This window comes from Phoca vitulina, unplaced genomic scaffold (genome assembly GCF_004348235.1).
Source record: "Phoca vitulina isolate PV1807 unplaced genomic scaffold, GSC_HSeal_1.0 scaffold14, whole genome shotgun sequence".
Lineage (NCBI taxonomy): Eukaryota > Metazoa > Chordata > Mammalia > Carnivora > Phocidae > Phoca > Phoca vitulina.
The window spans coordinates 39,398,448-39,470,536 of record NW_022589717.1 but is presented as its reverse complement, the minus strand read 5'-3'; the positions used below and the strand labels follow the sequence as shown (position 1 = coordinate 39,470,536).

At 40.4% G+C, this 72,089-nt stretch overlaps 3 protein-coding genes across 3 annotated transcripts; 1 reads left to right on the top strand and 2 right to left on the bottom strand.

Annotated features, from left to right (window-relative positions):
* Positions 1-1,844: 1,844 nt before the first annotated feature.
* Positions 1,845-2,031, top strand: LOC116637292 (60S ribosomal protein L39-like). Its single transcript, XM_032412688.1, has one exon. It carries the CDS (start codon positions 1,876-1,878, stop codon positions 2,029-2,031), a length of 156 nt encoding a protein of 51 aa, XP_032268579.1. The 5' UTR covers positions 1,845-1,875.
* An 18,550-nt stretch (positions 2,032-20,581) lies between these two features.
* On the bottom strand, positions 20,582-22,006 carry LOC116637361 (tripartite motif-containing protein 60-like). The gene has a single exon (XM_032412716.1). It carries the CDS (start codon positions 22,004-22,006, stop codon positions 20,582-20,584), a length of 1,425 nt encoding a protein of 474 aa, XP_032268607.1.
* Positions 22,007-37,384: 15,378 nt separating this feature from the next.
* On the bottom strand, positions 37,385-59,840 carry APELA (apelin receptor early endogenous ligand). Its single transcript, XM_032412713.1, has 3 exons — positions 59,647-59,840; positions 58,206-58,295; positions 37,385-37,585 (listed from the first exon to the last, which is right to left on the bottom strand). The coding sequence occupies exons 1-2, from the start codon at positions 59,720-59,722 to the stop codon at positions 58,207-58,209; spliced, it is 165 nt and encodes a 54-aa protein (XP_032268604.1). The 5' UTR covers positions 59,723-59,840; the 3' UTR covers positions 37,385-37,585; position 58,206.
* Positions 59,841-72,089: the final 12,249 nt, after the last annotated feature.

Here is a 72,089-nt window from a genome sequence, read left to right as displayed (position 1 = left end):
TATACATAATACACACACACACACATAATGAAATATTCAGCCAAAAAAAGGGGAAGGAAATCCTGCCATTTGCAACAACATGGATAGATTTTGAGGGCATTATGCTTAATGAAATATGTCAGACAGGGGGCACCTGGGTGGCTCAGTAGGTTAAGCGTCTGCCTTTGGCTCAGGTGATGATCCTAGGGTCCTGGGATTGAGCCCCGCATCGGGCTCCCTGCTCAGCAGGGAGTCTGCTTCTCCCTCTCCCTCTGCCCTTCCTACCCCTGCTGTGCTTTCTCTCTCTGTCAAATAAATAAAATCTTAAAAATGAAATATGTCCGACAAAGACAAATACTGTATGATCTCACTTATTTGTGAGAATCTAAACAAAACAAAACAAAAACAAACAAAAAACCCCCCTAGATACAGACAACAGACTGGTAGTTGCCAGAGGTGGGAGGGGTGGGCAAAATGGATAAATGTGATCAAAAGGTACAACCTTCCAGTTATAAGATAAACAAGTCCTGGGATGTACTATATAGTACGATGACTATAGTTAACTGTATTGTATGTTTGAAAGTTACTAAACCAGTAAATCTTAAAAGTTCTCATCTCACACACACACAACGTTTGTAACTATGTGTACTGATGGATGTTGACTAAAACTGACTGTGGTAATCACTTTGCAAGATATAAACATATCAAATCATTACGTTGTACACCTAAAATGAGTACAATGTTAAATACCAATTATATCTTCATAAAAAGATAAATATAAAAAGGATAAGCCCAAGTTAAGTTGTAAAAAAAAAAAAAGCAAACCCATGACATAATATATATAAGGTCATCCCATCTCATTTATATATATATATGTATATGTGTAACCTCAGGCTTATGCTCCTTGGGAAGGAAATGCCTCCAGGGGGCTCCACCGGAAGGGCTCTTCATTGCCCCTGTGGGTGGGGGTGGGGGGCAGGATCCATGGTAACTGTGCTTTTGGATTCTGAGTAAGACTTGCCTGGGCTGCAACCCCTCTCCATGTCTTAACCTCTTTGGTCCTCAATTTTCCCATCTCTGAATTGGGAACCATAATTACTGCGAGGGCTATATGAAATGAAGAAACATGTTTAGTTAGAGCAAGGACACATGTCATTTATTTCAGGTCACAGGCTGAGCCTCCTCCAGCACCCTGTATTCCCAGAGCAGTTTCGTTCCCTGCCTCTGCCTCACGGTCCACTACGGAGAACCACAGTCACTGTGTGGATGAAGGCCCTAAGACTGCATCGACTTTAGGTGAGGGCCAGTCACCCACCACCCAGCAAAGACCCTTGACCTTCAGGACTTACTCCCCCAGGCAGCTGTGAAAGACACGGTGGGGCTGGGCGCCGGGTGGGAAGTGCTGAGTGGAGGTGCGGGCCTCAGAACAGGGCATGCGCATGCGGCAAAAGAAGGAGTTGGTTGTTGGCTCCAACAACGTAAGGAATTACGTACGGACAGAGGAACTAATGGGCCTGGCTTTCTCACCTTGGCTCCACTTATGAAAAAGGTAGTTTGGGCAACATGAGCGTCCATGGCACAGGCTCAGCCTCTGAAGGTTCTTAGGAGCTGCAGACCTGCAACCTGCTGCCTGCAGAACGCTCCACAATCCTTGTGCTGCATAGTGCTGGATGGGACAAACTGCGAGGAGAGGATGTCACTCGGGACCTGAATTACATCTCTGGGGAGGGAATGACTTGGCCTCATTTAGCCTTTCAGATTTCAGTCTCCTCATCAGCAAAAATGGGATTAGGGAGGATTGCAAAGGCACAAGGGAGATTATGTGTATTAACACAGCCTGCTCCCCTTTCTCTTTTTCGCCGCCATCCTGCTCTGCGTGGCTGACTGCTTCTCGCCATGTCTTCTCACAAGACTTTCAGAATCAAGCGATTCCTGGCCAAGAAACAAAAGCAGAATCGTCCCACTCCCCAGTGGATTCGGATGAAAACTGGTAATAAAATCAGGTACAACTCCAAGAAGAGGCACTGGAGAAGAACAAAGCTGGGTCTATAAGGCGTCACACATCATGAGATGACACACTTAACTGGCACACATATTTAATGAAGCTGCGTGAAGATCATGTGTTCTATCATTTTGTAAACATCCTGCCTACCTGGCCATAGACTTGTCTTATCGTGGAAATGAGTTTTCTCTGTGACTATGCCTCTGCACCGATAGGTTCGTTCAGTAATAAATGCGAGGCCTTTCGGCTCTAAAAAACAAACAAACAAACAAACAAACAAACAAACAAATAAAACACCACAGCCCGCTCCGCCTGGTCTGATTGAATCACAGGAGATCCCTTCCCCACCAAACAGCACCTTCGAACTTCGAACACCCGTAGCCTGGCCCTGCCTTTCCTCCACGGGGGAGGAGCCAACAGTCTGGTGGGCGGGGCCCTAACAGCTCCACCCTCCAAGTGGTGTATATATGCAGTGGTCTCACTCTGATATGCCCAGTCACTTCAGGCGCCTCTCAGTGAGACTTGTGTTCGCGGCAAGCCGGCCGTCCAGAGTCGCCTGCCCCAGGTAAGCAGGGAGTTGGGACGATGTGGGGCTGGGGAGAGGGGGCTGGAGAGTGGTACGCACGAGCTGTGATCTCCTGAGCTCCTGCTCTGTGCAGGGCTGAAAATCGCACCCTGCAAGGGAATCCCATCTTGAGTTTGGTTTCTTTTAAAAGATGTGTCGGTTCTTAAGGTTACCAGTCCCTCAGTAAGCCTAGTCCTAAGTCACCTAAAAGTACAGATAGTCAGTTCTTGTCCTGTCCTATCCTAGGGGTCAGAAAACAGGGAGACTGTGTGTGACAACCTCCTAGAAAAGGGAAGGCAGGTGACAGCTGTGGAGAGCTTGGAGGTAGGAGAAGCTGGAGCTGATGGAAGGATATCGCCCTCCAGATGGGAGCAGCAGTCCTGTAGGAGAGGGTCAGGATTAGATCTGAGGGCATGGAGAGCAGATGGGTGGAGGCCCAAATGGGTGCTGATGGACTCAGCAGTCAGAGACAGGTTCTGAGGGTCCTGAGTATGGAAAGTCTCAGGTATCATTAGTTACCATTGGTCACCTTCTATGTGCCAGGCCTGCTGCTAGGAAACTTTTCTCCTTCTCTGTAAATGCTCTCTGACTTTTAAAAGGTCTTGTGGTATCCTTCTGGCTCCACTACCCTCCATGTGTAATCTTTCAAATCTCTGCCAATCTCATGAGACGCAAAGAACAATCTGTCTTGTTTTTCATTCTCATGTCTCTGCATTATTAAAATGATCTGCTTCAATTTCATGATTGGCCATTTATTTATCTCCTTTACCCATTTTTATATCCAGATTATTCATATGTTTGTTTGGATTACTTGGTATAAGAGCTATTTATATGTTTGAAAAAAAATTATTACCAGCACCCCCCAGAAACATTTCTAATGTTTTTCCCAATCACTAGCCTGTCCCTCCTCCCCAAATATTTGCATTGTGCTGAGGTCTAACACCATGAAGTCATTTTTCCTATACACAATCCGTATTTTGTGCCTGGCTTTTTTTTCCACACATCTCTGTGATTCATCCAAGTTTTGGGGTGAAGAATACTTAGCACCTTCCCATTGCTAATTAATGTTCCACTGTATGAATACACCACAATTCATTCATGCATTCGAATGTCAGACATTGGAATTATTTCAAGTTTAGACTTGTGAAAAATATTGTCATGAATCTTCATGTATGCCTTTTGGTGCACATATTTTGAAGCCCTTCTGGCTCATATTTCTGATGGTTATACAGCCTGAGTAGAATAACTGGGTCTTAAGATATGTGTGTGTTCCAAGTTGGTTGATAATGCAAAACAGTTTTCTCAAGTGGTGGTACCAACTTACATGCTCACCTCCAGTGTATGGGTGTTTCAGTGACAGCACAGATCACTAAGACTTTATATCTTAATATTTTGAAATTCATTTTGGGGTCTCTGGCAATTAAGCAGAGATTGTCTTAAACCCATCAGGGTTTGAGGTGATTAAATCAATGGACTTTTTAAGGGGTATCCCATTTATGACTCTTCTAGTATGTAACACTTCACTGATACCAATTTAAAGTGTGGAGCATTTACCAGGACACATCCTCTACTGGGTGCCCTTAAGTCCAAGTTTGTTCCCTCAACCCTGAGAGTTGGCCTCAGCTTTTCAGCCTGTATTTCAGAATCAATAACTGGTACTAAGGGAAAACTCCATGCCCTCTTCTAGGGATCTTGTCCCTACCAATCCTTACTAGCTGGTATCTCATCAATTACTTTGGAGGGTAGTTGTGTATCTATGTGTATGTTTCTTAGTATTTTCTCACATTGAATTCCTGATCTCCAATTTCATTCTATGCATCTTGTCGAAATCACAGCTTTCTGACTTGGCAGCATCCTCAGAGTAAATCTAATTTAGTCCAAACCACTTTTTTTTTTTTTTTTTAAAGATTTTATTTATTTATTTGAGAGAGAGAGAGCTCATGAGAGGGGGGAGGGTCAGAGGGAGAAGCAGACTCCCTGTTGAGCAGGGAGCCCGATATGGGACTCGATCCCGGGACTCCAGGATCATGACCTGAGCCGAAGGCAGTCGCTTAACCAACTGAGCCACCCAGGCGCCCCAAACCACTTTTATGTACACAGTTGGATGTATCCTGCAGTTGAGATGCTTAAGTGAAAAGTAAATTTTGACATACTATGAATTCAGTGTTGTGGTTTTAGAAGTATCTGTGGTTTAAACCAAAAAATACCAGGTTCTTTTACTGGATCTTTAAAAAGATTGAACTGATTGAAGTCAGGATTTGTATCCTTATTTACTTGATTCTCTTAGAGATGAGGATGTTAGGTACTTCTCCCAGATCCCCCAGATAACAAGTAAGGGGAAATCCTACCCAGGGTGGAGGCTCAATTTGCAAAGACTTTAACTTTCTGCAGTGCCATGCGGCCCCCTGTGGTTGATGTGGGTGTAGGTAGAATCCTGGGAGTGGAGAGAAGAATTGGTGGCTGTCTCAAATGTGGCAGTGAGCAGGGCCACGAAACAAATGGTAAATTTTTTTACATGAAACAGTATTTTCTCCTCTCCAGGGATGAAGAGGCACTTTAAAGTTGTGTCTACATTTTGACCAAGAGAATTGCATAACTTGGCTTCACATCCTCTGAGCTGCCAAGGGCAGCTGGTTGCCCAACTAACCTGTGATCACCTGTAGCTTCCCTGGGAACCTGTCTTTGTACCTGAGGCCATTTGCCTCATAGGAATGAAACGTTCAAGACAGGAAGAACAGCGAGATCTGAGAGTGTGCCTGAGGCTTCTCAGTGGAAAGAGCCTTCAGAGCCCAGCTCCTGAAGAAAACCCACCTCAGTGCAGTCCTTCATTTACAGCACCATGGCAGTCCCGGCAGCCCTGGCAGGACTCCAGGCAGAAGCCAACTGTCCCGTCTGTCTGGATTACCTCAGAGACCCCGTCACCACCGAATGTGGGCACAACTTCTGTCGCTGCTGCATCCAGCAGTCCTGGGCTGATCGCAAGGACAGGTTCCCGTGCCCCGTGTGCCGTCACACGTGTCAAGAGAGGCACTTGAGGAGCAACACCCAGCTGGGAAGGATGATTGACATTGCCAAGCTCCTCCACCTCACCAGGAGCAAGAAGAGGAGGCCGGAAGAGAGGCACTGCTGTGAGAAGCACAACCAGGTCCTGACCCTCTTCTGCGAGGAGGACCTCGAGGTGTTGTGTCCCAAGTGCACGCAGCCCCCTGGCCACCGGGGCCACCAGGTGAGGCCCCTGGAGGAGGCCGCCTCTCATCACAGGCAGAGGCTCAGCCGTTACATCAGGCCCCTGAAGAAGCGGGTGGCAGACGTTCCGAAATTAGTAGCCACCCAAGAGAGAGAGAACTCTTAGACCTGAGAGAGAAGGTGCAGTACCAGAGACAGAAAGTAACCTCTGAGTTTGAGCACCTGCACGAGCGCGTAGGCCGTGAGCAAGAGGCTGTTCGCTCACGGCTCGCTGAGGAAGAGAGGGACCTGCAGCAGAAAGTCTGCGCGAACAGCACGGCACGGCGTTCTCAGAGCACGTTTCCACCCTCCCGCGCCTACCGAACAAGGTGGCAGAGAGGAGCGCGGCGTCGGAGATCGGGAGCGCCCGCGACAGGTGCGAAAGCCCGAAGCCCCCCAGCTCCCTGTTCTGGATTTCCAGTTAAGGAAGGAAGAATGCAGTCTTCCTCTGCAGTACTTGGCTCTGCAGAAAATTATCCAGAAGTTTAGACGGGAAGTTACTCTGGATCCCGAGACAGCACATCCGCATCTGCTTGCCTCCGAGGGCAAAAAGTCTGTGACATTTGTGAGGAAAAAGCCCGGCGTCCCTCAGAACCCGAAGAGACTGCTGATGGATGCGGTGGTCCTGGGCTCCGAGGGCCTCGACGGCGGCCGGCATTCCTGGGGGGTGCAGGTGGGTGGCAAGCGTGAGCGGGCCGCGGGGCTTTGGCGGGGCTCCCTTTCCAGGAAGGCCAGGTGGCCCCCGTCAGGCCGGAGCAGACGCGGGACAGTTCGGCGGCAGGACGGCGCCTGTGTCGCTGAAGGAAAAGCCCAGAGGGGTTGGCGTTTATCTGTGCCGTGAGTTGCGTGAGGTTTCCTTTTACAGTTTGAACGACAGGTCTCACATCCGTTCTTTCATGGGTACGTTTTCTGAAGTCCCGAAACCTCCCTTCTGTGTGGGGCGCGACTCTACACCTCTTACGACCTGTGCAGGGAGAGACTGTGAAGGATGAGCTGTGCCTTGGCTTCCTTTTCTGTCCGCGATATATGGACGGTGGGCACGATCTTATACAACTATCAGTGAATCTAGCACCAGAATTTGTTTTAAATGCTTATTTGACTTAAACACATGGGAAAAGTTTTTCTCTTTTTGATTTCTTCTGTTTTTTTTTTTTTTGTTTGTTTGTTTCAATAGCAACAGGGGTGTTGTGGAAACTAACAGAGATGTGGAGATTAACTGTTTCTGGAATTCTAAGATCAGAGTATATATATTATAATTTTATAGCCCCAATAGATTTTTGTACATTTACATATTTACATTTACAGAACTGGGGTAGCTTTGCTGCAGTAGCTACAGTAGTTACAGGGACAATTCTTCTGCTAAAAGTAAAACCCAGCAGGACGAGCATTTTTCTGAACTATGAAATTGACACTGTTTAATTTTATAATTTGAATGCCTGGTCTCGTATCTGTTCAAGTGATATTTTACCAAAAGACTTGTACCTTATGTCATACTGGGTATGATTCATAACCTCTTACAATCTGTACAAGTAATAGATTATGAACAAGGAACTATTTAAAAACTATTGTGCATTCTGCTTTAGTATCTTAATGTACCTATTTAGGAGAGAAACTACACGCAGTATAACTCAACCAGCTCATATAGTCTTTACAATTCTGAATCTGTCTTTACCACTTATAAGTGAAAGAAAGATTTTTGTGTGTGTGATTTTTTTAAGGGACATCTTTAAGGTGTGGAAAGGAAAAAACGTGTCAACTCGTTTGACTCGAATGAAAATACTTCTCAAAAGTGATAATGAAATGCTTACAAAAGTAAAACAGGCACCTGGGTGGCTCAGATGGTTAAGCATCTGCCTTCGGCTCAGGTCATGATCTCCAGATCCTGGGATCGAGTCCCTTGTTGGGCTCCCAGCTCAGAGGGGAGTCTCCCTCTGCTTCTCCCCCTGCTTGTGCTCTCTCTGCCTCTTTATCTCTCTCAAATGAATAACTAAAAAAAAAAAAAAAATCTTTAAAAAAAAATAAAACTGAGGGAATTCATTGCCATTCTTATACTACAAGGAATGGTAATCAAAGTTCTTCAGGTCAAGTCAGAAATGTGTATCTACACAAAGAAATGAAGTACATCAAAAATGGAATAAATGAAGGTACTAGTGCTAAAAGATGACTGCTGCTTATAGCAATAATAGTAACAATGTATTAATCTGTTTCTAGCATATATAATAGTGAAATATATGCCCCTAAAAGCACAAAGAATTAATGAGAAGTTGATAATATACTTTTATAAGGGCTATCCCTTTCCCTTCCTGAAAAGGAAGTGGTATATTATTTGAAGATGACCCCAGATTATTTTATTTATTTATTTATTTATTTATTTATTTATTTATTTATTACTTTTTTAAATTTAATTTTATCACATTATGCTAGTCACCATACATCATTAGTGTTTTTTTTTTTTTAAAGATTTTATTTATTTATTTGACAGAGACACAGCAAGAGAGGGAACACAAGAAGGGGAAGTGGAAGAGGGAGAAGCAGACTTCCCGCTGAGCAGGGAGCATGATGCCGGGCTTGATCTCAGGACCCTGGGATCATGACCTGAGCCGAAGGCAGACGCTTAATGACTGAGTCACCCAGGTGCCCCTACATCGTTAGTTTTTGATGTAGTGATCCAAGATTCATTGTTTTCGTGTAACAACCAGTGCTCCATGCAATATGTGCCCTCCTTAATACCCATCAACGGGACACCCTATCCCCCCAGCCCCCTCCCCTCTAAAACCCTCAGTTTGTTTCTCAGAGTCCATAGTCTCTCATGGTTCATCTTCCCCTCTGATTTCCCCCCTTCATTTTTCCCTTCCTTTCCTAATGTCCTCTATGCTATTCCTTATGTTCCACAAATAAGTGAAACCATTTGATAATTGACTTTCTCTGCTTGACTTATTTCACTTAGCATAATCTCCTCCAGTCCCATCCATGTTGAGGTAAAAGTTGGGTATTCATCCTTTCTGATGGCTGAGTAATATTCCATTGGATATGTGGACCACATCTTCTTTATCCATTCATCTGTTGAAGGGCATCTCGGCTCTTTCCACAGTTTGGCTATTGTGGACATTGCTGCTATGAACACTGGGGTGCATATGGCCCTTCTTTTCACTACATCTGTGTCTTTGGGGTAAATACCCAGTAGTGCAATTGCTGGGTCATAGGGTATCTCTATTTTTAATCTTCTGAGGTACCTCCGCACTGTTTTCCAAAGTGGCTGTACCAACTTGCATTCCCACCAACAGTGTAAGAGGGTTCCCCTTTCTCCACAACCTCTCCAACATTTGTTGTTTCTTGCCTTGTCAATTTTTGCCATTCTAACTGGTATAAGGTGGTATCTCAGTATGGTTTTGATTTGAATTTCCCTGATGGCTAACGATGATGAACATTTTTTCATGTGTCTGTTAGCCATTTGTATGTCTTCTTCAGAGAAGTGTCTGTTCATATCTTCTGCCCATGTTTTGACTTGATTATTTGTTTTTTGGGTGTTGAGTTTGAGAAGTTCTTTATAGATCATGGATACCAACCCTTTATCTGTAGTGTCATTTGCAAATATCTTCTCCCATTCTGTGGGTTGCCTCTTTGTTTTGTTGACTGTTTCCTTTGCTGTGCAGAAGCTTTTTATCTTGATGAAGTCCCAAAAGTTCATTTTTGCTTTTGTTTCACTAGCCTTTGGAGATGTATCTTGAAAGAAGTTCCTGTGGCCGATGTCAAAGAGGTTACTGCCTATGTTCTCCTCTAGGATTTTGATGGATTCCTGTCTCACATTGAGGTCTTTCATCCATTTTGAGTTTATCTTTGTGTATGGTGTTAGAGAATGGTCGAGTTTCATTCTTCTGCATGTGGCTGTCCAATTTTCCCAGCACCATTGATTGAAGAGACTGTCTTTTTTCCATTGCATATTTTTTCCTGCTTTGTCGAAGATTATTTGACCATAGAGTTGAGGGTCCTTATCTGGGCTCTCTATTCTGTTCCATTGATCTATATGTCTGTTTTTGTGCCAGTACCATGCTGTCTTGGTGATCACAGCTTTGTAATATAGCTTGAAATTGGGCAACGTGATGCCCCCAGCTTTTTCTTTTTCAACATTTCCTTGGTGATTCGGGGTCTTTTCTGATTCCATACAAATTTTAGGATCGTTTGTTCCAGCACTTTGAAAAATGTCATTGGAATTTTGATCAGGATGGCATTGAAGGTATAGATTGCTCTGGGTAGCATAGACATTTTAACAATGTTTATTCTTCCAATCCATGAGCATGGAATGTTTTTCCATCTTTTTGTGTCTTCTTCAATTTCTTTCATGAGTGTTCTGTAGTTCCTAGAGTATAGATCATTTACCTCTTTGGTTAGGTTTATTCTGAGGTATCTTATGGCTTTGGGTCCTATTGTAAATGGAATCATTTTTCTAATTTCTCTTTCTACAGTTGCATTGTTAGTGTATAAGAAAGCAACTGATTTCTGTGCATTGATTTTGTATCCTGCCATATTACTGAATTGCTGTATGAGTTTTACTAATTTGGGGGTGGAGTCTTTTGGGTTTTCCACATAAAGTATCATGTCATCTGCAAAAAGAGAGTTTGACTTCTTTGCCAATTTGAATACCTTTTATTTCTTTTTGTTGTCTGATTGCTATGGCTAGGACTTCTAGTACTATGTTGAACAATAGTGGTGAGAGTGGGCACCCTTGTCGTGTTCCTGATCTTAAGGGAAGGCTCTCAGCTTTTCCCCATTGAGGATGATATTCGCTGTGGGTTTTTCATAGTTGGATTTCATGAACTTGAGGAATGTTCCCTCTATCCCTATACTCTGAAGAGTTTTAATCAGGAAAGGATGTTGTATTTTGTCAAATGCTTTTTCTGCATCAACTGAGAGGACCGTATGGTTCTTCTCTCTCCTCCTATTAATGTGTTCTATCACATTGATTGATTTGCGAATGTTGAACCACCTTTGCATCCTGGGGATAAATCCCACTTGGTTGTAGTGGATGATCCTTTTAATGTATTGTTGGATCCTATTAGCTAGGATTTTGTTGAGGATTTTGGAATCCATATTCATCAGGGATATCAGTCTGAAATTCTCCTTTTTGATGGGATCTTTGCCTGGTTTGGGGATTAAGGTAATGCTGGCCTCATAGAATGAGTCTGGAAGCTTTCCTTCTGTTTCTACTTTTTGAAACAGCTTCAGGAAAATAGGTATTATTTCTTCTTTGAATGTTTGGTAGAATTCCCCAGGGAATCCATCAGACCCTGGACTCTTGTTTTTTGGGAGGTTTTTGATCACTGCTTCAATCTCATTACTGGTTATTGGCCTATTCAGGTTGTCAATTTCTTCCTGTTTCAGTTTAGGGAGTTTATAGGTTTCCAGGAAGGCATCCATTTCATCCAGGTTGCTCAGTTTATTGGCATATAGTTGTTGATAATAACTTTTAATAATTGTTTCTATTTCCTTGGTGTTAGTCGTGATCTCTCTCCTTTCATTCATAATTTTATTAATTTGGGTCCTTTCTCTTTTCTTTTGGATAAGTCTGGCCAGTGGTTTATCGATCTTATTAATTCTTTCAAAGAACCAGCTTCTAGTTTCGTTGATCTGATCTACTGTGTTTCTGGTTTCTAATTCATTGATCTCTGCTCTAATCTTAATTATTTCTCTTCTAATGTGTGGCGTAGGCATCGTTTGTTGCTTTTTCTCCAGTTCTTTAAGGTGTAGAGTTAGTTGGTGAATTTGGATTTTTCTATTTTTTTGAGTGAGGCTTGGATGGCTATGTATTTCCCCTTTAGGACCACCTTTGCAGTATCCCATAGGTTTTGGACCGATGTGTTTTCATTCTCATTGGTTTCCATGAATTGTTTAAGTTCTTTGATTTCCTGGTTGACCCAAACATTCTTGAGCAGAGTGGTCTTTAGCTTCCAAGTGTTTGAATTTCAGCTAAATTTTTTCTTGTGATTGAGTTCCAGTTTTAAAGCATTATGGTCTGAGAATATGCAGGGTATAATCTCAATCTTTTGGTATCAGTTGAGACCTGATTTGTGACCCAGTATGTGGTCTATTCTGGAGAAAGTTCCATGTGCACTCGAGAAGAATGAGTATTCCATTGTTTTAGGGTGGAATGTCCTGTATATATCTATGAAGTCCATCTGGTCCAGTGTGTCATTCAAAGCTCTTCTTTGTTGATTTTCTGCTTAGATGATCTGTCTATTGCCGAGAGTGGAGTATTGAGGTCTCCTACAATTAACGTATTGTTATTGATATGACTCTTTATTTTGGTTAACAGTTGGCTTATGTAGATGGCTACTTCCATGTTGGGGGCATAGATATTTACAATTGTTAGATCTTCTTGTTGGATAGACCCTTTAAGAATGATATAGTGTCCTTCTGTGTCTCTAACTACAGACTTTAGTTTAAAATCTAATTTGTCTGATATAAGAATAGCTACCCCAGCTTTCTTTTCAGGTCACTTGGCATGGAAGATGGACCTCCATCCCTTCCCTTTCAGTCTGGATGTATCTTTAGGTTCAAAATGAGTCTCTTGTAGACACGATATGGACGGGTCCTGTCTTTTTATCCAATCTGCAACCCTGTGCCGTTTTATGGGAGCATTTAGGCTGTTCATGTTGAGAGTGATTATTAAAAGATATGAATTAATGGTCATCATGTTGCCTGTGAAGACCTTGTTTTTGTAGATTGTCCCAGTAAATTTCGTTTCTATATCACTCTTGGGGTCTTTCTCCTTTTATAGAACGCCCCTTAACATTTCTTGCAGGGCCGACTTAGTGGTCACATATTCTTTCAGTTTCTGCCCGTCTTGGAAGCTGCATCTCTCCATCCATTCTAAATGACAGCCATGCCGGATAAAGGATTCATGGCTGCATGTTCTTCTCATTTAGTATCCTAAATATGTCTTGCCAGGCTTTTTGGCTTGCCAGGTCTCTATGGATAAGTCTGACATTATTCTGATGTTCCTCCCTCTGTACGTAAGGAATCTCTTCCCCCTAACTGCCCTTAAGATGGTTTCCTTGGTTCTAAGATTTGTGAGTTTTACTATTATATGCCGGGGTGTTGACCTGTTTTCCTTGACCTTGGGAGGGGTCCTCTCTGCCTCTAGGACATGAATGTTTGTTTCATTCCCCAGATTAGGGAAGTTCTCAGCTATGATTTGCTCAAATATATCTTCTAGTCCTCTCTCTCTCTCCACCTCTTAGGGATTCCAATAATTCTGACATTGGAACGTTTCATGGTTTCACTTATTTCTCTGATTCTATTTTCATGGATTCTGAGTTGTTTTTCCCTGGCCTCCTCTTTACCCCTTTTTTCTATTAATTGGTCTTGTAGGTCACTAATTCATTCTTCTGCCACACTTACCCAGCTGTTAGATTATCTAGATTGGATTGAATCTTACTGATAGCATTTTTAAGTCTGCCAATTCAGCTTTCATTTCTGCCCTTAGAGACTGTAGGTTGCCATTAATTGATTTCTCCATTCTAGCTATTGTCTCCACAATTGCTAGCCTGAATTCCGTCTCTGACGTCTTGGTTATATCTAAATCCATTTGTAAATCTGTGGCATAAGTCAGAGTCTCTGAGTCTTTCCTATTTTGGGGGTTCCTCCTCCTAGTCATTCTGTTGAGGGGTAGTTGAGGGAACGTATAGAGTCCAAATTATTGACCACAACCCAAGCAAGATGCACCTGTTTTTCTAGGGACCTTATGGTTGTTGGCCTCTTGTTTTCCCAGGCTGTCTTCTGGGGGAGGTGCCTACTAAGCTGTTTCTCAGGCAACCCTGTTTTGGCAGAGTTGTCCTGCCCCCTGTGGCGGGGGATGGGCTCAGTGAAAACCAGTTTTTTGGGGCTTTTGTTCTCTGGCAACATTCCGTGGTGGCTTTCTGCGTCTCTTCCGTGAGTCAGAGCAGAAGAGACCGTTTCCAACCCTCTGCCTTAGAGCAGGGATCACAGTCTGTTCTTCAGTGAGCTCTCCAGGCCACTCTATCTCCGCTTCTGTCTGTGCTGCTAAAAAATTCAGCGTCCTGGGTGTGCACCCCTCAGTAGTGCTCCCAGTCCTCACCTCCAGGTTGGGGCACATCTCTGCCCTTTGTGCTTCTAAAACCACCAGCCGCCCGCAGTTCGCATGTGTGGCCCCGCTGCTCCCGGTTTTTGTCCAGGGGCTGCCCTAAAGTCCTTTCCCCACAGCTACTGGTCTGCGAGTCTGTGCCTGTCCCCAGTGCTCACCGGCGGTGTAGGATCCCCATGGTCAGGCTCCCTCCCGCTGCCGTTTATCCTCCAATATCTGCCCACGGAATCGAGGCTTCCTGCTTCATACCTTGAAACCAACCGCCTGCCATATTCTATATGTAGAGATCCAGATCTATCTTCTTACATCTCAGGCTGATTTCGTGGGTGTTCAGAGTGGTCTGGTGGATATCCAGCTCAATTCCGGGGACCAGTTGGAATAGGGTCCCCTACTCCTCCGCCACCTTTCCCCCCCTCTCCGACCCCAGATTATTTAAAAATGTGTACTGTAAACCACAGGGAAAACAGATTAAACCTAAATCAAGCAGAAGAAAAGTAATAAAAACTATTATTCTTATTTTTTTGAAAATTGCAAATAAAAAGTTTAATTTCAGAAACTGAGTTCACTATTTATAAAAACACTAAAACATATTCAATGCAAATCCAGATTAATAATAGGTACTTTTTTTTTTTTAACAAAACAACTTTTCTAAAAGGTCATAGGCCAATGAGTGACTTGTTTCATCCAGAATATTTCATTGGTTTGAAATAAGAAAACGAACCCTTTTCTAGATGTTGAAACAAAAATTCTGAAGACAGATCATGGTTAAAAGAATGACAACTGAAGCTTCATTCTGCTGTCCTTGGGATTCTAAAACACTCCAGTGATGGCTGAATCTTCCTTATTACACATATATTAAGAAAAATTTAAACACCTAAGGCTATTCTTACAACTGCAAAATAACAATCTCCTCCCTGTTAATGAACCATCTCTTCTAAAAAGAATTTTATACATAATTTGATCAAATTGGGGTCAGTGGGGTCAGTGGTTCCTAGTGTCAAAACAGTAGGTCTGAGGCTCAAGGCGTCCTCAGCAGGACTGCTGTGAATGGGCCCCTGGCACACGGGCTCATCAGCAGGTGTCTGGGGATCAAGGTCGGGGCCTCTGTGTGAGTCAACCACATAAAACCTGAAGTCAGAAGCACAGACCCGGAACGCTCTCTTTACCAAATCACTAGATAGCGGACATTCCAGGACACATCTAAGTTTAGTTTCATCTTCAAATGCCACACCTCTGTTGCAGTAAACAGTTATGTTCCAGAATATTCTCTGTACTTGACATACTTTAGAGCCTGTAGTTATAAACTGCTCAGCCAGGATGGCTTGAACTCCACCTTCTATTTACAGATTTCATTAAACAGCCACAAAAGCTGTTCTGTTGAATTAAAGCAGTTTTAAACTAAAATACAGTACCTGATTTGTAGTTTTTACATAATGGAATAAAAAGCCTACAGAATAAAATTATTTATATCTCCTCTGCCATTCTAGTAAAACAAATTACTAACCCCTAACTTTAAAAAAACTTTACAGTTATGAATGAAACCCTAATCATATTTAATAATCGGCAAGCCAGGCTCTTCCCAGCAGGACTGTGGGAAGCCCGCGGTGATGCCAGGCCTGCAGGACTGGGAGTAAAGCGCCTGGGTGGCTCAGTTGGTTAAGTGTCTGCCTTCCACTCGGGTCATGATCTCAGGGTCCTGGGATCAAGCCCCACATTGGGCTCTCTGCTCAGCGGGGAGTCTGCTTCTCCGTCTCTTTCTCCCTCTGTCCTCGCTCTCTTAAATAAATAAAATCTTTTTAAAAAAAGTTATTATTTTTTAAATACTATTTTGAATAATAGATCAATAAAGCTGAAAGGGACCAATAAAGGTGAAAATTAGAAACAATGGGAGAACATCAACAACCCAAAGCTGATTTTTTGAAAAGATAAAATCAAGTGGTAATAAATTAGTAACTGGCACAAATAGACCAGCTTAGTTTGGGATTTCAAATGCATGACCTTTCCATTATTCTACTGCCTTACTTTGGGTGATGGGGACAGTTTAGAAAGGGGACAATTGGGAACAAGCCTGATGATGTAGGGGAAACGGGCAAAAGATTATTATAGAGATGGTTTCATGGGGCACCATGTTGGTGGAAGAATATTAAGGACCCAGAAACTGGCAGAGACAGAGCAGGGCAGAGGTGCTGGAAGAACACTATTGATTTTTCAATCCAGAAATTCTTATGATTCTATGCTTTTGAATTGTGGCTGGTTTTCTCGGCTAAGGAAGCCACTGAGCTTGGCTTTAGAGAAGAGTGAAGGGGGAAAGGCTGAGCTGTGACTGGCTGCCGGGTTTGGAACTCCTCCGATTGCTCATTGCAATTACTGTTAATGGGCAAAGGCTTAATTGTATTTCAAAAGCCACCACTTGTGAGGTGTACCACTGAAATGCAAAGCAAGACAGTTTTGTTTTTTTGTCTTTTCTGCTTGGAATGAAACATCAATGTTTTATTCATAATGAAGTCACACACTAAACCTAGAATGTGACTACTACTTACCACTCCCACTGGTCCAAGCACCACTTTCTCTCTCCTGGATTATTCCAATAGCCTCCTAACTTGTCTTCTTGGTTCTAAACTTGCTCCCTACAGGCTATCCTCAACAGAGCAGCCAGAGTGATCCTTTTAAAACATAAATGTGCCGCTTTTCTGCTCAAAACACACCAATGACTTTCCATCTCATTTAGTGGCCATTAGAATCTTGTCCCAGACAACATACTATTCGGGCCCCTGCTGCTTCTTGATCTTATTTCCTATTATTCTCCCACTTATTTACTGTGCCCTAGCCACTCTGAATTCCTTGCTATTCCTACAGGCCAGTTACAATCTTTCCTTATGGCTTTGCACCTGCTATTCCTTCTGCTATCAAATAAAAGAATCTTTAAAATAAAATGCATCAACAGAAACAATGTGGTAAAGCATGACTTTTATCAATACTGTATACAGAGTTAGTCAGTTTCCCTTACCAGGAATTCACATCCAAGGATTGTCAGGTGGCATTCTAATGGGAAACTCAAGCTCCAAGTGCTACATCGCTTCTGTTATCTTAAGTCTTTTTTTTTTTAAGATTTTATTTATTTATTTGATGGAGAGAGAGACAGCGAGAGCAGGAACAGAAGCAGGGGGAGTGGGAGAGGGAGAAGCAGGCTTCCCGTGGAGCGGGGAGCCCGATGAGGGGCTCGATCCCAGGGTCCCGGGATCATGATCTAAGCCGAAGGCAGACGCTAACGACTGAGCCACCCAGGCGCCCCAGCATTTTACTTAAAAAAAAAAAAGATTTTAGGGGCGCCTGGGTGGCTCAGTTGGTTGGGCGACTGCCTTCAGCTCGGGTCATGATCCCGGAGTCCTGGGATCAAGTCCCATGTCGGGCTCCCAGCTCAGCGGAGAGCCTGCTTCTCCCCCTGACCCTCTCCCCTCTCATGCTGTTTCTCTCTCTCTCGCTCTCTAATAAGTAAATAAAATCTTTAAGAAAAAAAGCTTTTATTTATTTGAGAGAGAGAGAGATTACAAGCTGGGGGAGCAGCAGAGGGAGAAGGAGAAGCAGACTCCCCTCTGAGCAGAGAGCCCAACGAGGGGCTCAATCCCAGGACCCTGGGATTATGACCTGAGCCGAAGGCAGACAATTAACTGAGTGAGCCACCCAGGCGCCCTCTAGAACACATCTGAAATAGTCATTTACTTAGCAGGCAGACTCTGTACATTCATATAGCCTTGTTGGTAAACCGAGTGTTCCCAGCATTCTGTTTAGGTGTTCTGATCTTGCACCAAAGGTTCACTTGAAGCAAACACAATTCCATAAAGGCAGGATTCATCTAACATTATACTTACTGTGAGGTCACCAGTGTCCTTAAAATCGATGGCCAGACAGTTTTGGAGTTCCAGGCTCATTTTTTATCAGGTACAGGCTACAGGGTTCCCTAGCATTATTGTCCTATCCATGCAAGAGTGTGAATAACTCAAATTTCTCAGTCAATTCACATTATGTCCAATACCACTAATTTCATCAAAGTCACCTCATTTTTTACAACCATTATAATCCATTAGTTTAATTATAGCCTCAGACTTTATGATAGAGATTAAGATAACTGAAGCAATGTTGTAGCACTTGCAGCTTGAGTTTCCCATTAGAATGCCACCTGACCATCCTTGGATGTGAATTCCTGGTAAGGGAAACTAACTCTGTATACAGTATTGATTAAAAGTCATGCTTTAGCACATTGTTTCTGTTGATGCATTTTATTTTATTTTAAAGATTTCATTTATTTATTTGACGGAGAGAGAGAGAGCCAGAGAGCACAAGCAGGGGGAATGGCAGAGGGAGGGGGAGAAAACAGGCTCCCACTGAGCAGGGAGCCTGATGTGGGGCTCAATCCCAGGACCCTGGGGTCATGACCTGAGCTGAAGGCAGATGCTTAACCAACTGAGCCACCCAGGCACCCTCTGTTGATATATTTTAAAACACATTTCAGACATCATAACAGTATATTTTGCAACAAAAAAAATGCTAAAAATAAGACATGAACAGACACTTCTCCAAAGAAGACATACTTAACAGACACATGAAAAAATGTTCATCATTAGCCATCAGGGAAATTCAAATCAAAACCACATTGAGATACCACCTTACACCAGTTAGAATGGCAAAAATTAACAAGAAACAACAAATGTTGGAGAGGTTGTGGAGAAAGGGAACCCTCTTACACTGTTGGTGGGAATGCAAGTTGGTACAGCCACTTTGGAAAATAGTTTGGAGGTTCCTCAAAAAATAATAGAGCTATTAATAGAGCTACCCTATGACCCAGCAATTGCACTACTGGGTATTTACCCCAAAGACACAGATGTAGTGAAAAGGGGCACATGCACCCCAATGTTCATAGCAGCAATGTCCACAACAGCCAAACTGTGGAAAGAGCAGAGATGCCCTTCAACAGATGAATGGATAAAGAAGATGTGGTCCACATATCCAATGGAATATTACTTAGCCATCAGAAAGGATGATTACCCAACTTTTACATCAACATGGATGGGACTGGAGGAGATTATGCTAAGTGAAATAAGTCAAGCAGAGAAAGTCAATTATCAAATGGTTTCACTTAGTGGTGGAACATAAGGAATAGCATAGAGGACATTAGGAGAAGGAAGGGAAAAATGAAGGGTGGGAATCAGAGGGGGAAGACGAACCATGAGACACTATGGACTCCAAGAAACAAACTGAGGGTTATAGAGGGGAGGGGGCTGGGGGGATAGGTTGGTCCAGCGATGGGTATTGAGGAGGGCACATATTGCATGGGGCAGTGGGTGTTATATGCAAACAATGAATCATGGAACACTACATCAAAAACTAATGATGTACTGTATGGTGACAAACATAATAAAAATATGCTAAAAATATATAATAGTAAATTATTTCAAAACCAGAAACTGAGAAACTTTTAAATATCAGGATAGACTAAAGATACTTTCAGATTTGAAAGTCTCGAAAAGGGGTGCCTGGCTGTCTCAGTCAGTGGAGCATGGAACTCGATCTTGAGGTTGTGAGTTTAAGCCGTATGTTGGATATGGAGATCACTTAAAAATAAAATCTTTTTTCAAAAATATTTTATTTATTTATTTGACAGAGAGACAGCACAAGCAGGGGGAATGGCAGGCAGGGGAAGAGGTTGCTGCCTGTGTTCTCTTCTAGGATTTTGATGGAGTCCTGTCTCACATTTAGGTGTTTCATCCATTTTGAGTCTATTTTTGTGTGTAAGGAAATGGTCCAGTTTCATTCTTCTGCATGTGGCTGTCCAATTTTCCCAACACCATTTGTTGAAGAGACTGTTTTTCCATTGGCCATTCTTTCCTGCTTTGTCCAAGATTAGTTGACCATAGAGTGGAGGGTCCATTTCTGGGCTCTCTATTCTGTTCCACTGATCTCTGTCTTTGTGCCAGTACCATACTGTCTGGATTACAGCTTTGTAATAGAGCTTGAAGTCCGGAATTGTGATGCCACCAGCTTTGTTTTTCCTTTTCAACATTCCTCTGGCTATTTGGGGTATTTTCTGGTTCCATACAAATTTTAGGATTATTTGTTCCAGCTCTGTGAAAAAAGTTGACGGTATTTTGATAGGGATTGCATTGAATGTGTACATTGCCCTAGGTAGCATAGACATTTTAACAATATTTGTTCTTCCAATCCATGATCATGGAACATTTTTCCATTTCTTTGTGTCTTCCTCAATTTCTTTCATGAGTGTGCTATAGTTTTCTGAGTACAGATCCTTTGTCTCTGGTTAGGTTTATTCCTAAGTATCTTATGGTTTTGGGTGCAAGTGTAAATGGGATCAACCCTTAATTTTTCTTTCTTCTGTCTCATTATAACCACATTTTTAAAAAAAAATAAACTCTACCCCCTCAATGTGGGGCTCAAACTCACAACCTGAGATCAAGAGTTGCATGCAGTACTGGCTGAGCCAGCCAACTACCCTATAACCACATTTTATAGAAACTGCTGAAACGAAGATAAAATCATCCTGGTTGTTTAAAGGAAAAACTAAAACTAAAACAAAACAAAAACAAAAAGCTAACAACAAAAACCACAACAGAACTGTTGAGACTAGATTCACTGGCTTAGTTTTGTCCACTACCTGACCTGAAACAACCAAAAAAATTAAGAGTTTTACAATAATTCATTGTTCAGAATCTGTTACTGTACAGATTTTAAGAGGTTTTGAGTCAGTTCCAGTATAGAAATAAGGCCAAAGTGTTTCTGTAAAGTAATAGTTAAAAATATAGAGAAGGGATCTATCACTCAAATTGTAAAAGGAAACCTCACACAATTCACAGTCTAAAAAAATGCCAATCTTTCTAGGTATTACTTTTGGCAGAAGATTAGTTTTTTTAGGACCCAATGCAATATAATTACTCTGACTACATCGTCCAACACCCCATAATGCATCCTGCGCTAAAACTGGTTGATTCTGATTCTTTCTCCTTCTGGGAAGAGAGTCTTTACAGACACCCACGATCCATTCAGGCTTGTCTTTTACTTCCACCTCCCAATACTGCCTGCCAGAATTATAACCCATAGAACCCAGAACAGCTGGGCAGAGATAAAACCTCCTTGGGTTATGAGGTAAGTTATGCCTTTTATTTCCATATTGCACAGTTTTTCTATCTTCTGAGACAATAAGCTTACGATGTGCTGTTTCAGGATCTAGAATTATATGCACTTGAAATCTGTTGATAATTTTATTTAGGCCAGAATATTGTGGAGCAAGATGGTAACCATATTCTTTTAACTGGAATGAAAAAGGTTCAGGGGACTTTAAGGTTTTATATCTATGGTAGATACTTTCAACATCTGTCAGTAATTCCAGCTCTGACTTCATATATTTGCCCTCTATCTCCTTTGATAGATGTTTTAATGTGGAAAGATGATTTGAAAATGTGGTTAGATTTTCATTTAGCTTTGTTAAAATATCCATTTCTTCATCTCGTAATTGCCGTAGAACAATCTCTTGCTCATTTTTGAGAAACAAGAAAATTTGCTCAAATTCAGACTTTATTTCTTCTCTCCTACATTGTATCTTCTTTTTCAGTTCCAATGATTTTCTGCTTTGCATAGTTATCACCTTTTCAACTTGTTCTACTCTCTCCTTCCATGGTTCAATGCAATTATGCAATCTTTTCCTGTGATAGGCAGCAGCCTTCTCTATGGGCCAAATATAGTGATCCCGGTGATCAGTGGAGAAACTACACTGTGGGCATAAAACTTCTAGGTCCTTCTGACAGAAAAAGGTCAAAATCTGATTATGTTTTTCACACATAAGCTTCTCTTCCTTCCTCTTCCTCTTGCTTCTTCTTATCTGTAGTAGCTTAGCAATTTCAATCAGATTGCCCAGCTGGGGATTGTTCACAAATTTCCTTTCTGGAGAGCAGTAATGGCAAAAGGGGCAGGGGAAAGTATCATTTAGATCCTTCCAGAACATACTGATGCAGGAGAGACAGAAGTTATGCCCACAGTTGATGGTCACTGGCTCTTTCAAGTAGTCCAGACAGATGGGACAGCTAGCCCCTGTTTGGAGGTCTGCCAGGGCTGTCACAAACTCCATTGAGCCGTGAACAAAGGTGGTGGGTAAGATAGTATGTCCTTTAGTAAAGCCTGGCTCTCTACCACACAAGACCCAGAGAACAGTGGATGATATCCTCCCAGACCTTGAAAACTGACCCGCTTTCAGTTTCACTAGATTGGCATGTTGATGAGAGCCTATACAAACCTGTTTATTTCTCTGCCCCTTAGCTCTAGAGTCTGTTGCCAAGAACACTGCACAGGCTGTAGTCTTTGCATACTAGAACATATCTGCTGGGCTGCTGTTCTTCCCACTCAATGATGTAGAGTCAGAAATGACGACTTTCCTGTTCAAGCAGGTAGCTGTAGGTCCAAGATTAGGAATCTTTCCTATGGGTGAGAAAAAACATGAAGTTAAAAATATGATACCACAGGTGGCGCCTGGGTGGCTCAGCTGGTGAAGCGTCTGCCTTCAGCTCAGGTCATGGTCCCAGGGTCCTGGGATCGAGCCCCGCATCGGGCTCCCTGCTCCTCGGGAGGCCTGCTTCTCCCTCTGCCTGCTGCTCCCCCTGCTTGTGCTCTCTCTCTCTGTGTCAAATAAATAAATAAAATCTTTAAAAAAAAAGAAAATGATACCACAATCACCAATGTATTAAAACTGTCACACAAGACTCATCAATAAATGCTAAAATCATTGTGTAGAAGTTCTTGAAAAAACAGGAATTCATAGTTATAAAGATTCACTCATCTCACACATTTCAACAACAACAAAACCTATAAGATATCCTCGCAAAAAAGTATTCCATCTCAAGCCAATCATAAGAAAGCAAGTAGTCTAACTTAAATTATGGGGCATTCTACAAGATAATCAATATGTGTTCTTCAAAATGTAAATGTCATGAAAAACAAACATAAAGTTTCAGAAATATGACAGACAAATATAATGTGCAATACCTGATTGAATTTGGGATCTTAAAATTAAAAGATAAACAACTAAAAGAACATTTCTGGGGCAAATGGGAGAATTTCAGTGATGGACTACATATCATATCAGTATTAAATTGTGTTTATCATATTAATTTATCATAGGTAAGAGGTAAAACATCCTTGTTCTTAGGCAATATATACTTTGGGGGGTGGGGACACCATATTGATGGCTGCAACTTTCAGAAGGTTCAATAATTTTAAGATGTGTGGCAAAAAGTTAAAAATTGGTGCATCTAAGCAAAAGGCTTATCTAAGTATATTGCGCATCCTTTCAATTTTTTCTATAGGTTTGAAATGTTTGAAATAAACAGGGAGAGGGGAGCCTGGGTGGCTCAGCTGGTTAAGCGTCTGCCTTTGATCTCAGGGTCCTGAGACAGAGCCCCACGTCGGGCTCCCTTCCTCTGCTATTCCCCTGCTTGTACTCTCTTGCTTGTGCTATCAAATAAATAAAATAAAATCTTAAAAAAAAAAAAAAGTGAGGGAGAAAATTTCCCGGCCTGTTTTTAAGACACCCAGCACACCCAATTTTAAGCAAATCAAATTCCTCCAAGTTTGTGAGCCATTTTACCATCAGTACAGTATTCTTCCTTTCTTGCCATACTAAGACACTTTCTCCACTTTTGTGCTTCCTCTCCCCTCCCTCATAATCTAAAGACAGTGAGAACAGAAATATAAGCATGGTTTTGACATCTGAAATTGGTTTTGTCCTGGTGACCTAGCAAGTTCTTTCACTACAGACTTACTCTTCCTACAAGCAGAATAGGAAAAATGTAATAATTCTAGAAAGCCTCCATTTTTAAATTATTCCCAAATTCAAGGACTGACTCAGTGTCTTGGGCCTGCAGAAGCAACAGCTATCACAGCAACATGCTATGGAAGGCAGTGTTTCACAATGTAAGGACTAAAGGTAAAAGTCTATTAGGTTTGGGGCACCTGGGTGGCCCAGTCGGTTAAGCGTCTGCCTTCACCCTGCTCAGCAGGGAGCCTGCATCTCCCTCTGCCTGCCTCTCTCCCTCCCTTTGTCTTTCTTGCTCGCTCTCTTTCTGACAAATAAATAAATAAAATCTTAAAAAAAAAAAAAAAAAAAGAAGTCTATTAGGTTTGAATCCTGGTTCAGCTACTTAGTGTATACTTCTGGAAAACCCATGTGACTTTTTTGAATCTCCTTTCTTTGACCTATAAAATGGGGATTATAACCCTTTTTATTTATTGATTTATTTAATTTTTAAAAAAGATTTTATTTATTTATTTAGACAGAGAGAGAGAGAGCACAAGCAGGGGGCAGTGGCAGGCAGAGGGAGAGGGAGAAGCAGGTTCTCCGCCGAGCAGGGAGCCCAATGCAGGCCTCTATCCCAGGACTCTGGGATTATGACCTGAGCCAAAGGCAGATGCTTAACTGACTGAGCCACCCAGGCACCCCATAACCCCTTTTTAAATAAGGAGATCACATAAATGGCAGCCAACATGTCCACTGTTCTTGGCCAATAAGTGATTTTATTAAATATTTTATTTCTTAAGTTATCTCCACACCCAATGTGGGGCTCGAACCTACAACCTTGAGATTGGAAGTTACACGCTCCACCGACTGAGCCAGCCAGATGCCGCAGCTTTCTATTTTACATGTGTTTGAATCTGGATCCAAATATGGCCCACATATTACATTTACTTATTAGCACCCTTAAATACCTTTCAATCTAGAATAGTGTCTTCTGCCTCTACCTTTGTCCTGGTGGGCTATCCTAAGTTCTACATTTTACCTACTGCTTCTTGATATATAATTTAACTTATCCCTCATACCTTCACTTTTTAAACTTATTAAATCTTTCCTCTCATTTAAACCTGTCAGTAACTCACCAAAAGTCAAGACAAAGTACTCCCCTTAGCTTACCATTCAGAGCCCTTCATACCTCAGTATCTTCATCTTCATCTGGCTATGGTCCCCTAAAGTAGTTGGTCTTTATTTTTTTAAAACAGAGATGTTGGGGCGCCTGGGTGTCTCAGTCATTAAGCGTCTGCCTTCAGCTCAGGTCATGATCTCAGGGTCCTGGGATCGAGCCCCGCATCGGGCTCCCTGCTCAGCCAAGAGCTTGCTTCTCCCTCTCCCACTCCCCCTGCTTGTGTTCCCTTTCTTGCTGTCTCTCTCTGTCAAATAAATACAATCTTAAAAAATTAAAAAAAAATAAAACAAAGATGTTATGTTCTCCTTCCTGCACAAACCACTCACTGCTTACATTACCTTTTCCTCCCTTCTTTCCATGGGACTCAGTTATGCTTCTTTGGGAGAGTCTGACCAAGACAAATTTTCTCTAGGATGGTTTACTATGTGTCAGGCACTAAGCTAAGGGTCTTTCATGTAGTCGCTGATTCAATTAAACTCTCCAAACAACCCTATAAATTAGGAGCTATTATCCTCAATTAGAGCTGTAAAAAATGAATCTACAATAATTTGAGTACGCTCATACAACACTGCATTAATTGGCATGATACTCAATCACCAAACTGTACTGTCCCTTCTTTGTTCTCCCACAGCATCCTATGCATCCCTCTACATTTATTTCAAAGCAACTTATATTTTTCTTTCTTTTTTTTTTAAAAGATTTTACTTATTTGACAGAGAGAGAGAGAGAGAGATCACAAGTAGGCAGACAGGCAGACAGAGGGAGAGGGAGAAGCAGGCTTCCTGCTGAGCACGGAGCCCCATGCAGGGCTCCATCCCAGGACCCTGGGATCATGACCTGAGCCGAAGGCAGACGCTTAACCGACTGAGCCACCAGGCGCCCCAAATTTTCATATTTGATATATTCACAGCTCTTCACATTTGATAACATATTCCAAACATTTTTAGGAGGAAAGACAGGGATTTATTGATTCTAGCACTGTAACAGCAAAAACATAACACAAATTGAGAGGCAGCAATACCTAATAGAACTGGGTCTTCATCCAACTCTGCCACTTAACTAGCTATATACCCTTGTTCAAATTAATTTCTCTGAGCTTCAGCTTTCTTTTCACAAAGTGAGAAATAATACTCTCTCACATTGTAATTACTAAACAAGAAAATAAAATTAAGGCACACGTCACAGTGCCTACCATTTAACACAGGTACAATAAAAAGTATTAGAAGATATCTCATAAAATCTCAAAGGCTCTTAGAAATCTAGCTGAAATCACATACTACATTACACATACAGGCACACCTCATGTTATCGTGCTTCACCTGATTGTACTTTTCAGATACTGAGTTTGTTTTTTTTTGTTTTGTGTAACAAACTGTAGGTTCAAGACTTCAGTGAAGGAAGTAACTGCAGTTCTGGTGGAAATAGCAAGAGAACTAGAGTTAGCAGTGAAGCCTGAAGATGGGACTGAATTGTTGCAATCTCATGATCAAACTTGAATCGATGCCGAATTAGTTGCTGCTTAGGGACAAGAAGAAAAAAGTGGTTTCTTGAGATGGAATCTACTCCTGGTAAAGATGCTCTGAAGATTGTTGAAATGGCAACAAAGATTTAGAATATGCCATAAACTCAGTTGACAAAGCAGCAGCAAGGTTTGAGGACAGACTCCCAATTTTGAAAGAATTTCTACTGTGGCTAAAATGCTATCAAACAGCATCACATGCAACAGAGAAATCATACATGAAAGGAAGAGTCAATCAAAGTGGCAATCTCTGTTGTCTCATTTTAAGAAATTGCCACGGCCACCCCAACCTTCAGCTACCACCACCCTGATCAGTCAGCAGCCATCAAATAGAAGCAAGATCTCCACCAGCAAAAAGATTACAACACACCGAAAGCTCAAATAATGGTTAGCATTTTTAGCAATAAATTATTTTTTTAATTAAAGTATGTACATTGATTTTTTTAGACATAAGGCTATTGCACACTTTAAATAGACTAAAGTATAGGGTAAACATAACTTTTATATGCACTGGGAAACAAAATTCGTTTGACTTACTTTATGACAGTGGTCTGGAACTGATCCCACAGTTCTCTGAGCTGTGTGTGTGTGTGTGTGTGTAGGCACTTACATATAAAAAGTACTGGGGCGCCTGGGTGGCTCAGTCGTTAAGCGTCTGCCTTCGGCTCGGGTCGTGATCCCGGGGTCCTGGGATTGAGTCCCGCGTCGGGTTCCCTGCTCGGTGGGAGGCCTGTTTCTCCTTCTCCCACTCCCCGTGCTTGTGTTCCTGCTCTCGCTCTCTCTCTGTCAAATAAATAAATAAAATCTTTGAAAAAAAAAAAAAAAGTACTGATATTAAGTCTCAAAGTTGCTATGTCTCATATAGTTGCTAAGTCCTTCATGACTGGTAAAGGCATTAACTTTCACCAGGCTCCCTATAATAATGTGATGTAGGAAATTTTCTTACACAAATTTTGGAGGCACAGGAGAGGAGTTTCAAAATTTTAAAATACACCTTCAATTGTATGTTAAAATACATTCAACTTGTAATGAATTCCAGTAACACAGAACTACATAAAATAAAAGCATAGTCTCTACTCTTTTTACTTGCCCACACTATGTTATTATAGCTAATGACTAAGGCTTCAGTGACTTCCAATTCCTGTTTAATACTTCCAAAATGGAGGGCGCCTGAGTGGCTCAGTCGGTTAAGTGTCTGCCTTCGGCTCAGGTCATGATCCCAGGGTCCTGGGATTGAGTCCCACATTGGGCTCCTTGCTCAGCGGGGAGCCTGCTTCTCCCTCTGCCTGCTGTTCCCCCTGCTTGTGCTCACTCTCTTGCTCTCTAGGTAATAAATAAATAAAATCTTAAAAAAAAAGTACTTTCAAAATGAGTACTTTAAGTTTTATTTATTTAAGTAATTTCTACACCCCACGTGGGGCTCAAATTCACAACCCCCAGATCAAGAATCTCAGGCTCCTCAGACTGAGCCAGCCAGGCACCCCCAAAACGGGTACTTCTGAGTATGCTAAACAAGATGTGGAGTGCGTAGGGTTCGGGGTGAGGCTGCATAGAATGGTCAGAGATTAGAAAACTGGGGCTGAAGGAAGTTTTAAGACTCTTGCCCAATGTAACAGTAAATTGCAAAGCATGATGGGAAAACAAAAACCAAGAAAAAAATACAAAACTTTTTAAAAAGTATGTGCATAAAAAGGACTCAGTCGAGTTCAAGGAACATAAAATAGGTACTCACTCCAGGCATCATTGTGCCCCACTTATTCCTGGTCCGTTTTCCCTACTTTTCAGAATAAAGCCATTAACAGACTATAAGGTTAACAGAACCAGTTTTGTAGGCACTGCTACCACCCCAGTTATCCACTTCTCTCTTCCCACTATTGTATGAGCCCCTTTTCTACTCCATAATGGTGCCTCCAACCAATTCCCTAACTGCAGCTATATTGATCTTTCCAAATACAAGTATAATCCTTTTATCTTCCACTTAAAACATTCCACTAGTCCTTGATTACTTTAAGGAAGTAGCTCTCAAACCTTAGATTGCATCATGATGACCCATACATACATCTTGGTAAAAGATTACTGGGCCAAATTCCCAGTTTCTGATTCAGTTGGTGTGTTGTATTTCTAAGTTCCCAGGTGATGTTGCTGGTCAACGGACCATAGTTTGTGAACCATTGCTTTAAGAAAAATAAAGCTTTAAAGACCCATCAAGATCTGGTCCTAGCTTGTTTGCCTAGCTCCCCATCGAATCATACATCATAGCTCTGATTTGATTTTACAATTGTTTTTGCAATTCCTTAGCTGGTATGCCGGACTCTTTCTGCCCGACTGTAAGCTTCTTGGTGGGAATGTGTCTCCCGCTTTATTCTTATCCTTGGGCATATAATGGGTGCTCAAACAGTATTAAATGAATAAACAGAACCTGTGGTAGATTCCTAGCTCTCAGTTTCAACCACTATCACCTTGAATGACTCTTAACATGCCTGAGCTAAACCAGCTCATCTGCAAAGTTGTAATGATAATTCCTGATTGTATAACCTTTGTGAGAGTTAAAAGATATTTCAACTGGCCAGGAGGTGTAGGCAATGTGGAGTAGTGGGTTCTCCAATGGTGGCTACCACTCCATTGTCTTCCCACCTATCCTCCCTCCTCTCTTCCACCAAACACAGACAGTAATTCTTTGGCGATAACCTAGCAATTCCGCAATTCTCGTTCAAACCAAAATCTTCTTGAAAATTTAATTAACGCAGGCCCACCACTCCCATTCTGTATTCCACAGGTCTGAGACTAAGAAGCTGTAGTTTTCACAAGATCCTCGCCACAAATGAGGAGACCCAGTCTTGGACAAGCTGCGACCCCGAGGTCTGGCGCCCAGTAGATGCTGAGGAAGCCCCTGCTCAGCTGAGCCTCACGACACCCCACTCGGCTTACCTGGAACCGATGACTCACTCAGCCCCTCTCGGGCCAGGAACGCTGTGTCCCCAGAGCCTGACTCAGGGTAGAACAGAGACCCCCAAGTCCCAGAAAGGCGGGTTCTCGCCAGAAGCGCACCCGTGGCCCTTGCGGCGATTGGCTGTCCCTCCGGAAGTGGGTAGGTAATCGCCTGCACATGCTCAGGGACCCTGAGTGGCCAAGCAGACGGGGAAGGGCTCCTGAGCATAGCTGAGGGTGTTTCCTTCAGTCATCAAGCCGTTGTTGTCATCAACTGATCTTTTCGCGGTGGCAACCTTTTACATAGTCTTACAATTTTTATTCCTATGCGCAATTTGAGGATCAAAGTAAGATTGCAGGTTGGTTTTAAAAAGAACACCTTCCTCCTCTCAGACACTAAGGGAAGGGAGAGTCCTGGGTCACTTTGGGGTCGTAGGTGAGGAGATAGTAAGCTTTGGAAATGAAAGAGAAACGGTCACCTTAATGGATCAATTTGCATCTCAGTGGGTTAGTGGGTGGGTCTGCCCCACCCTGTAGAACTATGCCCCACCTCAACTCTGGCTCACCCAAGGCTCCTCTATTTACGGTGAAATTTAAGGAATGAATTTGAGTTACTTGGACAAGTCTTTAAGTCTGAAGGAAGAGCCAGTGAGAAGGCTGGTAATTCTAAAGAACTTGGTAAATGAAGGATCATGTACCCTTGGCTGGCACCTCAAGGGGAAGTAGGAAGGGGTAATCCCTACGCGCAATGTGGGGCTTGAACTCCTGGCCCAGAGATGCTCTACTGACTGAACCACCCAGGCGCCCCTGCCGATGAAGCATTTTAAACCCCTAACATGACATAATAAAATTTGAATTTTAAAAGGATGATTGGCTACAATTCAGCGACTTAAGAGATCTGGGAAGTGGCGAGTCAACGGTGGGAAGTAAAATACAGGTGTGAATTAGAGATTCCTCACCAGATATTGTTAGTTGTGCTTCCTAAATCTTTTGAATTGCTGGTGGCAACAGCTTCCCCTCTTTTCCTTTGTTCTTTTACTGTGGGGTGAGTATATGGTTTTAATTTAAATACCGTGAGATACAAAATTTGTCATTTCCTATCACAGTTCATGACATAAAAAATTACTTATGACAGGAAACCCCATCAGTATGACACTGAAATCCTGAAAGGCTGGCCATGCTTTGTCGGGTACATCATAATCCAACCAGATGGGGTCAGCCTACCTGCTGTAGGCTAATTAAGGAGTTGACTGTTATGCATTGGATTCTTCTTCTGAACTCATTGCTTTTAAGAATTATTATCATTTAACATCCAACAACACTAGTTCAGAAGCAGTCTGGCCTTCACCTTAGTCCTCTTGTGTAACAACTGAAACTCTTCCTAGTTTATCAGTGATCTAGTTTCTCAGCCAAGGATTATTTTTCATGTTTGTTATTCTCTGAGATGCTTTGTAATCCTGGTCTCTGGCTGCTCTATCTTGTTTTAGCAAGTTGCTCTTCCTCTCCCTGCCCTTTATGCAAATAAGTAAAGGCCTGCAAGGGCACATGACAAAGTTTTAATATGTAGTATGAAACATATATATATATGTATGTGCATATGTATGGGTACACACATGTGTATTTATGTGCTTCTGCATGTAGAGAGGAAAAAGAGTGATGGTTAAGGTCTGGCTTTGGAACCAGGCTCCCAGGAATGGAAAACCAAGCACTGCTCTGTGAACCTTTGGCAGGTTATCTTTCTGTACCTGTTTTTCATCTAGTAAACAGAAAAAGGGGGTGGGGCAGTAACAATACGTAGAGAAGAAGATGGAGTCACTCATGTCAAGTAGGGGCCTGTGTCAAGCAATGACACAAACAGTTAGGGGTACTGCAGCTACCAGATATCACTGAGACCAGCAGTAGTTGATGACACCCCAGAACTGATAAGCAGAAGCAAAGGAGGTCTGCAGGGGCCCAAGACTAAATTCCTTCAAAGGGGAGGATTTGGGCAGCAAACTGTTACACTCTTCAGACATGACCCCTCTCTGTCTGACCACTGAAAAAAGGCAGCTGCCACCAAAGTCTCCGCCCGACTGATCTTGGAACAGAACTGAGATCCTTCGCTGCTTGAGTATCAGAAGCAGTTAAGTGCCCAGAGCTGACTGGGACCAGACCCAGGCCTTACCTCAACTGCGCGCCCACAGACTGACTTCCTGTGTGGTTTGTTAACTTCCTACCTTCTGTGTTATCTTGTTTGTTGTGTGACTTGTGTACAGCTTTGTGTGCCGTGTAAGGAGACAAGTTAATCACATGGTGAAATGTCATTGAGTTTGGAATCCTGAGCCTGCTTTATAATTATGTTAACCTTGCTTTATGACTGAATAAAGCAGACATTATGGACAGCCACAGCTCCCGTGTGCCCCTTCACAGCATGATCAGGCCACAGGACTACTTGGTGGAGTACTACGTGAGGTTTTATGAGCTAAAGCGCTAGTGTCTGACCTGGCGAATGTGGTGTTCAAACACACACACGCCAGCTATAAATTCATCTGAAAAGGCTTATTTCTGTTTCCCTGAGAGCAGAAATGAGACTTAGGGGCAGCAGGTATAAGTGGTCCATTTTGTTTTCTATCATTTGTAAAGCTTTTTTTTTCTTTGACTGAACTAAATGGCTTTATTGGGGAAAGCCTGGATTACAATGCACTTAAGAGTTGGCATTGGGGCCCTTCGTCTTGCCAAAGGTGGCCCCAACATTGACAAAGTGCCAGTCGTATTGCATCCGCCGCTTTGCTCGGCCTGTCTTCTTTTTCTCCTGCTTGGCCACCTTGGGAGTCTGCCCTCTTACCTTCCCAGCACGGGCCAGGGAACTGTGGACTTTACCTCCAAGTGTGGGACTGGCTACTTCCAGGGTGGTCAGAGCCTCCACTCCACACTGACCGAGGGTAGCCTCAGCCTCTAGGGACAGGCCTGCCAGGAGATCGATTTAATCTTCTGGAGTGATACCCTCCAGCGAGGCTACATGAGCCTTAATCTGGGCGACAATCTCCTGGCCAGTAACCTCCAGGGTGTGTCGCTCTTGGGCGCGGACAAAGAGCTGCACGTCCACATGACTGAACTGCGTCAGCCGCAGCCGCTATCTTGAAGATGGAGTTGAGAAAGAGCTGTATCATTTGTAAAGCTTAAAAAACAAAAACAAAACAAAACCCAAAACTAAACTAAAATCTATGGGCCTTTTTCCTTTTTAAAGAGAAAAAGCCAAGCCCCTTTGATACAATTTGTTTTAGAATAGTTTGAAATATTCTGCTTAAAGATAAAAGGAAGAATTTTATTTTATGCAGGTGCTCTTTTTCCCTTTAAAAAATAGTTAAAGCAAAGAGAGTGATTTCCAAGTTTCCTTAAAAGGAGAGAAGGGAAGTTGAGAAGGAATTAATCCAAACTGTTGAATTAAGTATGAATCACACATACAGACCCACAGGCTACGGAAGCTGAAGTAATCACTACAGAGGAGGCAAAAATCTACACACCAGAAAATTTGCTCCAGTTTTCAGCTGCAGGTCAGAAAACTATTTTGTATTCCATATGTTATTACAAAATATGTGGCTTTGATCATTTAAAACTCCTCTTATATCCTAATACTTAAGAGCACATTTTGGAAGACACTTGGATTTGTATTCCAACTGTATCAGTTTACTAGCTGTGTGATTTTAGTTTACTCTCATTTTCTAAGTTTCAGTTTCCTCATCTAAAAATGGGTGGGCGCCTGTGTGGCTCAGTTGGTTAAGTGTCTCCCTTCGGCTCAGATCTCCCCTGCTTGTGCTTTCTCTCTCTGTCAAATAAACAGATAGATAGATGATAGATAGATAGATAAAAATGGGCAAAATAATGCTTAATCCAATAGGTTTATACGGAAACTACTTTGCAAAAGGCTGAGCCCCTTCTTTTCTCCCTCCCTCCTTCCACTCCCTTCCTTTTTAGCAAGTGCACTTTTATTTTTAATTTTTTTTTTTAAAGATTTTATTTATTTAATACAGAGAGAGACAGCGAGAGAGGGAACACAAACAGGGGGAGTGGGAGAGGGAGAAGCAGGCTTCCTGCTGAGCAGGAGCCTGATGCGGGGCTCGATCCCAGGACCCTGAGATCATGACCTGAGCCGAAGGCAGATGCTTAACAACTGAGCCACCCAGGCGCCCCTATTTTTTAATTTTTTTAAGGATTTATTTATTTTTAGAGAGAGAAAACGTGCATCAGAGGGGTGGGGCAGAGGAAGAGGGACGGAGAGAGAAGCTTAAATAGATTCCTCACCAAGAGGGGAGCCTGATGGCAGGGCTCAATCCACAATCCTGAGATCACGACCTGAGCTGAAATCATCAAGAGTCTGATGCTTAACTGACTGAGCCACTGTGGTGCCCCTCAAGTGTACTTTTTAAATTAAACAGTAAACCTAAGTAATATATATATATTTTTCTTTAGAGAGAGGGGAGGCAAGTAGGGGGTAGGGAGAGAGGGAATCTTATGCAGGCTTCAGGCCCACTGCAGAGCTTGATCTCACGACCCTGAGATCATGACCTGAGCTGAAATCAAGAGTCGGACACTTAACCGACTGAGCCACCCAGGCGCCCCCCCCAAATAATAATTTTTAAAAAGAGGCTCAGACACACTAAAAACAGAACTCCAAAAATCACAACATGGACAATAACAATCATCCACAATCTCATTAGAGGGAAGGGTATTTTAACAGAAAACACCCTGCTTTTGTTTTCTTTTAATCATATTGCAAGTTTGGACCTCTTTTATTTTTCAAGACTAATATTATTAAAAGTTCTTACCAAATGCTAAAGAATTAGAAATATTTTTGTTTTGGTTTACTTGTTGTATTTGAACTTTCCATGATACTTATGCCTCAGTTTATACAAGTCATACTTAGTTAAGCATAACTATTTTGAGTTATGAAACACAAAAATTTTGTTATCACCTCACTGGAAGAAAAAATAGTATGGAAATTTACATATTAACCCATGCTCCTAGGCCATGTTACATTAAAAATAGAAAAATTGAGTAATGGATGGGCGCCTGGGTGGCTCAGTTGGTTAAGTGACTGCCTTCGGCTCAGGTCATGATCCTGGAGTCCCAGGATCGAGTCCCGCATTGGGCTCCCTGCACAGCAGGGAGTCTGCTTCTCCTTTTGACCCTCTGCCATCTCATGTGCGCCCGCTCTCTCTGTCTCTCTCTCAAATAAATAAATAAAATCTTTAAAAAAAAAAAGAAAAATTGAGAAATGGATACATCCCCAAATATTCTTTGCTTTTACCCATTACCAAGTTAAAAACTTTTGAGAATATTCTATAGCCACTTACTACATAGCAAGTAACACAAAACAGTTGATATAAGGTATTATGAGAACTTGCAAAAACTTAGTTTTGTAATACTACTAAACATGTGGTGAGGAGATGGCATAGGTAGTTCTTGTGGATTCTCAGTGTACAATCAAATAACAAACTTCCAGATGAGGTTGAAGATTTTTCTGCAGAGCAGTTGACAGGGACCAGAGCCTCAAATCAACCTCACCACCACTTACCAAGACTCCTTGGAATCCAATTATGATTTTATAGTAGGATGAGAGCTTAGATGTAAAAAGATGCCAAGGCCAGATCCAGTGTTCTTTCCATGAATATTCTGGCCGGGTGGAAGCCAAGAGCGGAAAATGGGATACAGATCTAAAGTTTACAGAGTGAGGTCATTTTGGGAAGTGAGAACAAAGGGAAGACACAAAGCCTGGAACTCAAGACTCCAATATGCTAAAATAAGGTTCTTCTTACTGAATTAGAATTACTCATTGTTTCCCTTTGCTTCAGGCTGTAACATGGCTCAGTTGATCCTGTCTTTATTTAAAAATGTGATATCTTGTTCATGCATTTTTGGGTGTTTTTATTTTTCTCAAAAATGGTATTGAACTATTATCTTGTTTAGTGAGGTTTTGAGCACACCCTTAAATTTGGTGTCCACATATTCTAGTCCTGGCCCTGGGAAGGAGTAAAAATAGTGCAGGAATGGACCAAAGACTGCACTGATTTCAGAGTTTGGAAGGAACTGAGCCAAGAGACAAGGATCAACACTTACAACTCTTATTTGGTCCACCACTCGCTGTCTGCTCCACTTCACTGACTCACCTCTTGGCCCCAAATTGGGGTGGCACCATTACTTCTGATCCCCTCAACCATCTTGATTAAACTATGTAAAATCTATTTTCCTTTGTGTTCTGAAAATGTTAGAAATTACAAAGAACTTTTAGTAGAAATTTTTATAGAAAAAAAATAAAACAAACTCCAAATCATAGGGAAAGTAAAGTTTAAAGTGTTTACAGTACACATATTTGACACTCCTCTGGTCTCCCCCTCCATTATCATCAGTGAATAAATTTGGCTCCATTGTCACGGATTTGTTCTGGTATGCCACTTTCAGCGTACATGTGACTAGTTGTTGAGTTTTTATAGATTTTGAGAGAATCTTTGCCCTTACTCTGAAAATCCTGAATTAAGTAAAAATCTGCAGTGGCAGGGTATAAACAAAGGATGTATAGTCTTAAATGTCTCAATTAAAAGGAACAAAAAATGAAAATAAAGACAAGTATCAGAAGTATTTTTACCATGCTGTGCTTAACACTTTGAACATTTCTTTCTTTTTTTTTTTTAAGATTTTATTTATTCATTTGAGACACAGAGATAGAGAGAAAGAGAGCATGAGCAGGGGGAGAGGCAGAGGCAGAGGGAGAAGCAGGCTCCCCGCTGAGCCAGGAGCCCAATGTGGGGCTCGATCCCAGGACCCTGGGATCATGACGCGAGCCGAAGGCAGACACTTAACCATCTGAGCCACCCAGGTGCCCCAACACTTTGAACACTTCTTACACAAAATAAGGACAACTAGACACTTGAATGTTTATTGAAAACTTATTGCAGTTGTATGAGTGGAAATCTACAACCATTTAATTACCTTACAATGGTATGGCTGGTTTTTAACTTTGTGAACTTGAGTCTGAAAAAGTGTTGGCTTGTATTCAATGAGATGTATCTGAACTGTATATTGTTTTTCTTTTTTTGGTATAAAATATATAAACAAGTACATGTTTTAATTATAAATGTAACTAATAATAGCTTCTGTTTCTACTGAAATGCACTTGCGTAAAGGAATTACAATTTGTCCAGAAAATTATTTAGAATTTCCCCAAAGTACCCAATTTAAATGAGGTTACCATATTTCATAAAACATCTTTTGTGTTTAAAGTTAATTACAGTGCTTTATAGAAACACTTTCCATCCCAAAAGACACCATTAATAAACTATGAAAGGGAGACAAACTCTGTGATTTCAGAATTTCTATCTCAAATTCTTTATAGTATACCAATCCAACCTTTTATTTTATCAAAATAAGGGTTAATGGTTTACGGTTTCTTCCACTCTATAATGTTTACAAAGCAAAATTTCTAATCAAGAAAAGAATTTGTAAACTTCATACCTGGAATTAACTTGGTAAAATAATAACTTTATGGCAATGAGCTATCTGTCTTTTAATAAATACAAATTAAGAGTGAACTTAACAACTTGGGAAGACCTAACATTGGGAAGGAAATAAAACATTGGCTTCTTATAATTACATGATGAGAGATAGATTCAGAAATGAACATCTTAGTATTTCAAACTTTCTTTTATGACTTTATGGATATTTTTCAAAATAAAAAAATACTTTCATACACATTAAAGCCTATAATATAAAATTGGTAGTAATTAATAGCTTCTTTCTTAGTCTCTCCATATAAATAATCAATGAACCAATTAATGTATCCCTATTCTGTAAAGCCAAATGGTCAAAGCGTTTGATTAGAGATTTAGCATTTTTGGAAAAAAAAAAATCACTCAAACATATAAATACTTATTTTAATACTTTTGGAGAATTATAGAACGATGAAAGAAAAATTTTAATTCTTGTACTTTTTATTATTAGAGAGTTCTAACACATTAAAAAGTATTTTTCTTTTTAACTCCTCTAAGAATAGTAATGTGCAGAAGAAGATGAGAGATTTTTGTTATGCAAGCAAATAATTGTGCTTCAGACTGGAATTGCTTTTGAATTTATGTTATTTTTCCCTCTAAAGAGAAACCAGGAAGAAGGGAATCCTGTAAAACTAATAAACCATCCCAGGTGCTTTCAGATGATTCCTTTTCATACAGGAACTTGTAAGCAATCACACTATGGTGTGGGTGGGTATCTTTCCTTCACTTCTCTTCTGGCAGACCAGGTGCGGTTATCTAGAGAAGGTCTACATTGGGAAGGCAAAAGGAGAAAGAAACATAATAAGAAATGCTATCCAGCAGACCAATTTACCCATGCTTAATTTTTTTAATAGATAATGAGTTATGAAAATTTACCAAGGTTTTTCAGCACTGAGAGCAATTTTATATTTTCTTACCTTTCAATATAGAAACAGCACCTCTATTTCTTCAAGTCTGAATTTATGTTATTAAAGAGATTTTTTTTCATTTATTTATTTTTCACCTAATAATCTCTGTTTGCTCAGTGACCCACATTAGCAGTCTCGGCTATTTTTCCCAGGATCCTGGGATCGAGCCCCACTTCAGGCTCCCTGCTCAGCGGGAAGCCTGCTTCTCCCTTTCCCCCTCCCCCTGCTTGTGTTCCCTCTCTTTGTCTCTCTCTGTCAAATAAATAAGTAAAATCTTTTAAAGAAAAAAAAAGAAATCTTTTAATGTTATGAAACTATTTAATAATTAGTACTTAGCAATAGGTTTTAAATATATGGTAGGGCAACATATAACTAATTTTTTAAAGAGAAAAATGGATCTTTTACAGGAAGATAATCATTGGTATCAAGGTTTCCCTAGGCAATTTGTTTTGGCCTCCTTCTGAAGACATGAAGGCAGACTCTTGGTTCATTTTTGGAAGCTTCCATGTCCTTAACATTTCACTTCTCTGACAGTCACGGTGAGGTGTCAACTACAATGAATTTAGCAGTAAAAAAAAATGCAGGTATGCCTCTTCTAGAAATCACCTCAGACTGCCTAAATTTAGAAGATAAAAATGAGATGGGTTTCTTGCTTATCAGATTAGCAAAGGTTAAAAACATTGATAACACCCAGTGTTGGCAAAAGTGTGTGGAATAAGGATTCTCACAACTTGCTATTGGAAATGTAAGGTGGTGTAGCTTTTCTACAGAGCAATTTACTACTAGGTATCCATGTTTAAATATGCACAGCCCAGAGGCACCTGGCTGGCTCAGTTGGTAAAGCAAACAACTCCTGATCTCTTGGGGGTCATGAGTTCAAGCCCCACGGTGGGCATAGAGCTTACTTAAAAGACAAAAAAAATGCATAGCCTAGAGGGTTCTTAAATGATGGTATAAGGAGCTCTGTGACCCTTCCTCCTGATGAAACAAACTTAGCTGGTGAAAATAAAATTTTTTAAAAAGTTTATTTATTTATTTATAAACTCTACACCCAACGTGGGGCTTGAACTCACAACCCTGAGATCAAGAGTCGCATGTTCTTCTGACTGAGCCTGCCAGGTACCCCTGAAGTTTTCTTTAAGAAAGTATTTAAAGGGGTGCCTGGGTGGCTCAGTTGGTTAAGCACTGGACTCTTGATCTCAGCACAGGTCCTGATCTAGAGTTGTGATTTCAAGCCCCATATTGGGTTCCACATTGAGCACGGAGACTAGTTAAAAAAAAAAAGTTTTTAAAGTCTTTGGAAATTGTCTGAGGGAATACAGCAAATGGAGAAACATTGATTCAAGTGCTGTAAATGAAATGTTTGTGTGCCCCCAAAATTCATATATTGAAACCTAATTGGCAATGTGATGGTATTTGGAGGTGGGGCCTTTGGAAAGTGAGTAAGCCATGAGGGTAGAGCCTTCATGGCTGTGATGAGCGCCCTTATAAAGTAGAATCCAGAGAGCTCCTTAGCCCCTTCCACCATGTGAGAAGACAGATATCTGTGAACCAGCCTCCGGAATGTTATTCATAAGCCACCTAGTCTATGGTATTTTGTTAAAGTACCCTGAACAGACTAAGACACCAAAAAAATCCACTAATGACAAAAACTGGAAATGGTAAATAAAAAGGCTAATATAATAACTCTACATATAAATATATACTTCTTCTCCCTCCTTCTCTCAGCCTTAAAGGACCTAAAATTGTAGAAAGTAATAATTTTAATAAACTTGTATGTGTAACATATATAGATGTAATGTATATAACTATAGTGAAATTAAAAAGAGAGAGAGAATACAGCTATATAGGTATTTCTGTATATCATGGACTTAAAAAAAGTATAATCTGAAGTAGATTCTGATAAATTCATATATTGTTTAAATCCTAGAGCAACCACTAAGAGAGTAAAATAGCAGATATACGGTTGACCCTTGAACAACATGGGTTTGAATTACACAGGTCCACTTACACATGGATTCTTTTTTGATATGGTACTATAAATGTATTTTCTCTTCCTTATCATTTTTTTTTTAAAAAGATTTTAATTTATTTATGAGAGAGAGAGACAGAGAGCAGGGTGGGGTGGGGGGAAGAGCAGAGGGAGAGGGATAAGCAGACTCTGCACTGAGTTGTGGATCCCGACATGGGTCTCAATCTCACGACCATGAGATCATCACCTAAGCCAACACCAAGAGCCAGATGTTCAACCAACTGAGCCACCCAGGTGCCCCTTATGATTTTCTTAATAACATTTGTTTTTATATAGCTTACCTTATTGTAAGAATACAGTATATAATACATATAACATACAAAATATACGTTAATCAACTGTGTTTATATTATCAGAAAGGCTTCCATCAACAGTAGGCTATTAAGTTTTGGGGGAATCAGAAGTTATACATGAGTTTTTGACTACACAGGGGGTCAGTGCTAATAACCTCCATGTTGTTCAAGTGTCAACTGTATATCCAACTATATCAATAATAACAATAAATGTGAATTTGGGTAGCCTGGCTGGCTCAGTTGGTAGAGCATGTGATTCTTGATCTCAGGATCATGAGTTCAAGCCCCATGTTGGGTGTGGCGCCTACTTAAAAAAAAAAAAAAAGTGAATCACTGAACGATCCATTCCAAAGGCAGATCTTGTCAGACTGAGTAAAACAAAACAAGCATGATCCAACTGTATAAAAGACACACATATATTCCAAAGTCAAATAGGTTGTAAGTAAAAGGATAGAAAAAGACATGCAAACAGCAACCATAAGACAGCTGCAGTCGATGTACTAATGTCAGATCAAACAGACTCTAAGACAAAAATAGTTATTAGAGACAAAGACATTCATAATGATAAAAGGGGTCAACTGCGGAAGATATAAGAATTATGAAGATATACGTACCTAACCACAGAGCCCCCAAAATACATGGAAGCAAAACTGACAGAATTAAAAGGAGAAACAGATGATTCAACAATAGGATGAAGTTAGAAATCAATGGCAAATAATTTTGAAAAATTCACAAATATGTGGGAATAAACCACATGCTGCTGAACAACCAATGGATCAAAAAAGAAATCACAAAGGAAGTAAGCAAATACTCTGAGATGAATATGAAAACTTATGGGATGTAGCTAAAGTAATGCTTAGACGGAAATTTATAACTCCAAAAATCTGTATTAAAAGAGAAGACAGATCTCACTCACTATGGTAACATTTCACCTTAACATACTAGAAAAAGAAGACCAAATGAAACCTAAAGCAACAGAAAAAAGTAAGGATTAAAATAGAAATAAATGAAATAGAGAATGGAAAAACTATAAGGAAAAAGAATAAACCCAAAGTTGGTCCCTTGAAGACATCAACAAAATTGATGGAATCTTATCTAGACTGACTAAGAATAAAGAAAAATTCAAATTACTAAACTCAGAAATGAAAGTGAAAACATCACTATTGACCTTACAGAAACATTTTTAAAAGATTATAAGGAAATACTCTGAACAACTGTGTACCAAAAAATTAGATAACTTAGATGAAATGAACAAGTTCCTAAAATGATACAAGCTACCAAAATTGCTCAAGAATTAATTTAAACATTTTTTTTTTTTTAAAGTACGCTCTACACCCAATGTGGGGCTTGAACTCAAGACCCTGAGATCAAGAGTCACATTTCTACTGACTGAGCCCGCCAGGCGCCCCAGAAATAAAAAATCTGAATAGGCCTATAACAAATAAAAATTAATGCATTGGCAATTTAAAAAACTTCCCACAAAGAAAAGCCCTAGGTATGATTTCACTCTTATGTGGAATTTAAGAAATAAAACAGATGAGGGGCGCCTGGGTGGCTCAGTCGTTAAGCGTCTGCCTTCGGCTCAGGTCATGATCCCAGGGTCCTGGGATCGCGTCCCACATCGGGCTCCCTGCTCGGCAGGAAGCCTGCTTCTCCCTCTCCCACTCCCCCTGCTTGTGTTCCTGCTCTCGCTGTCTCTCTCTGTCAAATAAATAAATAAAATCTTTAAAAAAAAAAAAATAAATAAAACAGATGAATATAGGGGAAGGGGAAAAAAAAAGCCAAAAACAGAGAGGGAAGAAAACCATGAGAGACTCTTAACTATGGGAAACAAACTGAGGGTTGCTGGAGGGGAGGTGGGTGGGGAATAGGGTAACTGGGTGATGGGCATTAAGGAGGGCACTTGCAGTAATGAGCACTGGGTGTTGTATGCAACTGATGAATCACTGGATTCTACCTCTGAAACTAATAATACAGTATATGTTAATTAAATTAAACTTAAATAAAAAATTTAAGAAAAAAAAAAGGAAAAAAAGAAAAGCCCTAGGCCAGATGGCTCCACTGGTGAATGTTACCAAATATTTAATTTTTTTCCCAAATATTTAATATTTTAATGTCACACATGATTTCAATAGACTAAAAGACAAAAATGCATGATAATCTCAACAGATAAAGAGGAAAAAAGCTAGTTATAACTCAATACTCCTCTTTCATGATACAAAAACTTTCAACAAACTAGGAATTAAAGGGAACTTCTTCAAGCTAATAAAGGACATATTCAAAGACCCACAGTTAACATACTTAATGATGAGAGACTGAATGCCTTCCATCTAAAATCAAATAAAGACAAAGATGACTGTTCTTATCACTTCTATACAACATTGTACTAGAGATTCTAATTAGGGCAATTAGGCAAGGCAAGGAAATAAAAGACATCCAGATTAGGAAAGGAAGAAGTAGGGGCGCCTGGCTGGCTCAGTCAGTAGAGCATGCCACTCTTGATCTTGGGGTTTTGAGTTCAAGCCCCAAGTTGGATGTAGAGATAATTTAAAAATAAAATGTTAAAAAAAAAAAAAGGAAGATGTAGAAGTATCTATTTGCTGATGACATGAGCTTACACATAACAGATCCGAAGGAACCTACTAAAAATTATGAGAATGAGTCCAAAATTTCACCAAGTTTACAATATATAGGATCAATAAACAAAAATCAAATTGTATTTCTATATATTAGCAATGAACAATTCAAAAATGAAATTAAGAAAATTCCATTTACAATGGCATCAAAAGAATAAAATACTTAGGAATAAACTAAACAAAACAAGTGAAGGGGTGCCTGGCTGGCTCAGTCAGGAGAATGTGCGACTCTTGATCTCAGGGTTATGAGTTGGAGCCCCACATTGGGTGTGGAGATTACTAAAAAAAACTAAATAAACTTTAAGAAACAAACTAAGTGTAAAACTCATATTCTAAAAACTACAAAACATGGTTGAAAAAAATTAAAGTAAATCTGACTAGATGGAAATATATCCCATGTTCTTGAGTTGGAAAACTTAATTGTCAAGATGGCAATATTTCCCATATTGATCTATAGATTCAACACAATCCTTTCCAAATCCCAGCTGGCTCTTTGCAGAAATTGACAAGCAGATCTTAAAATTTATATAGAATTCAAGAGAACCAGAATAACCAAAGAAAACCTTGAAGAACTACAAAGTTGGAGGACTCACACATCCTTATTTAAAAGCTTGCTCTAGGGGCGCCTGGATGGCTCAAATGGCTAAGCGTCTGCCTTCGGCTCGGGTCGTGATCTCCAGATCCGGGGATAGAGCCCCATGTTGGGCTCCCAGCTCAGCAGGGAGTCTGCTTCTCCCTTTCCCTCTGCCTCTCCCACTACCTCTCTCAAATGAATAAATAAAAAGTTTAAAAAATGAAAAAATAAAAATATAAAAGCTTGCTACAGGGCACCTGGGTGGCTCAGTCAGTTAAAGCATCTGCCTCTGGCTCAGGTGGTGATCCCAGGGTCCTGAGATCCAGCCCCGTGTTGGGCTCCTTGCTCAGTAGGGAGCCTGCTTCTCCCTCTCCTGCTGCCCCCCACTCATGCTTGCTCTCCCTCTCTCTCTCTAGTGCTCTCTCCCTGTCAAGTAAATAAATAAAATCTTAAAAAAAAACCAAAAACTTGCTATAATACTACAATAATCAAGAAAGAACAGTATTAGCACAAGGAATGACATATAGATCAATGAAACAGAATTGAGAGTCCAGAAATAAACCCTTGCATTTATGGTCAATTAATTTTCAACAATAGTGCCCACATAATTAAATGGGGGGAAAAGAATAGTGTTTTCAAACAAATGGTGCTAGAGCTGGATAACCACACAAATAGGAGGTTGGACCTCCCTCCCTCCTCACATCGTATATAAAATTAACTCAAAATGGATCATAGCCAGGGGCTCCAGGCTGGCTCAGTTAGTAGAACATGTGACTCTTGATCTTAGAGTAGTGAGTTCGAGCCCCATGTTGGGGTAAAGTTTACTTAAAAAAATAAATAAATAAAAATAAGAATTTTTAAAAAATGGATCATAGCCATAAACATAAGTGATAAAACTACAAAACTTAGAAGAAAACATAGGTGTAAATTATATTTGTAACCTTGGATTAGTCAGTGTTTTTTTTTTAAGATTTATTTATTTACTTATTTATTTGAGAGAGAGAATGAGAGAGAGCATCAGAGGGGCGAGGGTCAGAGGGAGAAACAAACTCCCCACTGAGCAAGGGAGTGGGACTCGAGGGACTCGAGGATCATGACCTGAGCCAAAGGCAGTCACTTAACCAACTGAGCCACCCAGCCGCCCTAGTCAGTGGTTTTAAAACATGATGCCTAAAGCACAAGCCACCAAAAGAAAAATAGACAAATCAGACTCTAACAAAACTAACAAATTTTGTGCTCAAGAATAACACCCCGAAAGTCAAAAGACAACCCAAAGAATGGAAGAAAATAATTGCAAATAAAGTCCTTGTATTCAAAATATAAAGAATTCTTACAACTCACCAGTAAAAAGACAAGTAAGACAACTGGAAAATAGGCAAAGAATTTGAAAAGACATTTCTCCAAAGAAGATAGACAAATGGCAGTAAGTATATGAAAACATCAACATCATGAGTCATTAGGGAAATGCAAATCAAAATCACAATGAGATACAGTAGTCCCCTCTTATCCCGAGGGATGTATTCCAAGGCCCCCAGTGAATACCTGAAACCATGGATAGTGCCAAGACCTACATATACTATGTTTTTTCCTATTCATACATACTTATGATAAAATTTAACTTATAAATCAGGAACAGTAAGAGATTAACAATAACTAATAACAAAATAGAATAATTATAATAACTATAATAAAAGTTATGTGAACGTGGTCTCTCTTTCAAAATATCTTATTATACTATACTCACCCTTTCCTGTGGTAATGTGAGATGATACAATGTCTGCATGATGAAATGAAGTGAGGGGAATGACTTAGGCACTGTGATATGGTGTTAGGCAACTACTGACCTTCTGAAGACAGGTCAGGAGGATCATCTGCTTCTGAACCACAGTTCACTGCAGGTAACAGAAATCATGGACAACAACATCATGGATAAGGGGGGTCAGGGGGACCTACTGTACCAACCTCTAGGATGGTTATAATAAAAAGTATTGGTGAGGATGTGGAGAAATTGGAACCCTTATATACTGCTGGTAGGAATGTAAAATGCTGCAACCGCTATGGAAAATAGTTTGGCGGTTCCTCAATAAGTTAAACATAGAATAACCATATAACCCAGCAATTTCACTCTTAGGTATATACCCAAGAGAACTGAAAACATCTGTTCAAACAAAAATTTATAAACTAGGGGCGCCTGGCTGGCTCAGTCAGTAGAGCATGCAAGTCTTGATCTTGGGGTCATGAGTTCAAGCCCCACGTTGGGTGTAGAGATTATAAATAAATAAACTTAAAAAAATTATAAACGAATGTTCAGAGCAGAATGATCCCTAATAACCAAATAGTGAAAATAATAATGACTGGATAAACAAAATGTGATTTTTCTATACAATTTTATTTTGTCATTAAAAAAGAATGAAGTACTGATATCTGCTACTATATGGATGGGTCTTGAAAATATTAAGCTAAGTGAAATAAGCAGACCATAAATGAAAAAAATTTTAAGAAAATTTATATAAAATGTCCAGAATAGGCAAATCTGTAGGGAGAGAAAGTAGTTTAGTAGTTGTCTAGGATCAGAGAGCTGGGGAGAAATGGGGAGTGCCTGCTAATGGGTATGAATACTTCTTTATGGGGTGATGAAAATGGCCTAAAATCAATTATCGTGATGTTGCACAACTACTTAAATATAGTAAAACCCATTAAACTGTACAACTTAAATGAGTAAATTATACATTATGTGAATATATCAAAAAATTAAAAAATATGCATGTCCTAGTGATTCTACTTTTAGAAATGTTTTGTAAGTAAATGCACAAGTGTTTAAAGATGAGTGCATACATGTTCATTGCACCATTCAAAATAGCATAAATAAATAAATACCCATCAATAGCCAAGTTAAATAAATTAAAGCTGTTCATACAATGAAACTGAAGAGTCATTCAAGATGACTGTCTTCCAGGGTGCCTGCCTGGCTCATTTGGTAGAGCTTGTAACTCTTGATCTTGGGGTTGTTAAGTCTGAGCCCCATGCTGGGTGTAGAGATTACTTAAAAAAAGACTACCTCCAGATCTACAGATAAATAAATCTAAGTTTAGCAACCTCAAGAGGCAAGGTAATAAATACATTACACATGTGTTTAAATTATATGTGTGTATATTTATACATAATTTTGTATATATAGAAATGTTACTATTAGAGAAAAAAATGAGTACATATAAAGTTGAAAGCTCTAACACAATTTCCCTTTCTTTCTTTTTATGATTTTATTTATTTGAGAGAGAGCGGGGTGGGGGGTGGGAAGAGGGAGAAGTAGGCTCCTCCCTGCACAGGGAACACAATACAGGGCTCAACCCCAGGACCCCAGGACCATGACCTGAGCTGAAGATGATACTTAACCAACTGAGCCACCCAGGTGCCCCATTTTTCTTTTAAGATTTTATTTTTAAGTAATCTCCATACCCAATGTGGGGCTTGAACTCACAGCCCTGAGATCCAGTCGCATGTTCTACCGACTGAGCCAGCCAGGAGCCCCTACAATTACACTATAATGAAACATGAAACCTAAAAAACTCCAAAGTTCCTTCCCAAAGTTCCTTGGGCAAGGGTAATGAGAGATGTTATATATGGCACACACATAAGTGAAGTGACATTTGACCAAAGTCTTCTTTTTTTTTTTTTTAATTTATTTATTTGAGAGAGAGAGAGAGAGAGAAACAGCATGACAGGGGAGAGGGTCAGAGGGAGAAGCAGGCTCTCCGCTGAGCCGGGAGCCCGACGTGGGACTCGATCCCAGGACTCCGGGACCATGACCTGAGCCGAAGGCAGTCGCTTAACCAACTGAGCCACCCAGGCGCCCAGACCAAAGTCTTCTTGATTGAGTAGGAATGAACTAGGTGAAGAGAAGGGCTAGAACATCCCAGATCCTATGTCCAGGGAAATGTGTGAAAGCTCTGAAGTGAAAAAAGGACATACTTGACAAACTCACAGACACAGCCAGTGAGTCAGGTCAGATAAGGTTGGAGAGAGAGAAGTGCTTGATTATGCACTGTTTTGTGGGCTACATTAAGAATTTTATTTTGGGAAGAAAAAAAAAGAATTTTATTTTGGGGCACCCAGGCTGGCTCAGTCGGTGGAGCATGAGACTCTTGATCTTGGGGTTGTAAGTTCAAGCCCCGTGTTGGCTGTAGAGATTACCTAAAAATATTTAAAAAAAATTTTTTTTTTTAATTTTAATCCTAACAGTAATGAGAAATCACTAAAGGGTCTTGAGTGGTATGAAGCTATAAATATGAAGAATGGATAAAAGAGAAGCAAAAGTAGGTATGAGGAGGCTGGTGTAAGGCAGACAGCAGTGAGGCTTGGGTGGTGTGAACTAGAGATGAAATAAGTCTGGAACAGGGAGACTGAACATACAAATGGACAATGGCCAGACCATAAAACAGAACTCTGACCTGCAAACTCTATAGCAACCGGTCGAGGAAGCCAAACCATAACCTGTGTAGCAATTGGCCTCAAATGGTCAAGATTTGCTTAGTAACTACCAGGTTCTCTAATTTTGCCCCTTCTGTCCTCTGATTCCAATTCAGGACTAAGGAAAGAAAGCCATATATGCACCCCAAACCAATCACATAGGAAACCCTACTTCTAGGTAGCCCAACTCCAACTTCCCCATACCAACAACTTCCAATCAGATCATACCCCAAAGCTTTCCCTTTTTTCACTATAAAACTTTCCAACTCCCTTGCCTATCTCTTGTCCTCAGCCAAAAACAAATGACAGTAGCTGACTCCCTTGCTCCAGCAAGCTCTGAATAAATAGGCTTTACTTGTTCTCATTTGGATGTTCTCCACCCCCTACCCCCCGCACCCCTGCCCCAGAGTATTATCAGTTAGTGTAAAGAGGTGATTGAGGTCAAAGGAATGGTTGAAACACATTGTGTTTTTTTGTTTTTTTGTTTTTTATTTGACAGAGAGAGACACAGCGAGAGAGGGAACACAAGCAGGGGGAGAGGGAGAAGCAGGCTTCCTGCCAAGCATGGAGCCCGATGTGGGGCTCGATCCAGGACCCTGGGATCATGACCTGAGCCGAAGGCAGACGCTTAACGACTGAGCCACCCAGGCGCCCCAACACATTGTGTTTTTTTAACTACACTTCATTTAAAATAAAAAACTAAAATGGGGTGCCTGGGTGGCTCAGTCAGTTGAGCGTCTGCCTTTGGTTCAGGTCATGATCCCAGAGTCCTGGGATCCAGCCCCACATAAGGCTCCCTGCTCAGCAGGGAGCCTGCTTCTCCCTCTCTGTCTGATCTTCCCCTGCTTGTGCGCGCGCTCTCTCTCAAATAAATAAATAAATCTTAAAAAAAAAAGTAAAACAAATAAAATGCTGAAACCTAAAAAAAAAGAATGGTTGAAACAGATTAGAAGATGGTAGAGGAAAACTATAACTTGCAAGCCTTTTCGGTATGATTAAGCCTGCCTAGGAGCCAGAGGGTTAGCTGAGAATTTAGCAGAAAAGTAGTAGTGTCAGAAATTTAAGGTAAGGGATTTTTGCAGACTGAGTAGTCAGTTGTCAAATTCTGCTGAGAAATAAAAAGAATAAAAAAACCTTAATTTAGAAAGCTGACGGTGACTGATGGCTATTTTATTTTATTTTAAAGATTTATTTATTTACTTCAGAGAGAGAGACAATCTCGTGCAAGACTCTGTGCTGAGCTCGGAGGCTGAAGGCGGGGCTCGATCCCAGGACCCTGAGATCATGACCTGAGCAGAAATCAAGAGTCAGCCAGTCAGCCACTTCACCGACTGAGCTGCCCAGGTGCCCCCATGGCTATTTTAAAAGAAGGTATAAGACAGATTAGAGTGGATTGAGGTGTGAATGGAAAATAATGGATCAGACAGGATGCCTGGCTGGTTCAGTCAATAAGAGCATACAACTCTTGATCTCGGGTCGTGATGATGAAGGATAGTTGGAAGGCAGGCAGGCCGGCAGTGACAAGGCTCTCCCTAACCCTAAAAGAAAACCACCCTTAAAAGGATTTTACACCACCCTGGAAGGAGCCCTCCACCCTTTCCCATGTGACAAAAACCTGGTTGGACGACAGGCGCAGGGTTAATCAGATTAAAACAGCCTGCCAAGGAGCCCATAAAAACCTTTAGACTTAGAAATTCTGCTGGCAACTCTCTCGGGTCCCCTCCCTTCTCAGGAGCTTTGTACTACCACTTTGCTATCACTCAACAAACTTGCTTTGCTGCCTACCAGTCCATCTGGTCTACCTCTTCATTCTTCGAAGCGGCGTGACCAAGAGCCGTGCACCATGAACACTGACAGAGAAAAAAACAGTGAGTTTGAGCACCATGTTAGGTGTAGCGTTTACTTAAAAAAAAAAGAATTGTAACAAAAATATTAAAAAAGAAAAAAGAAAATGTGGATCAAAAATGAGGAGTACAAAAGATTGGTTTGAGACCATTCACTGAGAAATGCGTGGGTGTGTGTGTTGTTTTAGTATGTAGTCTTATCAGCATTTATTTTATTTTTTTTAAGGATTTTATGTATTTATTTGTGAGAGAGAGAGTGCAAGCACAAGCAGGGGAAGCGGCAGGCAGAGGGAGAAGCAGGCTCCCTGCTCAGTCCCATGCGGACTTGATCCCAGGACCTGAGCCAAAGGCAAACGCTTAACCGACTGAGCCACCCTAGGCCTCACTCTTATCAGTGTTTAAACCTGTATGTTGATACATAATCCAGAGAGAAAGAAGGAAGAAAATGTTTTAAGTGGCAGTTTCAGATTCCTGACAAAGTGGGAAGGGATGGGCAGGACCCACAACACAAATGAAGGAATGGCCATACTTTCCATGGCAGCAGGAGGGCAGAAGAAGATGGGGGTGAGCAGGGTGGGAAGTGGATTAGATGGGATTCTAGTTTGGTGCTGGGAAATTGAGGGATACACCCTTTGATGACTTTTCTTTTCTTTTTTTTTTTTTTAAAGATTTTATTTATTTATTTATTTGACAGAGAGAGACACAGCGAGAGGGAACACAAGCAGGGGGTGTGGGAGAGGGAGAAGCAGGCTTCCCGCGGAGCAGGGAGCCCGACGCGGGGCTCGATCCTAGGACCCTGGGATCATGACCTGAGCCAAAGGCAGATGCTTAATGACTGAGCCACCGAGGCACCCCGGTGACTTCTCTTTTCTTTGTAATATAAGAGGCAAGGCCATCTGCTGAAAATGCAAAGGAGAAAGGCCTAAAACTAGAGGTGAGTAGAACTTGCTTGCTGGATGGTGAGTGGGAGATGATGAATTTAAAAGTGGGTCCAGTCTGACTTCTGTATTCTCCAGCAGCAGGAACGTGCCTGGATGAAGACTTCAGGATTCTTCCAGAACAATGTGATGAAGACAGAGCAACAGGGTGACCTACAATGTTGGCAGCAATTATGGAAATAATGAATTATAAAATCTTAGCGGGAGGAAGTAAAGACTGGCGAAAACCAGTGGGTCTGGAGAAGGATGGTCAGTCCTTTGGAAGGCCTGATGAGTTTGGATTAGCCGCTACTCAAGAGTTCAGTTTGTCAGTTAATGTTAGGAAATAAAGCTTAAAATGTGTGTTAGGGTCTCATTGTAGTAAGTCTTAAATGCTAAGATAATAACTCAAAGATTCATTTCATTTCTGTTAGCAACATTTCTGGAATGCCTGCTGTATTCGGGACACTTTCATCAGCTAATGATACAAAGATCAATACAACCCACTGTTGAGAGGTTCGCTAAGCCACTCCATGGTACTGCTGCCTCTGGATCCATTTTGTGTGGCCAAGTGGCCTGCAGGGGCCTTGCATGACACCAGCCCCTCCGGCAAGCTCCTGTGGTGAGCAGCCGCAGAGCCACCCGCAAAGAAGCAAAGAAATATAAGTTCTCGGTATCACTTCCCCAACAGCCCTTGTGATCAAATCTCCCTTGCCTTCCAGGGCCTGTATATCTTACGTACCCCTTAGATAAGAACCCTTGTGGGGCAACCCCCCACCCCCCACCTCTTTTGGTTTGAATTGACCAGATCAGACCCCAGCCCAGGAACCCCAAAGCATTCCACCCAGTCCCTAATAAAGGCATGTGCCTCTCTAGGTCCGCATTCTCCCTTGACCTCCCCAGGTGGCCCCTCCAGGCATGCCCTGTTCTTCCTCCAGGACCTATGAGTAATACATTTCTCTATTTCAATTTACTTATTGGCTAGCTTTTGAACTAAGGCTCACCAGGCTCATTGTTCTGTACTAGGTGCTCCACTTAACAAATGTTAATGTAACAAAGCAGAACACCCACCCTCTGCCTTCAGGGAATTTACATCATGCTGGGAAGGGAGGAGTACAGCCAGTTAAGGCGCTACAATGCAGTGAGTCAAGTTCTTTGTGACAGATTATACAAATAGGTTGAGAGAAAATGTAGACATCTAATACAATTGGTAGGGGTATCAAACTCTGGGAAGGTTTCTTGAAGGATGAATTAATAGCGAGGAAAAGAGTCAGGTAAGGACACTGCAGGCAGAAGTATACTTTGAGGAACAGCAAGAGGTGAAGAATAGACTAACTTTAAAGTGATGTTAATAATAGTAACTAGCTACTATCGATTTAGCAGTTACCATGTGCTAGGTAGGGTATGACAAAGTTAATACCATTACTAACTCCATCTTACAGGTCTGGAAGTGGAGGGGTTCTTAAGGAGGACGAGTGACTTACCAAGGACCACCAGTGAGTGAGCTTGTGGTCAGAGCTCGAACCCACAATGGCTGGTGTTAATTCTTTCTTATCCCCTCTAGGAGAGGGAAGGGGAGAAGAGGTAGCAGATGATGCTGGAGAGGCATATTTTGTAAGGTCTTGTTTCTTAAGTTATGGGAGTTCTCACTGTCCCAAAGGCTACAGGGACAGTTAAGAATTTTAATCAAGATGTGACATGGTTGGATTTACAGTTTAGGAAGAATCGGATGATTAAAAAAAAAAAAAAAAAAAAAAGGCTTTTCCCGAACTGGAACTGGAGGCTGGAGTGATCAGTTAAGAAGCTGAAGTCCTGCTGGAGAGCTGTAACAGGTACTAAGAGAGTGGTAACAGGGATGAAGAAGGAGCAGATTTTTAAAAATATTTCAAGGTAGAAATGATAGGCCTGGGAAACCAACTAGAACTGAGTATTAGAGCCCCGGCAGCTCAGAAATTTACATTGAGGGACACCTGGGTGGCTCAGTGGGTTAAGTGTCTGCCTCTGGCTCAGGTCATGATCCCAGGGTGCTGGGATCGAGTCCCTCATTGGGCTTCCTGCTTAGCGGGGAGTCTGCTTCTCCCTCTGCCCCTGCTTGTGCTCTCTCTCTCTCAAATAAATAAATAAAACCTTTAAAAAAATTTTTTTAAATTTACATTGTGAAGGTAAAATGTGTATTTCTTTTTTTTTTTTTTTAAAGATTTTTATTTATTTATTTGTCAGGGAGAGAGAGAGAGAGCGAGCACAAGCAGGGGGAGCAGCAGAGGGAGATGGAGAAGCAGACTCCCCGCTGAGCAGGGAGCCCGATGTGGGGCTTGATCCCAGGACCCTGGGATCATGACCTGAGCCAAAGGCAGACGCTTAACGACTGAGCCACCCAGGCGTCCCTAAAATGTGTATTTCTTAGCACAGTTTGATACATAGTAAACGTCTAATATATGATAGCTCTACAGTTATTCTCCAAATTCTGAGAACACAGGAGACATATCTGAGCGGGAGGAATTGAAGAGTTTACTTTTAAGTGTGCATTCATTCATTCATCAAATATTCTGTGGAGCTTACCACAGTCACTGGGCATATAGTTGTGATCAAAGCAAAGTCTGTTCTTACAGAACTTACATTCTAATGAAGAGGGGCAGATATTAAACAATAACTAGGTAAATATGTTATATCAGATGGCAGGTGTCATGGAGAAAAATAAACCAGGAAAAGGGAAATAGGAGGTATCCCAGGTAGGATGAGGTACTTTTTTTACATTAGTTTATTTTTGTATTGCTTATTTATTTTTTTAATTTTTAAAAATGTTTTAAAGATTTATTTATTTGTTTGAGAGACAGAGAAAGAGAGAGCAGGCAGGGGGAAGAGGGGCAGAGGGAAAGAGAAACTTAAGCAGACTCACACAGAGCACAGAGCCCGACGTGGGGCTCAATCTCACGACCCTAAGATCACGACCTGAGCAGAAACGAAGAGTTAGGCACTTAACTGACTGTGCCACCTAGGCACCCTGGTATTGAACTTGAAGTGACTCAGAACAGCTAAGGTGATTCCAAGTAGGCAAGTGGACACCCTGTACAGGTACCGAAAGGAGTAGTGATTCATTTCTGAGATAAATAATCAAAAGGGAGCATGGTATCATCATCAAAACCAAGGAAAATCTATTCACTATTTGACCCATAGCAAGATAACAGACCAGAATCAAAATGTGTTCACTGGATTGAGAAGTCACTGGAGATCTTTCCCAGAACGCAGTGGGGAGCAGACGGTAAGAAAGGAAACAGGCACCTTTTCAAGAAATTTGACTATGCAGAGAAGAACATGGGCTAGTCCCTAGAGAGCACTACGGGGTCAGTGGTGCACGTGTTTTCCTCTTTTTAAAAGATGAAACAGATCAGTTGTGACATACTGAACAATCTGAGGAAGAAAGGGAGTGATTGTTAGATCAAGGTTCTTGAGGTGTAGAGAGATTAACCACGCCCAGGAGAGGAATCTCTTAAAAGACTACAAAGGGAAAATATAAGTGTAGCATATGTAAATGTAGTTTGAGTGAGTCTGATTTTAAAGCTTGATGATCTCCATTTTCTCTGGGAAGAGAAATTATCTCTTGTTGTGAGTTGGAAAAGGTTAAGAAGTTCGAGGAAACTGGAGGTCATTAGAGGTTTAAATGTAGGTGAATGGGGATCAGAGGTGCCTAAAAGTAAGTAGAAGAGTTTTTCCCAGGGGCACCTGGCTGGCTCAGTCGGAAGAGCATGGGACTCTTGATCTTGAGGTCGTGAGTTCAAGCCCCACACCGAGTGTAGAGGTTACTAAAAAAAAATAAATAAAAAAACTTGAGAGTTTTTCTCAGAAAGTCCTGCTAATGTTGAAGATAAAATGCTCCACAAAAGTAGAGATTCTGTGCTTTAGAGAGTTGGCTTTCACAGTTCAGCCAAAGAGGCAGCATGGAATGAGAAGGGCCGAGACAATAAAGGACAATTACAGAAAGAATTGGCAGGCAAGGCTAGAGGACTGGTCAAAAGAGTCAGAAGCCCACAACTTTGAGGGGGTAAGAATAAGGCAGAAAATAGAGAACATATAAGTACTTAACATTCTGAATGGTAATCAAGAGTGATGAGAATATTAGCTGGTCTCAATTTGAACTAATGTATTAAAATGTACCTTTACCAGGGTGCCTGGGTGGCTCAGTCAGTTAAGCATCCGACTCTTGGTTTCGGCTCAGGTCAGGATCTCAGGGTCATGAGATCAAACACCTCACCTGCCCTGCCTTGGTGCTCAGTGTGGAGTCGCTTGAGATTCTTTCCCCCTCCTTCCTCCTCAGACCTCCTTCCCCACCCTCCCACCCCGTTCATGAGCTCTTTTGCTAAAATAAACAAAATCTTTTTTAAAAATTAAAAAAAAATTAAATCTACTTTACCAGAAACCTTTTAATAGCCATTGCCTCTGGGAAATGAAAAGGGGCCAAAGGTTAGACTGGGAGACTTTTTACTTTTGACTTTACATTTTTTCATACTGTTAGGAAAAGATTTTACACCATGAACATATGTCACAATCATTAAAAAGCTAGAGAGGGGTGCCTGGCTGGCTCAGTTGGTGGAGCACATGACTCTTGATCTCAGGGTTGTGAGTTCAAGCCCCATGTTGGGTGTAGAGATTACTTTAAAAAAAAAAATGAGAGTATGTTTTAACAGGTTATGTAGTTATCTAGAGTATGTATGTATATATGTATGTATGTATTTATTTTAAAGATTTTATTTATTTATTTGAGACAGAGAGAGAGAGAACACGAGCTGGGGTTAAGAGCAGAGGGAAAGGGAGGAGCAGATCCCAAGACCCTGGGATCATGACCTGAGCTGTAGGTAGATGCTTAACCGAATGAGCTGCCCAGGTGCCCCTAGAGTACATATTTATAAAGAAAAGCATTGATACAGTGAGATTTTATGGCTGAAAGAGGAAAATTAGAATCTAAGGATCCTACCTCATTTTCCACTCTAAAACTCTCACATTAGCCTGTAAACTTGGACTTCCTGACACCCTTTCTCTTGTTTTCCTCCACTCTAATTCACTTAGGGCTCAACGTGATGCCAACATATTTCAGCAAGAAAAAACAGTTATCAAGAGAATGAATTTTAGGGGCGCCTGGGTGGCTCAGTCGGTTAAACGTCTGCCTTTGGCTCCAGTCCTGATCCCAGGGTCCTGGGATCGAGCCCACATCGGGCTCCACGCTCAGCAGGGAGCCTGCTTCTCCCTCTCCCTCTGCCTGCCACTCTGCCTACTTGTGCTCTCTCTCTGTCAAATAAATAAATAAAATCTTTAAAAAAAAAAGAGAGAGAATGAATTTTACACAGCATAGATTTCTCTAACTCAGTTGTACAGGTTGGGAAATGTCACTGAGGATCACGGAGGAGGACTCTAGGAGCTGGTAAAAGTTACATAGTAATGATAACAGGGCATTCTTATTAAGGGAGCTAAAAGTCTAAGCTACTTCGAAGGTTAATCTGGACAACTTCCAAAGTCAACTGTTTACCTTACCTATCCTTTTCCAGTTTTACATGACCCTAGCTGAATCAAATAACCATGTGTGATTTTTATCTAAAACATGCAGAAAACAGGGGCACCTGGCTGGCTCAGTCAGTAGAGCATGTGACTCTTGATCTTGGGGTCGTGAGTTCAAGCCCCACGCTGGGCGTAAACCTTACATAAAAAACACTTAATAAAAAACAAACAAACAAAACATGCAGAATACAGAGGCGGATAAATGAAAGGGGGATTCTGCCTTAGAGTTTCACTACCTAGGTCTATAGTGATTTAGCCAGTCGCCAAGTTGTGTTGCAGGACACACAAAAAAGTGTGCAAGTATTTAGGACAATGAGGATTATGCTTTCACATCTGAAGGTAGCACTTGTTATTAGAGCACTCGTTGAGCAAGATCTTGGAAAATTATCTTAATATTTATTCCACACAGTTCTTATGCTATCATTGGGTTTCAAAATGGGAGTTTTATATATTCTTTGAAGAACCTATTAACTGGAATGCAGGACTAGGCTAAACAGAAATGAGCAAATCGATGCTGTAAGCTGAGCAGGCCTTTATAGCAATCAGCCAAATTTTGTAAAGGATTGCTTTTATTAAATGGTTTACCAGGCTTTTATTTAGATTTCCCTTTGGTTTACAAATTTGGTTTATAGATCAAAGTTTTCCTTAACTTTGCCAATTCAAATTTCACTACTCTATCTTGTTTACTTGCGACCCTAGTTTTTAGGGCAGGTGGTTTGCGGAGAGAGCTGATAGCACCTGCGGCTGAGGGCTTTGCTCTGCTTTATGTAAGGTATCTTTCTCAGTGTATGCAGGAATTCCCTTGCTACTGCCAACTGCCCCCTCTCCTCTTTGTTATTTGTGGAGGAGTGCTGGGAAAGTCTTGAACTTCTCCACTCCTCCAAAGCACAGATTTTACCGCTATTTATATGTGGGACTGAAATGCATTATTGACATATGCCAAAGGATTTTTTAGCATCGAAAACGTTTCAGCCCCTATTAATTGGCTTCTCAGGAATTTCTTACTGTATTTTTCTGGATTTTTCCACCAAACCCATTTTTCTTATTTTGATAGCAAAGGGTAATTTGTTACAGATACAGGTGTAGAGAACTTGGCTTTTTGTCTTAGCCCTCTTGATAAATGATTACTGAATTGCTCCTTCATTTAATGTCCCACTATGGGACTTTCACCAGGTTTGAAAAGCATGTATTAAACAAGAGGTGTGGCAACCATTCTCCTTGAATGAATGGTGCCATAAACACAACAGTCTACAGACCAACTGAATAAGCTAATTTAGCAATTGCCTGTGTATGCTAACCAGCTGAGGGATATTTCAATGGCATTTTTTTAAAGGATGATATATTTTATAAGAATTAAAGAGCTTAAAATAATTACAATGGAATGCCAAGTCACTTATTTTTTAGTATGAAGAAATACACACTTGGGCAGCGTTTGAAGTTAATTGGTTCAAGCAGTATTACTGGTAGTGGTGGTGGATAAAATCATTGGCCTTTCAATGAATGTAAATAAAAAAAAGAGAGAGAGAGAGAGAGAGAGGGAAGGAGCAAAATTCTATTCAGAATTTATCCTTAAAGATGCAACAACCATCAAGACCAATTCTATGAGTAAGGCTGGAAAACTGCCATGGTATTAATATTAAATTGGTTTTATACATTAAAAGAAATATTGTCAAGAAAAACTATTTTAATAAATTATTTAAATACAGAGGATGGTACATCATTTATATGGTGTCATTGAGCAAATATGTCCAAATGCTTTCAAGGACACAGTGGTCTTAGTGGGAAATCTGCTTGTTCTGGATAGCATACAGAGCTATTCAGTGTTTTTCAAAACACATGTTTAAAGATACTCTCATAATTATATTCTCTTGATACCTGATTTTTCAATTATGAAATTGCTAAATAGGAACAATAGTAGTAATCCCCATACTATCACTCAGAATGACAATTATCAAGATTTTCCTACATTTACTTTATGTGTCCCATATAACAACTAAAACAATTCTCAAATTATCATGCCATTCACTGTTTTGTTTGTCAGTATGCATCCCTTGAACTGGTATCACCTTAAAGGTATTATCATATTACAAAATATAAATGGACCTTCTTTGATATATCTCATCTGGAACATTGCCTAGATGTAGTAAAACAATTTTCTATCAGAAATACCTCAGGGGAAAGGCACCCGTGAATGGAGAGGCACACATCTTCTCTGAAGGCAGTTGTGTCTGTGCAATTTTCTTCTCATTGCCAAATTAGCTGAGAAAAAAAAAGGGAAATATTAGGAGCATTTTTCAGAAAATGAACTGTTGTTTAATCGGGAGAACGTGAAGGGACATTTTGCATCCAAACTATGTTGTGATTATTTGCTACCTGTTCAGATGTGATTGTGACATAAAAATTAATGTGATGCAAAAACACGAAATATATTCCTAACAGCTCATGTTTATAGCAGGATCTATTAGTAGTAACCTCCTCCTTCCACATGACTTCTTCCTAAATGCTCTTGGACCTTTCATCTTACGTAATGAATCAATCACAGATATTTTATAAGAACATTGTCCAAGGTGTTCTGTAGTTCAGAAAAGTTTGATTAGCAATTGCTATAAACAGCTGCTTTCTGAATTGCTGATTTGCACATTTTCTCTTATTTATGTAAAAGGACAAACTGGGGGACGTCATTTGAAATAACCTCAGTGATCAAACTTCTGATTAACTAAAAGGGAGAGACTGAATTTTTAACCAGTTATGCACCCTTTTCTGCTCCAAATGGAGAAGTATATCACCAACTGAATAATATAATGTATTTGGAATAAATATTACCACCTTTCTATTTAAATGTGGGTTTGCCTTTTCCTGAGTCAGAAAATCTAATTTTTTTTACTTGCCAGTGCTTTGAAATCTTAGATATCTGGTTTTGAAGTAAAAGCACATTAGAATGACTGCTTACTAATTCTTGTTGGTTAAGAACAACACAACACAGATCATCTTTGAAAAATGTGTCAAACCAATTAATATTATCTTGACCATAAATACTTTTGACATTTTTGGCTCTATTAGCACAATAATACTAAAAATTGCATTTTTAAAGCAAGACATGTAATTATATAACTAGAAATAACAGCTATCACAACTGTTTTAAGATTTCATCTGCATTTTGTCACATGATTTTTCTGTTGTTAATTCAAATTGTTAACATTGCCCCACTCCAGCCAGCAACATGTTCTTCTAATCAACCGCTTTGGATTTTGTATTTTACCTAAAAAATCCGTAAAAGTTTGTTGACCTCTGTAATGAAAAGACCAAACAGTTCTATTTCTTTTTTTACTTATAAGGGCAACGTATCTAAAATAGCTAAGGAATCAATTTTCTTTGAATTTAGAAAAAACAGTGGCAAAATATTTATCATCATTTTAAAACCCACCTACTTTTTAAAACATTCAAATAATAGACGTAACAGGAGAGATAACATACTCCCGAAATCCTACACGCTTACCAATACCTCTGAACACACCTAAGTGATTTTGAGCAGGAACATGATCATGCTCCCCACCCACGGGCCCAAACAGGCAGAACCAAGTTACTCGGTACACGTGTATCAAAGTCCTACCTGGTCTCTGTCCGTTGATAAGAAGAAGACTCATCGCGAAAAGCAGAAACGCAAAAAGAAATTGTTGCAACCTCATTTTTCTGCCGCACTAAAGCAGAGCAACAGATCTCAACGTAAACCAGTCTTGGAATAGTCTGTGCGGTGTCTGTGTGGCTCCCCTCACATTCTACTGACGAACCTCAGACAACTGCCAGAAAGGTTAATGATCACATCAGACAAGGTTACTGGTGCTGTGGTCGAGCCTCCCTCGGTCGCAAACCCCTCCTCCCCTCCTCCCCCTCCCCCACCCCCGGCACTCCCCTTTATTTCCATAAGCAAATATTGGTGAAATAAACCATTCAAGCGTGCGGTAACTTGGTGGCAGTCTACTGGGGAAGCGCCTAGGAGAGACTGACTTAAATTCAATCTGGAGGTGGAGAAATATGTAAAACAAGGCAGGGCTCGGCCCCCTCCCCTCACCATTTGCATCTGTTTAAACTTTGCATTGCCCATATTGGTCCCACATGCAGAAACCAATCGAAATGACAGGAAGTCTCTCTTTTGTCCTCTTCAGAAGGAATTCTGCAGCTCTGACTTAAGACTCCCAAATACTTTGTGGCAGAACATGTGCTGAAATGCTTTCTCTTTACCAAACCCACTGCCAAGTGGTGCCTATTTATTCCAGATCTCTAAATTGCTTAATCTCTGCGGGTTTCTATCAATATCAACATTCCTGGGGGTTTAGAGTGTTCTGAAACTTTCAGAAATGTTTATATTTTTATTCGCAAAGTGCAATTTCAAAAGTAATGGGGATCACTTTCATCTGCAATACCATCCAGGATTTTTTAAAAAGGAAGTTCAGGAAAGCCACAAACTCATGAAATCTGTGTTCTGTTAAAAAAAAGTATATGTAGTGGAATACCGGGCTAACATATCACAGACACAGAAATGAGACGTGGAGAAAAGATTTCTCAGTTCATCTCCCACTGAATTTGGAAGACGCGGGCATAGCCTAGTGTTGTCGCTCGCACATGTGCACTGAGCTCTTTTATAAGCATTTCCTTGTCATATGTAGCTGTTATAAATGGAAATCGCTCTACTTACTATAAAGTGAACCAAAAGGATAGTATAGCTACACTCTGGAATACAAGTGGAGCCAAAATACCAAATCTAAAGCGTGCACAACTTGTTATAAGTGGCAAGACATTCTAGTGCATTTTCTTTCTTTAGGTTCAGGTAGTTGATACACAGCCTTGGGCTTTCGGAGATTTGAAATTAATGCATAATTCGTCCTAATGTTACAAGTCACTCTGTAAAATTCCTTGCCTGCCTAGTTATGCATCCACTTTATAACAGGCAATAGCATACAGAAATTCTTCAAATCACTTAAAATCCAAAGACTATTTGCCCATTGGGTGACTGGAAACATAGTGTTAAAGGGTACTACATTCCTGTGCTGTATGTGTACATCACTCCACAAAATCAATGGAATACAGGAGTTTGGACTCATGACATAAAAATGCATCGGGAAGGGGTGCCAAGATGGCTCAGTCGGTTAAGCATCTGCCTTCAGCTCAGGTCATGATCCCAGGGTCCTGGGATCCATCCCTGCATCTGGCTCCCTGTTCAGCGGGGGGCCTGCTTCTCCCTCTCTCTCTGCCACTCCCCCTGCTTGTGCTCTCTCTCTCGCTCTCTCTTTCTCAAGTAAATAAAATCTTAAAAAAAAAAAATGCATTGGGGAGTCTGGCTGGCTCAGTCAGAAGAGCTGTGACTCTTGATCTTGGGATCACGAGCTCCAGCCCCACACTGTGTGTGGAGATTACTTGAAAATAAATAAACTTTTAAAAAGTAGTAAAAAATAAAAAATAAAAGTGCATCATGAATAACAAAGGGTTTGTTCAAATTGTCACTTCCCCTTCAAACTTCTAGTATAGCATATTAGAAAACAACAAGCTAACAAAATGGAGTGTTAAATCAAGCAAACCAACAGGAGACCAATATAGATTTTGACAATATAACTTCAGGCCACCTTTAAGTATATTCAAAGGTAGAATAGTGAGTTTTCTTTAGGATAAAATAGTGACTACCACAGACTGCATATATCGATTAAAATTGTTTATATTTCATTACCAGATGATAAACAATGAACTCCTAGAATATGGCCAACAAAAGCCATGCACTGTGGAAGATATAGTTATATGACATCTCCATCGATCAGGATACAATGAAGTGTTGTATTTGTCATATAGCTACTTTGGGGCGTCAGGCTGGCTCAAGTAGGTAGAGCATGGGACTCTTGATCTCAGGGTTGTAAGGTCAAGCCCCATACTGGGTGTAGAGATTACTTAAAAAAAAAAAAACTCTGTCATGTAACTATTTTGAACATCAATTCTCTTATTTTAAAAAATTTATATAAAATACCAGGTTTTCTACCTGTAAGAGTTATAAGATAATGTATTACATTTACAAAACTTAAGATATTCTTTATTTATATATTTAAATAGTATTCATTCCAAAACAACTTAAGGAAGAAGATGATGATGGTGATGGTTATATTTAAGCAGTTGTTTTGGGTTACGCAGCAATAAAGTGTTATAAAGTCGATGGGCAAACTGAAATGCTAGACATTGAAGGACAATGACATGTGACCCAGCATTTTTAAGGAATGTGGGTCACCAATGGTGGTAAATCATTCATGGTAGTATTGAATAACCAGACATGGAGAAATCTCAGCAGCAAAATGATTAGTGAAAACAATGCAAATGGCTCTGCAAACAGTGCTTGTAGCTGGCAACTAGATGAAAAGGATGAATCATCTTTGTTTATGTGAACAGAAACCCCACTTCCATCCCACCTACAGCACAGGTTAGGCTCCTTTGAGTGAGCAAAGCATTGTCCTTCTGGGCCAGGTACCAGACTAAGTGCATTACTTATATTACTTTACTTAGTCCTCCCCAAAACACTTTGAAGTACTACTCCCTGTTTATTGGATGAGAAAATTATCAACTAAAGAGGATGTGGTCTCCAAGGCTACACAATTGGGAAGAGGAATAGAAGGAATTCAAAGTTCATGAACTGAACTCTCAGCCATTTTGCTTTCTTCCCCTCTAAGGCCCAAAGCCTGGTTCTTATATTAATGGCCTCTTGAAGACATTACAAAAGTAAGGATAAATTAGGAACATACTTCTTGTACTGGATTGAATAGTGTCCCCCCCAAATTCATGCCAACCTGGAATCTCAGAATGTGACCTTGTTTGGAAAGAGGGTCTTTGCACATGTAAGTAGTTAAGACTGAGATCGTACTGGAGCGGGCTCTAAATCCAACATGACTGGAGTCCTTATAAGAAAAAGGAGAGGGGCGCCTGGGTGGCTCAGTCGGTTAAGCGGCTGCCTTCAGCTCAGGTCATGATCCCAGGGTCCTGGGATCGAGCCCCACATCAGGCTCCCTGCTCAGCGGGGAGTCTGCTTCTCCCTCTCCCTCTGCCTGCCTCTCTGCCTACTTGTACTATCTCTCTGTCAAATAAATAAATAAAATCTTTAAAAAAAATAAATAAAAATAAAAAATAAAAAAAAAGGAAAAGGAGAGACGACAGGAACACACAGGGACACACAGGGAGAAGGCCATGTTGCAGCAGAGGCAGAGATTGGATTTATGTTGCTATAAGCCTAGGAACACCAAGGATTGCCAGCAACCACCAAAAGTTAGGAGAGAGGCATAGAACATATTCTCCCTCTGATCCCCCAAGAAGGAATCAAATGTGCTGACACTTTGGTTTTGGACTTCTGGCCTCTTGAATGGTGAGATAATACATTTCTATTGTTTTGAGCCATCCAGTTGGTGGTACTTTGTTATAGATGCCTTAGGGAACCAGGGTACCTGGGTGGCTCAGTCAGTTAAGTGGCTGACTCTTGATTTCGGCTCAGGTCAGGATCTCAGGCTCCTGAGATGGAGCCCAGCTTTGGGCTCCATGTTCAGTGGGGAGTCTGCTCGAGTTTCTCTCTTTCTCCCTCTACCCCTCCCCCCCACTCTCTTTCTCTCTGTCTCTCTAAAATAAATATATAAATCTTAAAAAAAAAAAAAAGAACTATAGAAGCCCTAGGAAACCAATACACTTATCTATATTCATATATTCTATGAGCAGATGTATGGTCTGTATGATTCCACCAAAAACATACTTATTTTTATAGTGGCATGCTATGTATGCCAAGTACTTAACAAAAGTTATTTTTTTTAGACATCATACTCTGATGATTTACGTTTCATCTCCATTTTACAGATGAGAAAACAAACTCAGAATTAAGTGATCTGCTCCAGATCAAATTAAATAGCTAATAGCAAAGCCAAAGTGAGGCTTGTGTCTATCTAGTCCTGGATCTCTCACTCCTTTGATTTTGATCCTGTGCCTTCATGTGTCCTAAGAGTTCCTGCCCCATCTATCTTGCCTTCTTTTCCACTTGCATCTTAATATTTCCTTCTCTCTCTCTTTCTCTCCCTACGAATGTACTCTCTCTAACATAAAAATTCTCTCCCTGCCCAATTTCATTCATCTCCCATTCAGCCAGAAGTCTGAAATAAAGAATCCACCCTGATTGTTCTACTCTCTCATCACCTTCTCATTGTACATCTTCCTGATATTAGACTCCAATTTTCACCGCACCACTGCAACTTGTGTGTTTCACGTAAAATCATTCAACTTTCAAATAGGGCTTTTTCTGTGAAAACTTTCATCCACCCAAATTAGGATGGATTACTCTGTGCTAGCATTTTCCTCTTTTCTTATTTTTCTCATGCTGTAGGTGTCTTTGGAAAGACCAGCTGTGTGTGTCCCGGTGTTACTTCATTGAAGTCCTACTCGTTGTTTAGGGTTTAATTCAATTATTCAAGATCAGTCCAACAAATATTTTTTGATTAATTAAATTACCACTATGTTCTGGGCTCCAGTTCTAGATATGAGGGATAAAATGAAGAATCAGACATAGTCCCCACTCTTAAATTTAATGCTTATTAAATTTTATCTAATTTCATTTAACTTTTAAAAATAAATTCTTTAGGTCTCCTCCATAAGCATTTTCTGATTCCTGCCAACTGAAAGTGATTTCAGTTCTCTTCTGGGGATCTGGAAAATTTCCTTTAGTTATCATAGCCTTTTCACCACCGTAGCACTTAATGCCTCCCTTGTGGGCCATAGTACATTCATCCTGGTCTGACAGTTTCTTGAAGACATATGAACGTCTGCAGAAATAAAAACTCCTTGAATGGAGAGACTTGTTCTTTCACCTTTTGATGTCTTCTCCAGAACCTAGAAATATTAAATATAGAAGTCATGAGATATTAAAAAAAAAAAATAAAGGGGTGAGAATTTAAAACCAGTATGGCTCCAGAGTGAATACTGGAATAAAGAACATGAAAATGTGAAAAATATCCACCTGGAAAAGGTGAAAAGGAAAAATAAATGAAAAAGTTCAGGAATTAATTAGAGCAATACTAGAATGGTAGTTTATGGAGATTGATCTAGATAAAGATAGAACAAGGTATCTTTCAAGTCTGAAAAGCCGTGTTCTGTAACTATAGTCCTATAACCTATAGAGTGTTAACTCCATGAGGGTAGGAAATTTTGTCTGTTTTCTTCATTGCTGTGTCTTCATTATATAGTTTATTGTTTTTTTTTTCTTTTTTTCTTTTTTTAAAAGTAGGCTCCGCACTCAACTTGGGTGGGGCTTGAACTCACCGCCAGAGGATCAAGAGTTGCATGCTAGGCCTACTGAGCCAACCAGGCAGCCCATTTAACTTATTGTTAAATAAATGAATTAGTAAAATTCCTCTCTAAGTGTCCTAGTGTAGTAAAGCAGATCTTAATAGTATCAGGATCTGCTCTTGATTCCTGGTTAACCACCTGTCTCTCTTTGTGGTGGAATTAGCTCCTGCCCATGGATGGAAACATTTAAAACCAATCCTGGTGGAGAGAGACTATGGCTTCAATGAGAGTTTATCTTCCCACGAGTGTTTCCTCTTGGATTCCTGGTTGCTTGGATGGTGTTGACTACTTCTCCTAATACCTTGCCTAGATTTCAGCTATTTCATCCTAGTTTTCCTTTTTTTCCACTTCTCTGCTTTCTGATTCTTGCTGGATTTTGGACCAATTTGTTGATTGACATCTGGTTTTGGTATACATTTTTCTTTTGACCTTAAGTTCCATTTTAACCACTTCTGGGTCTAGATCAATCCCACCATGCTTTTTGTTTTCATTCCCCACATTTGTTCTCCCGGGCCTCCCTTAATTATTTACTGCCATTCTTGGGCCCCAAATTAACAGTGAAGAGGAGTTAACAACCAAAATTATAGAAAACTAAAATCATATATTAAATAAAAAAATTTTCATTTGAAAATTTGTGTGACCAAAATTGGCATTCTCCCTACTTTGAGGAAATGGTGAATTAGACATGTTGAACATATCAAATGTATTAATTTAGAATATCGAGTGTGGCAAAACATGTATTCAGTACAATGCTCACTCAAACATTTTCCCAGGATCTTCTTGGGCATATGTGTTGGTTGAAAAAACATTACTGATCATAAATGCTGCATCAAGCTAATATCGGAGCCAAAATATATATTTTCCCAAGAAACCATAAGTTCAAAAAAAAAAACAAAAAAACCCAACATAACCAGAAACAAAAAAAACCACACACACTTTTGAGAGTACAGATATCGTCCTAATCCTCATATGCCTGGCAAACCAGAAAAAAGTAACATGGTCATGGATGTAGAAGACTCTCAATTATATTATGTACAAAAGTAATAGAGGTGGCAACATATCTGGAACATCCGGATAGCCCCCCACATTATTATGGTGATTCTTATTTACTGGGTTAAAGTGGTTGACCAAATGGCATCAAGAAGACATTTGTTATTATGGTACATAATAAAGGATATTGGTGATCTTTACATATTTTTCTAACGAAAACCAAATTAGGTAAAAATTATTTAATTGACATAGAAGAGATCCCACTTAGTAGTATTTCTTTCTTAAAAAAAAAATAAGTGAGGGGCGCCTGGGTGGCTCAGTCAGGTAAGCGTCAGAGTTTGGCTCAGGTCATGATCTTGGGGTCCTGGGATCAAGCCCCACATCCGGCTCCAGCTCAGCGGGGCGTCTGCTTCTCCCTCTCCCTCTGATCCTCCTCCCTCTCTCTCTCTCTCTAATAAATAAATACAATCTTAACAAAAAAGAAATTAAAAAAATAAATAAAAAAGTAAGACATTTTGGGTTTATCTTCTCTACCCCTACTTTTAACCTTGCTTATATGCTCATTTTTATAAAAAATGTCTCAGGAATTTTCATAGTAACTCCTAAGCAACAGTTACTGTTTATTGGATGCATTATATATATGATATAAAACTGCTAGTAAACCTTGTGTTAGAATTCTTTAAGGGTGTATTTAAGACTTTGAGATTATGGAATTTTGAAAGTTTTTTGAACCCTAAAGCTTGAGTGGTCTAAAGTGCAACATTAAACCGACAGATTAGAAACTTGGCTTGTGATAATTTTGCTCAACACCAAAAAAATGAAGATAGTTTGGTGTCATGGAAATAGCATGACCGTGGGAGTCAGGCAACTTGAAGTTTTAGTCCTGGTTCCTGTCACTAAGTCATATGGTTTTGGCCAAGTTTTTTGTCAGATCCTTCATTTAAAAAGTGCGGCATTTAGACTTTAAATTTACAGAATCTTATGTTCTCTGAAACCCCAGCTTTTGGCTCTACTTTAATTTCCTTTGGCTGAAAAGTTAAGAGGGTTCATTAATTTATTTAATAAACATAAAATGAACACTTCATATATGCAGAGATTTTGTTGCAGTTTATGAGAAAGAAAAAATGTAAGCCCAGAGCATCCATGTCTCAAATAGAACAGTAGGGTGGTATCATACTAATTGATGTGTGGTTGACAAAGTACAGAAATTTTTGTTGATCAATTTCCAAGTATTTTTATCCTTTCAACCCTGACCCTTATTTCACTCCCTAGTAGTATGCTGCAAAATATCATTTTTCTTTCTCAGAGAATCCAGTCCAATTAATGTTATCCCAGGATGCTCAGCCCAGTTGTTTAGCACTGCCACACTGTTTGCCTGACTGTCTTCCCGATAACCAGTCCAGAATAATTTCCAGCTCCCTTACTACGCGAAGTGCCCACATGGGCTATTTGATAAGAATGTTGGATACGGTTCTCTGTCGTGCCTCTTGACCTGACTGGAATGGGTATTTTATTGTTTATATTATGTTGTGACGTCTGCATTCCCCAAACTTGGCACCTGAACTGGAAATGTTTGTGATCAATCACTCAATTACTGTGACCGTTTTAGATTTGTTGAGCCCATATTACACACACACACCAATATGTAAACCAGTTTATGTTCTTTTGAAGTCTGATAAAAGTCCTGGAAAGAGATCTAGGAGGAATGTTAGAAATGAAGTCCAAAAAAAAGGAAAGAAAGAAAGAAATGAAGTCCAATTTGCTCTCTTTCTCTCAGTGAGAAAACTGGCATCCGATGGCTTGCCGAAACCAAAGCAAGTTAATGACAGAACAAACATGCCCCAGTTACGGTTCTTGTTAGAAGCAAGTTTAACGGGAAAGATCCTTTCTGTATCCCCTGCTATATGCCAAGCATTGTAGGAACTTTACTTGAATTAACTGACTTAATCTTCATAACAACGCTCTTCTGCTCAATGTAGGTATAGAGGAATGAGATGGTTTTCCAAGGTTATACAGCAAGTCAACAACACACCTAGCATTTGAATCCAGGCAGGGAGACCACAGAGTTGCTGTTCTCAGTTGCTAACTACTTCTCCACAGATGCACGAGTAAAACAATCCTTATCATATGTTAAACTTGGTGAGGTTTCCCTAAGTATTTACAGTGAAAATAATTTTGTATTTTTAATAAAGCTTTATTTGAATGTTATGTCTTATTAACGCACTTGCCTTCCAGTGAACAAATCATCCTGGATTTCTGACTCTGCTAAACTCCTGGTCAAATGTTATTTTTAGAAATATAATGGTTAGAGAGTTATAGAATATGTAGGCATGTACTTAAAGAAATTTAATTATTTAGGTTAGGCTAGTACTTTCTCATGAATACTTTAAAACATCCAATTCCTCTATAAGACAAGCACAAAAATCTGTTATAGGATGAATACAAATTCTCTATAAAAGACTGGTACACTAACTTGGTAAGAAGTAAACTAGATGAATAATTATAGGTGTGTCCTTTTATTTCTGCACCCTTTCTTACTGAGATCAGAACTCCACTGTGAAGTTAACCTCTTTTTAAAATCTTGTAAGCCAGCACATACGGATCCAATTACTTAATTGTCTGCAGAGTTGTAATGACAGTCACTTCTACTGATTTCAGCCGGTCTGCCAAATCTCTAGAAGCAAACTGAGGAATGGCTTCTCTAACTTGACCCTTTGTCCTTTTTGGAAGAAGCCAATCAGCAGCAGATGCAGTTTGTGTGTGTTGTGTGTGTGTGAAGGAAAAATGTTTATGGCAATCTGGTCATTTGAAAAGGAAAAGACTAAAGTGTGAAGTAAAAGGGAAGAATGGGAAGATGTAATGAGAGAAAGAGCAGAGGCACCAGGACAAAGAGGAGGCTAAAAGGAGAGAGCTTGACTGTGAAGGAATTTCGGTGGAGTCTGTATTTGTTTAGTTCTAGGAAAATCTGTTTTGCAAATGTAGTTACCATACAACATGATTGCTCTTGGTAAAATGTAACCCAAAAGCCATAGCAAGTTAAATGGATTTAAGGACGTTATGGAGCTGGAGTTACAATCTCATGGAAACAATTTTAAGTTTTTAAATTACTTTGCTAGTCATCTAATCACACCTCAACAAGACAGGCAGAGAGGGTTGTTAACATATCAATGTTTCCTCCTGATTGTAGCAGAGGACAATGGAGTGTTATTTTCTTTAAAACCTCACTTTCAAAAAATAAAATTGACAAAGGTGATCGACCTCTTCACTTTGTTTTCTGCTGAATCCTTGTTCTGTTTCTCAGATTCCTTTTTAGTTTCATTCTTTTTTAATCATTTCATTTCAATCAATAAAATGGGGGGAATCTCAAGGCAGAATTACTAAAGAGTTGGCTTTCTCTTCTATCTTTCTGGAGACCATTTACTTTTAATGATTTCTCAATGCTACCTACAGATTAAAAATGAAGTATGGATAACGCTAGGTGTGGTTTGCATAAACTATCTCTCAAACTGTCATGAAGATCTGTGTTAGCAAATTTTGTCCTGCGCTTACAGTCCCACTATGGTGGATTAGTGAAAGGTAATATGTTTTTTATTCCCACACCAATGATTTTTCCTTCTTCCACCTGGGAGTGAGTGTTGATTAGATTCTAGCCAGCCCCTCTTGAATACACGTAGAGACCTAATATTTTCAACATAAATAGCATTACTAAGTGGTGTTATTCAAGTACATAATAGATAGGATGCACTGATTCATAAATAAGAATGCCAACATGACTTCATGGTCTAACTTCAGCTAATGACTTAACAGCAAATATGCTTTCTAAAGATTTTTATTTTTAAGTAATCTCTACACTCAAAGTGAGGCTCGAACTTACAACCCCGAGATCAAGAGTCCCATGCCTTGGGATGCCTGGGTGGCTCAGGGGGTTAAGTATCTGCCTTTGGCTCAGGTCATGATCCCAGGGTCCTGGGATGGAGTCCTGCATCAGGCTCCTTGCTCAGCAGGGAGCCTGCTTCTCCCTCTGCCTACCACTCCCCTTGCTTGTGCTCTTTCTCTCTCTCTCTCTGACAAATAAGTAAAATCTTAAAAAAAAAAAAAAAAAAAGAGTCCCATGCTCTACCAACTGAGCCAGCCACACACCCTGAAATATGCTCTCTGAGTTATACAGTTGTTAAGACCGTGACTTACCACAGATGCCGCATACAGCTTTGGGGGAAGTTAAATCAACATCCTTGATATTGATATTTTATCATTTGGCAGAAAAGTTCAGTTCACCAATAACAAATACTTCAATAATAAAAATAGCAACCCTTTACTGAACTCATGGTATGTGACAAGCACCACGAATTCATACATTGTTTTACATCATCCATAACAACACTAGGAAGTCGAAACTATTCTTTCAATAAATAAATAAGTAAATAAATAAATAAAATAAAGTGGGAAAAAAAGAGAAACTATTCTTTCTCCATTTTTTTTTTCTTTTAAGTAAGCTGTACCCCCAACATGGGGCTTGAACTCACTCACGACCTGGATCAAGAGTCACATGGTATCTGTAGTCTGAGCTAGCCAGGCACTCCTCTTCCTCCATTTTACTAGCAGTGAAATTGAGCCACAGAATGGTTAATAATTTGCCTATCTCCTGAGGACTAAGAGGCTGGGTCAGACTTAAGACCCAGAGCCTACACTCATAACCACAGTTTAACCTGCAGTTTCCAATAAAGTAGCTGGTTTACCGATATGGAAATTACTCTCAACACAACACAGTTCAGCTATGCTGGACATGTACAAAGAATAAACATTAGGAATGTAAAGATAAATGCATCATGGCGTGTCTGGCAGGCTCAGTCAGTAGAGTGTTCAACTCTTGATCTCAGGGTTGTGAGTTTGAGCCCCACGTTGGGTGTGGAGATTACTTAAAAGAAAAATAAAATCTTAAAAAAATGCTTTTCATGAGCAAAGTCATAAATGGTGAGAGGTATTTTGGATAGATTTCCTACACAGAAGAAAATCAAATATGGCACCAATTCCTTCCAAGTCCTTTGTAGTGTAGCCTATCTATCTATCCCTACCTTCTACTCTTCCCCTTCCCTTTGTATGTTTCATTGCTTATAAAACCTATACATTTTCCTCCCATAGGGTCTTTGCCCCTGCTCTCTCCCTTTCTCAGAAATCTCTTCTTCAGGACTTCACATGGATAGTGATGGGGTTTAAGACATTATACCCCAAAATATGTCACCTGGCATACCAAATATCTTAAGCTGAAGGAGTTTGAGAAAATAGCGAAGAAGGAAGTTCACCCTGACGTTCCCTCTTCCCATACTTCATGAAATAGGTGATAAAGAGCTTATGTGAGAGGTGCCCTTCCTATACCTAGAGGAAAGGTGCATCCTTATCTCCTAAGTCAGTGGGGCCCCAAGAAAAATCTGAACAAACAGGCCTTCCTAAAATTTCCCCCAGTTTAAATGTAGCTCATACTCTACCCTGTCACATATCTACCTGACTGTCCACTCTTCATCAAACCTAACATAGAAGTACCTGTTTCTTTGGTTCTTCATTTTCTTCAGAAGGCTCCCATGTCATGTTAAACTTACATTAAATAAATTTACATGCTTTTCTCCTGTTACTCTGTCACTTCAATGTTCAGACCCAGCCAGGGACACTAAGAGGGTCAAGCAAAACTTTTTCCTTCTGTAAAACAGCTTTTCCTTGTGCTCT

Coding starts and splice junctions, on each gene's coding strand:
- LOC116637292 (XM_032412688.1), top strand. CDS start 1,876: ATGTCTTCTCACAAGACTTTCAGAATCAAGCGATTCCTGGCCAAGAAA.
- LOC116637361 (XM_032412716.1), bottom strand. CDS start 22,006: ATGGAGTTTGTGACAGCCCTGGCAGACCTCCAAACAGGGGCTAGCTGT.
- APELA (XM_032412713.1), bottom strand. CDS start 59,722: ATGAGGTTGCAACAATTTCTTTTTGCGTTTCTGCTTTTCGCGATGAGT. Junction 58,296..59,646: donor TATCAACGGACAGAGACCAG/GTAGGACTTTGA, acceptor TTTTTTTCTCAG/CTAATTTGGCAATGAGAAGA.